The sequence below is a fragment of the Silurus meridionalis genome, chromosome 12 (genome assembly GCF_014805685.1).
Source record: "Silurus meridionalis isolate SWU-2019-XX chromosome 12, ASM1480568v1, whole genome shotgun sequence".
NCBI classification, from domain to species: Eukaryota; Metazoa; Chordata; class Actinopteri; order Siluriformes; family Siluridae; genus Silurus; species Silurus meridionalis.
The window spans coordinates 15,019,933-15,091,697 of NC_060895.1; the positions used below are offsets into that span (position 1 = coordinate 15,019,933).

Genomic DNA, 71,765 nt, shown 5'->3' on the forward strand with positions numbered 1-71,765 from the left:
TGTGTATGTGTGTGTGTGTGTGTGTTTGCCAGTTTGTGATTATTACTGCAGGAAGTAACCTGGCACTCAGCACTCTAATTATAAACAAGGGTTGGAGTTTGTTGTTATGAAATCCTCTCAGGTCAGCATGTGCCAGCAATTTTGTTTCTCAAAATAACCTATAGTTAGATTTGTCTCATAAATCATACAGTATGTTCTCAAATTTTTTTTTAATAGTTTAGGTTACCAACCAAATTATGTATATACACTAATTAGACTTAATTATATACTAAATATAATAATAATATTAATAATAATTATAATTATAATAATAATAAGTATACCACCTGCATAAATATGTGCCACATTTGTTTATAACAGAATTAATCAGTTACTCTGCTCACATTAAGATTTAATCTATCAATTATGCTATCTAAATCTTAATCCAATGGCCACTTGCTGTACACAGTTAAAGTTCATTTGTATCAGCAGTCTTGCACACCATGAATTTTGCAGCATTCTCTGTTCCACTTATTAAGACAAATCATTCAAAAAGATTAAACCTGTAATTGTGTTATTGTTATATAATATTGTTTATATTTTTTCAGAGGTCTAAGATGTTGACTTAAGTAGTTTTAAAATACTTATCATATTTCATCAAAATATTTCTATTTCCACTATTTTCCTAGCTTCCCAGCAATTTTTAAACAATGAAGGAACTGGTTATTGGTTCATAAAAAATGTATAAACATAGTAATTCTCATACAAGCAAATGTATAATTAAAAAGCTTTTGTTTCATAGGCATAATTGAAAGCATTTACATATCTTATTTTACAATATTAATTGAAATGTTTATTATTTCATATTTAATTGTGAACTGTTTAAAGTGCCTTATTTAATTATTAAATAACCTGTAACTGTTAATGCATAATTGATAAGTATTTTTTTATAATTATTGTCAAATATGCATGAACCATGTTGTGATAAGGAATGAAAAATAATTTAGTTACACAGATGTTTGCATATGGATATTATTCTCACCAATAGTGACAAATGCCAAGTTAAGGACTTATAACCATTTTATAAAGTATTACGTTTTAGTACAAAGTATTAGTTTTTATACTTCATTTCTAATAGTATATCATCATTTGTCAACAGGTTTAAAAAAATAAAAAAAAAAAACAGTAAAAAAATGTAATATTTGAGAAATAAAGAGAGAGAGAGAGAGAGAGAGAGAGAGAGAGAGAGAGAGAGAGAGAGAGAGAGAGAGAGAGAGAGAGAGAGAGAAATGAAGATTATCTATTAATGGCCTCTGTATTTAGGATTTAGTTATTTTATTAGGAATGTTATTCATTCTTATTCTAACCTTATCAATTTAAACATTTATAAAGCAATAAAATGCATATGACCAAATGCTGATTTGGAATATGATAGATCTGAGCAGATACTGCATGGTAATGAAGCATTCAGTGGGAATGTCACTTGTTAAAATTCTTTATTCACTGTAAAGTTTGTGGCAGATATTATGGAACGAGTATATTTTACTCAGTGGTTATGTTAATCATATGGTTCCCAGTGCTTTCCTAAAAAAATCCACAGCATTCTTATTTTGCAATAGAGTAAAACCACATGGTACAACATGATAGAATCTTATTTTAGAATCTTATTTTATTCTTCTATCAAATTATGTGTGTGAGGTCAGTCAAGCATCCTGTCCTTGCATGTTCCCAATATCCTCTCAGCAATCTTATCAAAATTCTGATTGGGGTTTGTTATAGAGATGAGGTGGTCATTTATCCAAACTCTACTAACTCTATTTAAAAGCAACAGCTTGGTAGTAATACCAAGGCTGAGTTAACTTTATAGTGGTCTTTTCAAGAAACATTAATACGAGTTATATAAGATAGAATTGCAATCGGAAAGAATTGGAAATCTAACAGGAAATTATTGAAACTTATTGACAGCTGTTAGGCATAAAGTTACCTTTAATCAGTGGCGGGCGGTCAGGGCCAGCAAAGCCTTCTTGTTTTATTTGTTTAACCTTTATTTTTACAGGCAAGTCATTAAGAACAGGTTCTTATTTACAATTGCGGCCTGACAAGTGGAATAACCACTTAGGGAAAGCAAAAAAGGGCTAAAATAAATACAAAACATTAAAAATACATACAGGTTAACAATTACATAAATACATTTTAAAACAAAATTACGTAGAGAAACAACTGCAGATGTCCATGAACAAATATGATATAAGATTTTTAAAGCATGAAACTGGAATAAATTTATTCAGTTTGAGAGTATTTTGCAAAGCATTCCAGTCGTGAGCGGCAGCAGATTGAAAAAATGCAAGACCAAACGCAGAGTTGGTTTTAGAAATGCTTACTTGAAAGTGAAGTGAGGACCGGGTGTTATATGTGACAGGCTTTAGCTGCAACAAGTGACCTAAGTAAGGAGGTGAATGGCCGAGAAGGGTCTTATAAATGAAGGTGAACCAGTGAATTTTACAGCGATTGTGAAGGGAGGGCCAGTTAACAGATGAATATAAAGCACAGTGGTGTGTATTGAAAGGAGCATTTGTGGCAAACCTGATAGCAGAATGGTCAAGAGCATCAAGTTTTGATAGGGTGGACTTAGGGTTAAAAAAGGGTTCTCTGCTGGCCTAAACACTATCAGAAGCACTGACCTACATTTATAGCCTAAATTCTAATATTTGTTGCATGAAATTGTATTAATTCATTCCCAACAGTTTATTCTCTTCATTTCGTAGAGTTTCTCTTGGCTGCACTGCTTCCAGTACGTGTATGTGGATGTTAGATTTTTTTTCAACAGATTTCAGCCTTTATGTGCTGCCATGTCAATCTAATCTGCCCAGGGCCTTAAAAAAGGTAATATTGCTGGCTCTTTGACCGTGAAGAATTTTATCAATGGGTCAGTTTTTTTAATCAATCAGGTTTCATATTCTCCTCACAGGGCAGCTAACTCTGGCCCAGAATAGCGTCAGCATTTTTCTGTCCTCTGACTGGATGGTCAGAGGGAAACTGTTACAGACAAGTTCGACTGCCAAAACACGTGTGTAGCTCTCTGCACACATTTATATATCTGAGTTAGACTTTTTTATGCCTACGGAGGAAGAGAAATTTGTTTGGTCTCGGATATACTTTAAAATCCATTTTCAAGAAAATCTAGACATCTTGAGAAGAGGTCGACCAACCCCGAAGCTAGCTAGCGTGTCTCAGCCCTGGAAAGGGTTTGTTCACCACTTCCAGACCAGTGAATACGAGCGGTACCACTGGCTTACAGCCTCTGATGAGCAAATTATGAGTCTGCATCTCTGGTGAGTAGGTTGTATTTTATTTACATTTTAATGTTTTTGTCTTGTTATTAGACAAATATTGATTCTGAACTGCTCCAGACGATGTAGGTGGCACAGTAGTGGTTGTAGTGTAGAGGTTTGGAGTTTTCTTAACTGGGTTTCTTGCTTTAGTAAAATTTTATTCACCCTCCATATGTGAAATGCCTCTCTCTCTGTAATGCCATGCGTTGTTTTATTGCGTTTTTGTGTAGTATTGATGGTTTCTATAATTGCGACATGATAATGGTGGTATTAAGAGGTGGATTAAGTCTTGTAAGTCCCCACTGAAGGCCCAGGTACCAAATTCACAGCCCGACACTGCATTTAATAAATAACTAATGTTACTTACTAGTTATGTAATTGAAAGAATCTTTCAAAATGTCAGAGATAATTAATATCATCTTTGTCAGGAGATACTGTATATTTGTCTATTTGAGTTAATTATCCTAAACAAAAGCACTTTTATAAAAGCAACAGACAAATGAGCTGAGGAGTTCAAAGTTAAGGTGTTTGCTCAAGGGCAGTAGTGTCATCTGAGTGGCAGGATCTAAACTTAACCTTCCCATCAGTAGATCAGAGTGCTGACTTGTGAGCTACCATTACCCTTTTCTACTGGATGAACTACCAGGAAGGAGAAAAAGAAAAAGGCCAAGAAGAAGGTTTATGGATGTGGTGAAGGAAGACATGCAGGTAGTTGGTTTGAAAGAGGCAGATGTAGAGGACAGGGGGGTATGGAAACGGATGATCCGCTGTGGCAACCCCTAATGGGAGCAGCTGAAAGAAGAAGAAGAAGACTTGTACTGAGTCATGTCTTTTAGATCATAGCCCCCCCTAAATTATGTTTGCATTTACAAACCAAATGATGCCATGTATACTCATGTCTCAGTTGAAAGAAATAAAAAATTGACATGATTAGCCGAAGGTGCACAACAACACAAATCAGGAAGTAGCACACCATTACCATAAATAACATGAAATAAATGGCTCAGCTTAATATGAATGATGATGCTTTGATCTACAGTCAGTTGCCTACTGTCCATGAAGCTGTATTCATTTTCTTACGGCAAGTTAAATTGAGGAAAATACATCAACTCTTGCTGGAGTGAGTGCATTTGTGTGGATGGATCCTCCTTAAATAAGTGATTCAGGCATTGCTCCAAGGGTTTTTTCAGTGAGTCCACAGTGCTCTTCAACTAACATGCAATGGATATAATTTATGCACCTTCACACCTACATGTCAAGTTCTACTTTATGAGTATTTATTTGTTTTAGCTATTGGATAATTTAGCACTTCTTTATAAAAGAGTGTTGTTGGGTTTTTTTTTCAATAATTGCTGTATTATTATGTAAATATATGGGCATATAAATGAAGCCTTCTGTTGAGTGGTAATAGCCTACAGTATTCTAGGTATGCAGTAAACACCATATAACACTAATTTACCTACCTTCCATCTAATTCAATAAATGTTAAATATATTAATTTCTATATACTTTGATAAAGCTCTTTAACAAGAGGCGAGAGTGGCAGAAATTAAATATTTATATAAAGCCTTTAATATATATTCATTATTCTTCTTAGTTCAAATGCTACTGAATATAACACAGTTATCTGTATGCATGATCAATTCTAGTTGAATGCAGAACTCCATCAGCCTTAGAATGAAAGCTCACTAGTCTTGTTGGAAACCATCACCTTACCAAGGGATTTGCTGAATGATGGTGTGAAGAAACCAAGCTTTTTCTGAGACTTGACTGCAGTGGAGGAACCAGCTGTTAGCCATTTGTCTTTGTATGGTCAATGAACCAGTATTCAACATACAGCTGCTCCTGAGTATCCTACTTATTAAGCACATCTGTTATACACTGGACTCTGGGTAGCACTTATCAAGCTAATGGAACTTTTTTGGGGGAAAAAACAACTTCTTCAAGTTATTTTTCCTTTTACAGATACATTTCCAAAACCAGAATATAGTTGTGTTTTATTGCTAGAATTTCAACAATATAGTAAGCTTCTTCAGAAGTTTTGAAAAATAGCAGGCATATACAAAAGATACATCCTTGAATTTTCTTCTGACAGGAATATTTCCACAAATGAGGCCAGGAGCTGAAAACTCACTCTTGTTTCCCTCCGCCCTTCAATAAATCATGTCGAGTGCATAATGAATCGTCCTTTCTGTCCTTGCATCAATCCTGGCCCCTTGATGAAGCCTGTGGAGTCTTGCCTCTCTCCTTAGTGTCCGTCTGTCTTTGTGCCTGAACTGAATACAAGGATTTGTCTCTATTTGATTAATACCTGTCCCACTTCATTGTCAATATTGTCTCTCTGAATATCAATTTTCATCTGTGATATATATACAATATATAAAACCAGGTGTACATCCTGCAAACATGTTTATACAATCCAAATGTCCTTTGTATGGATGCACATTTTGTATTACCATGGCAATGCAATATCGATGCAGCAGTTTGTTTATTTGTTTATTTCTGATATATAGCGACACATTTGACGACACATGCAACATCTCACTGTGATTCAATGTTCTACTTACAATAACGGGATAAAACATATAATAGAAAATTTTGTCTGCATAAAATGTTCATTCATAAGTCCTGTATGAGAAAACCACTTAGTTTTAGGCATGTATGACCATGGCTGTGATTGTAAACCGAGTTCAATATACTCTGCCACTTCCTTTCAAACTTTGAATCATCTTCATTTGCTCTCAGCTTTGCTTTACAGGCCTTCATGGTGTCTACCCTGATTAGATTAAACTCTAAATGCCAATCCGGGGATAATTTTCTACTCCAGCATTGCTCGTCCCATGAGAATAAATCTCATTTTAATGTCACTGCTTATTAACATGGACTATTTATAAGTGTGAGTTATTAAGAAACATTACAAGAACACCTTCATGTGCCATGAGAAGTGACATGAAATACTGCAAAGGTTTCTGGAATGTTAGTATCCTGGAGAAAGCTTTTTTTTTCCCCTCAAAGAATCCATCAGTGTCATCCTGGCATACATTTTTTGACATACATTTGTCCAGTCTTGTGTTTGCTGTTTTTCTGTCGTCTTGGTTTTTCATTATGGGTTAGCCTTTGTGGTACAGTGCCTTGCAAGTATTCAACACTCTTAAACATCATCAGATACATTCAGTGTCAGGACTGAGTAGAGGTGACAGATGCAAGTGCAAGTTTTTATCATGTAAAGTGGAAAACAAACAATCCAAACTGTGAAAACAAAAATCATAAACATAAACAATTGATATGAGGCAAAGCCATGCAGTCTCTGAGAGGCACAGCACACGAACATGACAACAACAAAACCTTGACAATAAGATGCTAAAAGACAGGAGCGTATATAACGGTGCTAAACTGGGTAACATGAGATGCAGGTGCTAGTGATTGAAAACGTGACATGTAGTGGCTAAATGTAGTTCAGCAGCCTTGTGCCACTATTATGACATTCGGGTTCATGTTGTTTGACGACAGTGGTTCTCAAAAGGCCTTTGTCAGGCTAAAAGCTTAAGTGTCTCTAAAGCTTTATTTTTTGTTTGTGTTTTGTTAGCAAACTTGTAATATCCCCCTGTATTTCTCTACTTATTTTTACAAGAAGGGGTGTTTATAGATGTATGGCCGAAATTAGGTTTGCACCACATGGTTGTCTGGAACAAACATCTAAATCTTGATTTCATCACACTAAGGAAACACATCTTAACTGGGTCACTCATTGTGCTTTTTGCAATGGACCAGTCTCCAGTTTGTGTTTGTTAGTTTTAAAAGCTTGTCTTGATTGGCAGTGTAAAGGTGGGATGATGATGCTTCCACTTTATTACAGTCGATGCTGCAGTTATTACTGAGATGTCAAACTTCTTTGATATCATTTTATACCATATTCCTAAGTTATGAAATCATATTATCTTATCTTTAATGCTCTTCAGATACTCATTTAGCCACACTCTTCACTGACAGTCCAACTGATTTGGTGTTTGTCCCAAAAATGCTAACTATTGATATATAATGGGAGGAGGCCAATTATAATTCAGCTGTGTCCTTGTTAAAACAATATATTTCATTTGGAGCTTCTGTAACCTGGTGGGTGGTTTAAATACTTATGCAAGCAGCGAATTGTAGATTGTGAGTTTCACTAAAATAGTTGCTGACCAATAATTAATTCTGACAGTGTAAGAGACCATGAGTTTCCATAAAAATAAAAATACAATTATTTATTGTATGTTACGTATAAAAAGCTGATAAATTCCAGGAGATCTAGTTATTATCACTGGAGTTAAAGATATAGACAAATATGATATGTTAATGAGGTATTCTCCAGTCTTTACTGCTTTATATTAGTCAATATATTTCTTTCATTGCAATTGGCTTTACATTTGAATTTCCTTGCCCAAGCCAGTGAAGTGACTGATCAATTGCAATGTCAAGGCTTTGCCATTTTCATATACATCTGTTCTTATTTCGTGACAGAAACCATGGCAGTGGCTGCTCTAATGAGGAAGGATTACAATATGCACTATTAGAGTCTTAGAAGGATTACTTTGAATAAGCACTGTGGTGCAGTAATCTACTTCAACAGAATGTGCAAAGGAAGTATTGGGGTTCATTCTTATATATAAAAGAGTGTGGGAGCAATGGAAAAGTCTGTCACACTCCTGAATGTAGCCTCGATATAGCTCACAAAGTGCCAAGGCTCATGAGGCTTACAATATCGACAGATTCATGCAGCCTAAATTTATGCTGCTGCATAAAAAGGGAGGATTTCTCCTCAGTGGGGTTGTGATGGAAATGAAATAGGACTCAGTAGCCAGTATGAGTCATAGTGCAGGTGATCTAAACCTTTATAGATAGGAAACCAATGTCTTCAAAGGTTTTGAAAAGCATCAAAGTATAATATTAGTGTTTGTTGTTTAATAAAAAACACTATCACCTACAGCAGGTGAAGTTAAAGCAAAAGCAATCTCTCTAAAAAAGAGAAAAGTATTAATAAAGAAAATATCACACATTGTGAGCAAGTAGCCTATTTAATACACTGAAGATATTTGGGTTTGAGAGCAAAATATAAATATTGTTGACAGTAAATCTCAGCTTTCTATATTTGTTAAACTTAGAACATGGCACTTGTGGTGGGAGATGACAAAAAATGTAGGTGAATAAAAATATTGGAACAGATTATATAAGATTGGACTTTATGTAAATTATAAAAAAGATTTAGTTGTTTCCACTAACCCCATCAGACAGATGACCATCTCAAGGTTACGAACGTAACCCTAGTTCCCCGAAGGAACGAGACGCTGCGTCGAAACGCTATGGGAACGCCCCTGCGTGACCACGCTCTGAACCACGTGTGAAATCTTAGCCAATAGGCAAGCCGTGACGTCATAGACAGGCGACGTCGCGTAAACCAGGAAGCTACAAGATGGCTGTGCAGTGGTAGCGACATTAGCTTCTGCAAAGAGAAAAGGTAAGCGCCACAGGGATGCAGGGAGTGTGGCACGGAGACGCAGCGTCTCGTTCCTTCGGGGAACTAGGGTTACGTTCGTAACCATGAGACGTTCCCCTTCAGGAACTCGAGCTGCGTCGAAACGCTATGGGAACGAGTGTCCAATCACGCCACACTGACCAGACCCTGCCAAAAGAGTGAGGGCCTCGGCACCAGCACGCAGGACAGAGGAGCCCGGGGTGGCTCCGAGGTCGAGGCCATAGAACCTGACAAAGGTCAGCGGCGTGGACCAACCCCCAGCGTCACAGACGTCCCGGAGTGACACTCATGTGGACCCGGCCGCAGAGGCCGCCACACTCCAGCGGGGCGAGCCCTGACCGCGATCGGAGCAGGGACCAGGACTCGCAGCCGAACAACTGAACCGACCACCTCCAAGGACCCATCCTGTGGAGATAAGCACCCAGTGCTCGCACTGGACACAGCCGGGTCTCGTAACCCCTGGTCGGGGGCTATAACAGAGGAGGGCAGAATGCCTGTAACACGACACATCGTGGGAGCACCCAGCCTCGTAAAGAACACTCTGGCCATGCCATGGGCAACTCCAGGTGGGACGAGGCAACTGCCAAGTCCCAGACAGGCACTCCGAGTCGTGTCCCGGGCCACAGCCTCCGGGCGCCGCGGAGGAAACGTGTCACCAATGGGACCTACCCAGCGAACTCGGAAACCCTCAGGGTCGAAGGGGTTAACCCTGCGGCAAACTGTACCTGCAAAAACACCAGAACTGAACCGACCAGGCAGTCAACTGGGTCCAAGTCATGGTGTTCACACCGTGACTTGAACAGTCGCCATCGTGCGGCGTACGACCTCCTCATGGAGGGAGCTCTGGAGTGGAGAGGGGCCTCAACTACCTCAGTAGAGAGAACAGCCACTACAAACCGTGCCCCCTCAGGGGCCACAGTCTCCACAACACCGGGCGGGGGTGAACCAGGGTTCCGCCCGCCAACAAGGTGCTACCCGAGGAGACAGACTCTACCGCGAACCTATCCCAGAACTCCCGAGAGCAGCGCAATCGGGGGAAAGGCGTACAGGCGTAGCCTCGGCCAAGACCGTCCCACGGCAGCCACTGTCTCGACAGGGCATCTGCTCAGACATCCAACCGTCCCGGGATGTAACCGGCTCTAAATGAGAGGAGTTCGTCCCGGGACCACAAGAGGACCGCCTGCGCCAGTTGCTCGCAAGGGCGAGACCAGAGGCCCCCCAGGTGGTTGATGTGCGAGACCACCGCAGTATTGTCCGAGCGGATCAACACATAGCGATCTCTAAGGACTGGGAGGAAGTGTTGTCACCCCAACAACACTGCCAGCATCTCCCGGCAATCTATGTGCCACAAGAGACATGGGCCGCTCCACAGACCCTGGGCGGAGTGGCCACTCATGACCGCTCCCCACCCCGTGATGGAAGCGTCCGTCGTTAGCGTTACGTGATGACAAGGAGTCCCTAAAACGGGGCCACGGGACAGAACGTAAGGTACTACCATGCAACCAAGGCTCAAAGGGCACACCGTGAGACCTTGATGTGACGATACAGACTCCCTCAGGGGAAGAACCCTTCCGCCCCGGAGCCACCACTGGAGGGGCCACATGTGGACGCTGCCGACATGAGACCCAGCAGCCTCTGGAACTGCCTCACAGTGACTAGGCGGCCTGCCCCTACCCTCCTGACTGCAGTGAGGATGACTACAAACCGGGCGGGAGACAACCATGCCCGCAACTCGGCCGAGTCCCACACCACGACGAGAAAGTGGCCCTCCGCGCTGGGAAATTACACACTACCCAGCGTCTCAGTCCGAACCCCAGTACCTTCATGCAGTTGGGAACAGCATCTCAATGCCGAACCGCCAGGTGCTCTAACGAGCCACTATCAACCAATCGCTGATATAATACAGAATGCGGATGCCCTGAAGCCGCAGCGGGGTCAGTGCCGCGTTCACGCACTCTGTGAAGGCACGGGGCGAGGGCGCTAGGCCGCACGGAAGGACCGATATAGGTAAGCTTCGCCCCGAAAGCAACCTCAGGAACCTCCCGTGCGCGGTGAAGGTCGGCTGCATGGGAGCATGCAACCTCTAGATCTAGAGTCTGACAAATCCGTCCTTAGACTTGACCTGAGACACGACCTCTCTAAACGAGAAACCTGAACCCGAGCCTCAAAAGTGAGTGGTTCAAGTAGCGGAGATCCAGAATGGGATGCAACCCACCGTCCTTCTTCGGAACAACGAAGCACGGGCTGTAGCAGCCTGACTCGCGAACTGAGGGGGGAACCACCTCGATGGCCCCTTTCCCCAGGAGTGTGCGCACTTCCTGTTCCAGGACCAGAGCCTGCACGGGTCCCACTAGGGCGGGACACACCCCGTTGAGCCGTGGGGGAGAAGATGCGAACCGAATCGCGCAGCCCTTCTCCACAGTACGCAGGACCCCCGAGAGACTCCAGGCAGCCCTCCAGTCTCCACAGGGAGAACCAACCCCTCGGGGCTGGCCCCCGACCCACTCAGAGCGGCTCTAGCGGTGCTCTGCAGCCGACCACACCTCCTGAGAGGCGGCGGAACCCCTCGTCCGCAGCGATCATACGGGCGGAATACGGGGAGCAAACCGCTGGAGAAGCTGCGCCCTAAACACGACCCGTGGCAGGGCTAACAGACAGTCCTCCTGAACCCGAACGGCAGGAGCAGCGTACTGCGGCCGTTGAAGCCCCCTGAGAGGCGGCGGATGACTCTCATCCGCAACAAACTGTCGGGCGGAAATAAGGGAGTTAACCGCTAGAGGGAGGCAGCGTCCTGAACACCCTGTGGCAGGGCCGACAGACCGGCCTCCCGGTGGTGCCAGGGAGGAACGAGCACCGTAGCATGAGGTGCGCACCGTCCTCCAAGATGCAAGCCATCAGGCCTACGCACCACAGCCCGTTCGTTAGAGGCGAGGACGACCCTCAGGCCGTCCAGCCCCTCCTCGGGCCTAGAGAGTCGCCAGGGGCCCCTAGGACCTCCCCGCGGAGTCGGGTGGCAACACTCTCTCACCGGGCTATCTCGCTGTGCCTGGACGTACCAGGGCAAGGCTCCCGCCGAGCAGCCCCATCGGAGCAGCGAGGAACTACCACTGAAACGCCACCGCGGTCCCCTGAACCCGCCAGCAATCGCCCTTACCCACAGCGTCACCAGGTCAGGCCAGGAGGGGACACCATGACGCTCAGAAGGAAGCTCGCATCATCCCCATAGCAGGCCAGCCTGGTATGCCCGCAACACACTCATCGTGTGGAAGCAACCTGTAGCCTGACCTGCCGCGCAGCGCTTCCCACCAGAGCCAAGTGGCTCTTCGTGGCAAACCGATAGCCGTCACAGACGCAACACTCGGGGAGAGATAGCTAGCTAGCGTCTCTACCACAAGTGGCAACGTCCCGTAGCCGCGCCACGCAGCTCCAATAACATTCGCGCACAGCGAAAGAACATCTTTCAGCGAAAGAACATCTCACCTCGGAGAGCGCTCTCTGAAATTCTCCCACCTCGAAGGAAGAATACTGAGCACCGCGTCACACGCACCGGGAGAAGAACCGTTTCCAAACGAGCGCAAACTCCGGGGGACGGGAGCTCGGCTAGCAGCCGGGAGCGCATAGCCACACGGCTAAATGCTAACAGCCGATACCATCGAGAGCCGAAGCCGCGAGGAAGAGCGCTCACCTCGGAGAGTGCTCCCCGAAAATTCACCCACCTCGGAGGAAGAATACGGAGCACCGCGTCACACGCACCGGAGAAGGAACCGCCAAACGAGCGCAATCCCCGGGGAACGGGAGCTCGCCTCGCAGCCGGGAGCGCAAAGCCGCACGGCTAAATGCTAACAGCCGATACCATCGAGAGCGAAGCCGCGAGGAAGAGCGCTCACCTCGGAGAGCGCTCCCGAAAATTCACCCACCTCGGAGGAAGAATACGGAGCACCGCGTCCACACGCACCGGAGAAGGAACCGCCAAACGAGCGCAATCCCGGGAACGGAGCTCGCCTCGCAGCCGGGAGCGCAAAGCCGCACGGCTAAAATGCTAACAACCGATACCCTCGAGAGCCGACTAAGCACGCTCCTAAGCTAAGCAAACAGCACATCGGCTGCAAGCAGGAGACACGCAGACGGAATTTTGCCTGCATATAAGCTCATGACTGCACAGATAACACACTCAAAGCGCTTACCTGAACGAGCAGAAGCTAATGTCGCTACCACCGCACAGCCATGCGAGAGTTCCTGAAGGGGAACGTCTCAAGGTTACGAACGTAACCCTAGTTCCCCGAAGGAACGAGACGCTGCGTCTCCGTGCCACACTCCCTGCATCCCTGCGGCGCTTACCTTTTCTCTTTGCAGAAGCTAATGTCGCTACCACTGCACAGCCATCTTGTAGCTTCCTGGTTTACGCGACGTCGCCTGTCTATGACGTCACGGCTTGCCTATTGGCTAAGATTTCACACGTGGTTCAGAGCGTGGTCACGCAGGGGCGTTCCCATAGCGTTTCGACGCAGCTCGAGTTCCTTCGGGGAACCAATGCTATCAAACTGTTGCACTGCTATTTTGAGATGCCTTGTCAGACTTGAAGCACAGATTATATTTTCAGTCTCCTTTTCAGGAAGTGAAATGCAAGCTCAGCTGGGTTAATATCTGGTGACTGACTTGGTTAGTGTAAATCCTCTTACTTTTCCGCTGATGAAAATCTTTGTTGTGTTGCCAGTGTGTATTGGGTTGGTGTCTTGCTGTATGATGAAGGTTTTCCAAATTAGATTAGATCAATTTCTCTTTAAATTGGCAGACAGTATGTTTCTGTATACCTCTAAATGTATTCTGTTTGCATTATTATGAGTTACATCATAAATAAAGATTAGAGGGCCTGTTCTAGAAGCAGCCATGCAAACCCAAACCATGCCACTACTTCAACCCCATTTGAGAGATGAGCTTGCATATTTTGAGATCATAAGCAGATCCTTTCTTTCTCTGCATTTTGGTTATTTAAGACAAAGACTACTAGATAAATTTGCAACAGGATTTTCTAAACATCTCTTATGAATATTGTATGAATTAAAACACGGCTCAGACACCAAAGCATTAACCAATGACTAGTTATGGTTTGTGTACACTGATTTTGTAGTTCATACTTCTAATGTAAATTTTTACACAGGCTTTTTACTGTTTTTATGGGAAGTAATTTTTCAAAGGATAACAAGTTCAACTTGAGCAGTATCTGTCGAGTGAGAGAGTCTAGAATGGACAGCTAAGAAGGTTTCTGATTTTGGAAAATATCTAACAGCATAAGAAAAAGAAGATAGATGTTGTCTATTTTTTTTAGAGTAGTCTAATTTAGTCTATTTTCAGTCTAGCCTGCACTTTATCCACAACTACAGAACATTTTTTATCTGATCCATTGCTTCGACATGCAGCAGCTGTCTGCTTTCCTCAAGGTCAGGCTCCTTCAGTCATAGAGCCAAGATGAGATTCAAGGGAGTCACTGGGATCTATACATGCTGGCTCCGTTTTGTGCCAGCTCTTCAGATCCAGCTTCAGTTTCCACTCTCTTCAACACCTCACCTCAGAGATCTGCTGCTTTATTAGCCCTGTCTAAAGCAAGCTTGTCTTCCACTCTAGGGCAGCAACAATACAAAAGATTTCTGCTAAATGCTAAATGTCAGCAGTGCTAATATTACTGTTGTATAAAACAGAGGAGAGGCAATATAAAGTGGTGAATCTAAGTCAGATTAATTCTAAAGGAAAAGAAGATTTGAAGAAATATCTATCTACAAAATGATAGAAGAAGTAAAAAAATACATTACATTACAAAATTAGAATATCTACCATGGACAAATTATATAAAGGGTTGGGAGACAGAGGTGTGCATTGTGCATAACAAAACTCTAGTGTCACCAGGGATTAGAGTAGAAGGTATATTATTATTATTATTATTATTATTATTATTATTATTATTATTATTATGATTATTATTATTATTGTTGGTATTATTATTGTTATTATAATAACAACAAGAAATAAATCAATAATAATAATAATAATAATAGCAATGCTAATATTAATAATAATGATGATGATGATAATGATAATAATAATAATAATAATAATAATAATAATAATAATAATAATAATAAGATCCTCAGTAAATTCTGATTTACATCTCAAAATCAGATATTTGTGATAATAATGTAGCACTAAAAAGATTTAGATTGTGCTACTGATAATACAGAAACCATTTACAATAGAGTTATACATATTCGTGTAATAAAAATATAAAGCATATACATATAAAGCTAAGAACCTGAAATATATATATATATATATATATATATATATATATATATATATATATATATATATATATATATATATATATATATATAAATTTGTTTGTTTGTATGTTTGTGTGTATTTATTTATAAATAGATACATTTTTTTAATTCAATGATAAATTATTCAAAGTATTCAAAGAGGTCACCGCTGTTTCGAAAATAATAAGACATGGGAAACAAAGAAACTCCCAGTTGGCTATGTGCTATCATTTCCTAAACATCTAGTGAAAACACTTCATCAGTAAAACACATGCTACACCATAAAAAACAAATGCTGTAATACATGTATTGACAGGCAGGAATGAAAAACTAGACACAACATGCATGCCAAATACAACATATCAGTATGAATGTTTTGTCTCCCCTCTTTTAATAGATGTTTCACAGCTGAAAAAGTTGTTTAAGACATAAGGCATTTTTGTACATGGTTTTGCACCTGAGATTAAATTGTCCCACATCCTTGAGTGTGCAGGAGAGAGAGAGTCCTTCACCTTTGAGAAGAGGTGGCTCTGGTAATTATGTGAGAGAAGTCTATGATGGCAAATGGGATTTTCTGCATTCTTATGGGTTATTATTCCTCTCAGAGGACTCGTCTGGGTTATTGCACTGGTCTTTTTCCTGGGGACATGGGGACATCATTTGCAAGTTAGGTTTTCATTTTGGTTTTAGTACCCTAGGTATGGAGAAAGTAGTAAATCAGACTAAAACGTGATGGAGAATGGCAGTTTGAAGGAAATATATAGTGCAAAACTAAAAAGACACTGAGAATAATGAAACGTATGCAGAGTATTCCACGTGCTGCAGTGCTAGAAATCATAAAATAATTCGGTTGTTTTTATTACAGTTTGGGTAATTGTATATCAGAACATCTACATCGTCTCAATTCTACAGAAAGCTACACAATTGTGCCTATAAAACTGTAGCAAAGTTAAACATGTCAATGAAAGTATTGTACTTCATATTACATCCTCCTGCACCTAATGATGTTCATGGTATTTTGTTGACCTTTAATCCCCTGAGCAGAGAATGCTTATGATTCCATATATTTATAATGACTACAGTATTTCTGCTTTTAATTAGTGTCACCAGATTCCATGACAGAAGATATTACTTATTATTTGTGCTTTCTTATCTGACAAGTGTTATCTGTCATGTTCTCAATATTATACATTTTGCTTACAGTAGCAAATTAATGCAAACATAGATTTCCTTAAACTATTATCTCTACTTTGTAAAATAAAAAAGAAACTATGAACTGTACACAGAGCTCATTTCACCTCTGTACATGTTGCAGTGTTGTAACATTAGCTTTGATTTAGCTATTTGTTTCAATTTCCATGTGCACAACTGTATTTTATTGAGCATTTAGACTATATGAAGGTTATTTATAGCTTTAATCAGACTTTCTTGACTGGAAAGGTTGGTTTGTAAAAAAAAATAATAATAAAAAAAATAAGAAATTCATGAACAACAGCTCACAGTTATATAATTGGCTATAGCCCCAAGCCTGTGTCATTCCCAGCCCCATTTAAAATAAGCAGGTTGTTTAAATGCAAGTCAGTTACTTGGCAGACAAATGATATTTAACCAGCAATTAACACATTTTTATTTATCTGGCAAACAGCAAAGGCAGATGTCTGACCTGTAAGGAGTTTGAGTCTCTATGCTTTAGATGTTGTTCCATAGTCCCTGCATTTAAAAGATCCACAATAGATTATTTTAAGTAAAAAAAAGAAAAAAGCAAATATGGTCATTTTTGAGTGAGGAAAAAAATTTATGTGTTTTAAATTTGGTCACAGATGTTTTTAAGATTTATTTTATTTAATGGTTTGTGAATGTGTGAGATCTAATTTTAACCAAAACATAAATAAAAGACTATCACAGCAAGACACAAACAAATGATTTCTGCAGTCATAAGTACACAGTAATAGTAAAGTAACAGTACAAAGAGTAATAATGGATAGAAATCACAAGACCAAGCATGTTTTCCAAAATTGTGCTTAGATCTTCATCTTTCTTAGTAATGAGAAATGTTCACATCATTCATTTAACAATATTGCACAGCACGCATATGGAAACCTGTTTGTACCATCACATGTGTTTTAATGGCATTGGTGGATTATATTTGCCAGCTTAAAACAAAATAGTTTTGTTTCATTACTGATATTACTGCTTTGTAGATTAGTTTAAAACAAAAAAAAGGAACCCAGCTATAATATGAAACTATTTTAATAATTAAGAAAAACTAAGAATAATGTACCAGCTACCAAAATTGTCTACCAGTTTGAGCAGCTCAGCCTGTGCTTTGGCAGCTGGTGGAAGGTCTGACCAAGCTGGATTTTTTAGTTACGACAATTTACACTCATTGTTATTCAAGAAATAGACACAGTTTAGACAGTTTTATTTTTTTCAAGTTTTTTTGTTTCATGTCAGGCTGCAAACACATTCAAGTAATTAACAATATCATACAATGATTATAATATCACTGTACATTAAAGACATTAAAACCACATGATAAATCATATTTAGATATTTACATTGAACACCCAAAACACCAAAGTGACCAAACTCGTGTGACATTATATTTAGCAAACATGTCTGCAATTTCTGCATATATCAGTGTCTCTGAACTACAGCATAAGCAATCACATCACACAATCCTAAATTTACAAGTGGTCCAAGCAGTTTCACAACATAATACTCATTATAATCAAGACCACAGCAGCTGTATATGCTATATTTAGAATACAAGGCTAATCTATAAAAAGGTCAACAGGTGCTCTGTTTGGCTCATTAATGCCCTTTACACATAAGGATGTTATTGATGTTCAGCTGACCTTCAAATTCTGGAGCAGATAATGCAGACATGTGCTGTAATTTACATCATTTTGCTCTTATTGTCACCTGAATGATTAAATCACACATTATTATTTTTATTATTATTATTATTATTATTATTATTATTATTATTATTATTGTTGTTGTTGTTGTTGTTGTTGTAGTTCTAGTTGTTGTTATTATCGGATCTATCTTCAGCATTAAAAGGCTATTTCAGGTTTTATTTTAGTTTTATTATAGTTTTTTTCCGATTTGATGAGTAGAAAAATTGCTGATCTGTGTGCACTGCTTGTTGATTTAACTGGATTCTAAATGCAGAGTAGCTATGTATATACTGTGTGGGTGTGAATAAGAGTAGTGTGACACTGTCAGAGAAAAATTGGCTTTAAGAGAAAGATTTATAATATTTGCATAACTTTTTTGTATCAGTCAATTTCGGAGGCAATATGCCCTTTTGACAAAAGAGCTATTTATATCAGCAGTACAACTGGAGGTTGCTTGAGCATGCATATAAACCAAGACACTGTAGAAACCTGTATTTCTGTATACCTATCAGACCATTCATTGATATTAACATACATAAAGGCTTGGTCTTTACACTTTTTTCTAGCAAGCAGTGATAGGATGGATATTGAGAAGGGTGTGAGGAGTGAGGGAGAGAGTCATGTTGCACTGTACATCATAGTGAAAATGACATAGTGTCTGAGTCGACAGTAGGTCATGTGTAGTATAATTTATTGTCAGTTAAGTGTGATCCAAAACAGTTCTCAACCCCAGCTTTATGTTAAATTGTGTGTTTCTTTGTTCTGCACCTCAAGGTCTGGCATTTTATAGAGTTTATAGAGTGATAAACAATGTCTAGTGCAGCAAGCAAATTGCTACATTGCCTGTATTGAGGACTGAGAATCTTTCTTTCTTTCTGCTTTTTCCATTAGGGGTCGCCACAGTGGATCATACGCATGTTTGATTTGGCACATGTTTTTACACTGGATGCCCTTCCTAACGCAACCCTCCCCATTTATCCGGGCTTGGGACCAGCACTAAGGCTTGTGCAACCCTAATGACTGACAATGTTGAAGGCAAAACCAACCTAAAAAAAAAAAAAAACGGTATAAAGGTTATATACAGAGAATATGTTATTGTTACACTGTTTTTCATGGCATTAAGTACTATTACATATACATGCACATATTAGAAATTCATATTTCTGTCAATAGTTACCAGAAACTAATTCAGATTTATCTTTTTCTATGTATGGCTTGATAAAGTAAACTCTTACGTCAATGTTGTATAAATGTGACATGGACTGATCATGTAAATGTTGATGAAAATGAATGTGCATCAAACTACTACAAGAAATGTGGTAATTTAACACAATAGATTAAGAGGAAATTGGTCAAAACTACTGTACTGCCATCTTGTGTTAAATAAAACTACTGCATCATGTTACAAAAAATGTGAGGTGATAAATATACTGCAGTATGCATTTGCAGGTTGCAGCTTAACCACTGGGAACAATACACTACACAATAAAAGTGTAGGAATAAAACAACACGCTCTACATAAACTCTCCTCAACTTACTTCACTCAGGTCTACATAACTATTAACAAATATATAAGAAATTGGGCTCAAAATTGAAAATGTGCTTTTCAGTCACTGAAATTATTTATGCTTGGCCATCACTGGCAGAGCTTTGTAATATCAATACTTAGTAAATTATTTTATATAATAATTGATTAATAATTAATTGAGTTTCTTGCTGAATACTAATAGCAACGTCATCAGCTCATGACCATAATACCACATATATATTCTATAGAAGGTGACTCCGATGACCTGGCTTTTCTTGGACAGCACTCATAGTGATTGATGATAGAGTTCTTTCCTGTGGATGAAAATCACTTAAACTACTGCTTTCTATTGATGAGAAAAAATCACTCAGTGTAGGTAATGTTCCCATTGAGGAAAGAAACGCTTATGTTACTAACATTTTTCTTTATTGAGGATAAGAATGATGCAAACAAAGCAAGATTTGTTTATGATGAAGCAGCGTTCTGTAAAATCAAGTTAAGGTATACATTGAACACCATCTTGGTGCTACACAAATGCACTATATAGACAAAAGTATTGGGACACCTGACCTTTCCTGTCATATGTGGTTCTTTTCCAAACTGTCACCACAAGACCGAGGCGCACAATTATATAGGATGTCTTTGGATGCGGTATAATACAATTTTGCATTAACTTGAACTTGGAAACCCAAACCTGTTCCAGCATAACAATGCCCCCTGTGCACAAAGCTTCATGAAAATATGGTTTACATGGTTTGGAGAGGAAGATCTTGAGCTCTGATCTCATCCCTACTGAACACCGTTTGGATGAATTGGAACACTGAATTCACCCCAGGCCTCCTCACCCTAAATCAGTACCCTGACACACTTGTGGCTGATTAACACAAATGTCTACAGTGGAGCATCTTCCCAGAAGAGTGGGGGAATTCTAAGAACAAATTGGGACTAAATGTGGAATGTGATGCTCAAAAAGCGCATAGCATACTTATGACCAGGTGTCTGCAAACGTTTGCCAATATAGCGTATCTGCAGATGATACTCCTGTTACAGCTATAATCGTGGTGCCCATGAAATGGCGATTATAGGAAAATGTACCTCTTGACCTATGTTCACCAACTGTACTAACGTTTTTAGACAGTACCACATAGAGCTTAAGAACATTTTTTGAAAAAAGAGGTCATTGACCTTGAGAGCCCTCTTTTGGTCTTTAATCTGGCATCAGAATCACCTGAAAGAGATAGATATAATAATATGCCATCAACATTTTAGGCAACAGTGCTGAAAGTACCTACTCTGACTGCAACTACTCAGTTGGAAGGAGGGAATGTATACATTTGTCCACCACTACTTCCACAGCTTGGTTGATCAATCTTAACCCTAGTGCTTCCAGCTGATGTGTAACATCACTGTGGCATTGTCAGTGCACGTTACTATGTCTGACCCCCTTAGGGGTTCCTAAACTGTCCTAAACCCCTAAATCATTTTCTACCTTTCTATTACTCTTATTTTTATTACATTTTCCTCCCAGCTTTGCTCATTTTCTCTCTAGTGTTTCCACAAGCCCACTAGCTCAGGCTCAGTCTCAGTGTAAGGATGCACCCCCTTACTTTTCCAGGAGAACCTTGTACATTTCTGTTCCTGTTATAACAACACTCAACACAGGAATTTCCCTCTGTTTAGAGGGTTCCCAAGCCATGTCTCTGTATTCTCTGCTTTGACCATGCGGTGTCAGAGGACTCATTATATACATCATTATACAGCAGCTATTCATCTCATTTAAGTCATTCTTATTTTACAATTTTCAGCAATACATTTCTGAAACATGTTATTCAAAGGTATGTATACTTTTCACATTTATAAAGCAGCTCTCTTAGCTCATGTCTCTTTTTTATTGCTGTTTTTTTTCTAAGAATGTAGGTAGTTATGAGATTGATGAATGCATGTCTGAACCTATTCTTGGTTTTACGGTGTTAATAGAAACATTCAAGATGTTAATGTGGTGTGACATCAAATCTGGAAATCAGTTTTTGTTTGAGGCAAACAGCACCTTTGTGTCACTAATATATATATATATATATATATATATATATATATATATATATATATATATATATATATATATAGTGTCATAATTTCCACACAGAATAAAGAGTAAGACATTGGGAGAATAGAGGTGATTTAAAGCTTAATCTGGCCACTTAGACCTGCAGGCTATTCCACACATCTATTTCTCTCTCTCTCTCTCTCTCTCTCTCTCTCTCAATTATAGGGTGCAGTGTTATTTGTGGCCTATGACAGCACAATTGCATTTACATGATTTAATGTAAACATTGTAATAGTTCCCATTACTCATATTTACTTTAACAGATACATTAAGGTTTTATATATCATTCTTTAATTATTTCCTACTGTGCTAAGTTTCTACAAGTGTTTTGCATGGGGCTTCATCCAGCTTTTTCTGTTTTAAACCACCTCTCAAAAAATTGCAGGTAGGTCAATTGGTAACACTAAATGGCCCCTGAGTGTTTGATTGTGTGTGTGTGCATGGTGCCCTGTGATGGACTGGCATCCAATCAGGCATGATTTCTTCCACCTTTCACAGTGTTCTGCAACCCTGATCAGGATTTTAAAAAAAGGGTACTAAAAATGAATGAAAAAGGCTCTATATATAATGTTACTGCTGGATGGAGCCCCTAAATCAGGTTTCAAAATTTCTCTTCTTTTTCTTCTTCTTTCTCTTGGAGGAATTTAGAGACTATCAAGTTTAAATGTTTAGAAAATCTTAACTTTTTTTTTTTTAATCTTAAATATCTATTCAGAGTACTTCTATAAGTCACTCTGAATAAAAATATCTTCCAAAAACCAAATTGTATATTTGTTTATTAAAAAATATGATTACTATTATTATTATTATTATTGTTCTTCTTCTTATTATTATTATTGTTATTATTATTATTATTATTATTATTATTATTATTATTATTAATAACAATAATAGCTTTTTATAGTTGCTCTTGTTTAAATAATTAGTAATTATTATTAATATAATAATATAATAATAGTATTATAATTGTTATTCTATTATTATTAGTGTTAATTTGTTAATATTAGTAATAGATTTTTGTTTACAGTTTGATGTTATTTACAAAAAAACAAAGTTGTCAGTGCTTTCAGCAATTTATATGTTCTAAATACATTCTAGGCAGCTAGACTCACACATTTAAATGAGCCTATAATTCAGAATAAGTAAACTTATTCTGTTCTGCACTGTTGAAATAACTGCATTAAAAATTAAATCTTTAATGAGCAGAACTAGATTTTACCAAATTTTTTTTCCAATCACCAAAGGTTATTAACTGTTTTGCCAGATCTGGCCATGCATGTAAGTCATCTCATTATGCTTTTATCGTCATGCATTAACATTTAAATAATATAAGACGGAATCATGCATTACAATTATAATGTAAACTGAACTAGGACAGCAGTAAAATACTTGCTATATTATGAATTCTCGTTTAGCCTGTAGAGGGAGCTATATGTTCATGAACGTTATGCAAACGAGTGTAAAATGTTGAATTTTGCAGTTCCTACTTGAATAACAGTTCACCAGTAGCAACAGTAAATTCAGAGGAAAATGGCATTATGAGAGAAATAAAGACCAGCTTTATTGTGCCTTGTTACATTCTGAACAAGCAGAATTTTTACATTTTCTTCACATTTCTGCAAACATATTGCTCCATTGCTTACATCAGGTAAATTGAAATAGATCAAGAAAGCAGTCAAATGTAAGAACTTAAAACACAATCCTTTACCTGCTTCAATTATGCTTTTGTTGACAGTTTGAGGTTATTTATAATAAACCAAGAAGTCAGTGCTTTCAGCAGTATACGTGTTTCAAATACATTCTAGGCACCCGCCATATAAAGAACTATATCACTTTATTTTACTACATATTTAAATTTACTATGTATTGGAATTTAAAATATCCAATATCTACTTATATTTTCTATCCTAAACCAATGTTAGACTGTAGTGATAATCCAAGATTATCCAAGATAATCCAAGATAATCCAAGTCCCTGTCTATGAAGATTCCTTCCACTGTTTTAGTCACGATTTGCTTTTATTCATTTTTAAAAGGAATATACAACTTTCTCATAATAAAATAGACTCAGTAATGCAGAGAGCCAAGTGCACATGCTATTAAGCAAGCATTTAAGTACAATTTGCTACTGAAAAATTTTCATGAGAAATGCATGAGGATGTCAAGCATCTTCCCAAATATGAAAGAGCCAAATTGCTGTATAAAAATATGAATTTTATTTTCATACTTTTAATCAAAAGACAATTTTCTAATCACAGTTACTTAAGTTTTTATTTTTAATAAATGTAACAGTTAACAATTGTTTTAAAAAATTGGCTTTTTTTCTTTTCATTTTCAGACTACATGATTATAGTTAGTTTTCAATATATGGAAACAAGTGAAATAACACCCTGAGATAATATTCTAAAAACAACTCACCCTATCCAAAATTACTTCACCTCTATGAAAAAGTGTATAAAAACACTTTTTAACATTATTAGTTAAATCCCATACCAATATCATATTTATTTATATGTGTGGTATAACTTCCAAGTCCTGTTGAACATTACGCTTTTCAAGATTGTTGTAAAAGTCCCTGACATCAAGTAAGCAGCAAGATTATCTCTCTGCACAGGTTAAAACAAACATTTCAACAAATAAGTTGGTCCAAAATGTTCCTTTTGAGTAATCATCATGTAGATGCATAGTTAATTTTTTGCAGCTTTTTGTTTATAAAAATAAAAAGTAAAAAAGAAATTCCATCTCAAAGAGATTGAAAGCTACCTCGGCTGTATCCACTAGACAGATCATATGAGGCCTGGGACACTGAGCAGTCTGTAAAGAAGTTTGGAAAGGTGAGTGAACATGTAGAATTCTGCTCCAAAGGCACTGGGCAAGATGAGTCTGTGTTGTCATATAGGGATGACTGCCCTGGAACTGTCTTTATGTCCGCTGTTTTTCTGGACACACCACCACTTGTAGCCCATGGTTCTGCATACAGAAAACCACCTGTTACCAAATTGTGGGAATCAAAAGAGATTGGTTCCAGTCCTGTGACTCCCTGCTGTTGGAGCCTATTGGGCATAGTGTGGAACAGCTCCTGCTCAAAGACCATGTTGCTGTAGTCAGGCCCCAGGAGCTCAAAGAACTCTGTTGCATCTGGATTTCCCCGTTCAAGATCTTTGAGGGACATGCCAGAAGTAGATGTAACTCTGGCACTATTAGCTGGCTCTGTGAAGAAAGATGGTGGCAGATTTCTGTGTCTGAGTGGAGGCTTTTTTGTCTTCTCTCCTCGCAAATCCTTTGCATGATTGAAAAGAGCAGCCAAACTTTTGCTTTGCAGGTTGGCCTGAGCTACATCACGCTTGGGTGTTTTGTTTTGAATGATGCTTGTTGCAGTTGGAGTGGAATCAGGACTTTTGCAAGTCTCCTGAGGTGATCCGTTCCCCAGTCCCATAATTCCTGTACATCTTTTGATCTGCTTCTGTAGATACTTGCGGTGGTTGACTTTCCTCTTGGACTTGACTGGTTTATCAAGTGCCAATTTGATGTTACTGGATGCAGAGTCAATGAAGCTGAGCAAGTCACTAGTCGCCTCCCTGAAGTCTCCCTCACAGTCCACGTCACCCAGAAATGCTCCATCCAGACCCTTCTCCACCTCGTACTCCATAACCGAACCAGGAAAACAGAAATTAAGGAACTGTGAGTTCATGATGGCAGCCTGAACAGCCATCTCCTTCTGAACCACATACAACACAAGACAAGATGTCCACTCTTAATCCCAAAAGTTCTTTAGATCATTACAACATAGTTTTTAGTTCCTGTGCACCAAATATATGCTAACCCTTGGTCCTTACACTGGGTGCACACAGTGTTTCCTTCTTACTCTCGTGAAAGCAGGACTGAAAAACACACTTTGGGGGAAAGCAAGGAGATTTCTTGGAGGCAGGGCCAATGATGTCAAGACATTAGGAGGGAGGAGCAGAAGGACCCCAGGACTTAACTCTTTGCTCACGCCTGACCACCTGCAACTAAGAGGGATTTGCCCAAGGCATCCCACTGAGCAATAAGACAATAGCTAGCTGCTAAACCATCCAAAGCAGTTCTCACTGTGTTTATGATCAGAACAATGTCCTGACATTAATGGCAGTGAAAGTTCAAAAATACTTTAAAATATATCCAGACATGAACAGAAAAAAAACATGAAGGCATTAATTTTTGAGGGTTAAAGAAATAAAATTGCTGTTAATTACATGTAATGTGTATTGAATGTATTATTAATTGTGTGGTATACAGGTATTTAGCCATATACCTATAACACATTCTTTTTTCCTTGTTTGTTAACGGTCTCTAATATATGAATAAATGCTTTTTTTTCAATTGCCTGTGGATATTCTACAAATTAGCTCCTCCAAAATGCAAGAGTACAACTAAACACAATTGTTTGAGACTTTAAAGTTGAAGCATCCATTTTCACTAAAGCCTGAATATATATATTGTGTGTATATGTGGTACATATAACTATTAAATGAACGAATCATAATGCAAATAACTGAAAAGTATGTGTTTTCAAGCTGGTATGGATTCCCCCTAACTTCCTACTTGTGTCTTAATCAGTTAGTGGTAAAAGTTGATCCCTGCACCAGTGGGAATTTTAGCCTCTGCCTGACAACTATTATGGGCTGCCTTTGACATACAACCCTACAGGGCCTAAATAGCTTCTATTCTTCCTTCTGCAGTGAAAGGGATCTTTGTGCCAGAGATTCATTAAACTGCACCTCACAGCCCCTTCGTAAAATGGGGCTCAATAATGAACAGTCGATTTAACTAGAAAAGCTGCCGGAGCTGTTAAATTAAAGGGGACCAAAGTGCAGTTTGAGCCCAGTGTGCCAAAAGTAATGCTGACCTTAAGAAATCCTGGGTATGACTATAACGGCTGCTGTAAATAATCCAGTATTTACAGGAAGTTTCTTGGCTAACAGTGAATGCAGAAAAAGGAGATGAAACAACAGTGAAATGTCTATAGGGGCCCAAGGCTGTTCCTGGCTAAATGAAAAAGGCACAAGACTGGGCTGTGACGGAATTAAAAAAAAAAATCATCATTTAAAATGGCATTAATTGATCCAATCACAGAAATGGTATTAATGTACAAAGCAAGTCAGCATGTCTGCATCTTAAGAGCTACTTAATATGTACTGTACACAACATTGTTATGGCATTTTTACCTATGCAGGACTCCTTTATTGTTTCAACCCAATTACTCATTAAAATTTGTGCTTATGTAGTCCCATGCTTTTGTTCGATTTTTTATCTTTTTTGCAATTTTCCCAGGCATTACTAACCCCCTCGCCCCTCACCCCCTCCACAAGTGCATATTAAGGTGATGCAGTGAATCATTTGGATGTTTAAAGAGGGGAGTAAAAAAAAGCCTAAGCACTTTTGAGAAAGAGGGACCGTCAAGAGAGAGTTATTATCATGTAAATTCAAATAAAGAAAAGGAACAGTGAAACTGATAGTACTGATCTAATTATCTGTAGTCCAGCTCAAGCTACAGGCCTGAATGGAAGTGCAATCGCCTTACAATTAACAGCTGCACAACAGTGGATAAATAGCAACAGTTTGGGAAAAAAGCTGTTCAGTATAAACCTGTTTTTCTTATTTCCTCTTTTAAAGTAAAAACATATAAATAATTGTTTAGCTCTGCTTGTGCTATGTTTTAAAAGATGATCTTACATTGGTGTTTTAAAGCATAATTTACATTAAATTCCGTAATCATTCGAGCTTAAACATGAAGGCCTTGGCAGTGTACTTAGCCTATTCATTTCTTTTAAAACCAGTTTCCACATCCTCCTCTTTCTTTCAAGGCCTAATTTTGGCACAATGACATCACCAAACTGATGGCTGATATTTTCTCCTCTTCCTGCACAAAGCTTTTGTACATGCTAGTCATTCAGATTTGAGGGCCTGACGCACTGATTCCGGAAACTAGTTTCTATGGCCACAGAAAGGATGAGGAGATCAGAGGGGGTGGGGAGCTGAATACTGGCAAGTGACAAGGGAAAAGAGAATTGCATTGCATTAAAGAAAACACACAAGAAGGAATTTGTATCCACTTGAACTTCCAAAATGTTCCCAGACTGTTTTGTCTGGAACCAGCACTTACTGGGGAAAGCAAACAAAAACAAGTCTAAAACCTCTGACACACAGCTGTTTTACAAAAGACGAATGTTCATTTTAACTCACATAAAACAAATTATTAAAAGAACCAAACAGTAACTGAAGGTCAAATTGAGGTGAACAAGTGTTCTAGTGGGAGAACAAATGAGGCAAGCAAAGGAACACCATTCATCTTTCTGCTTTCAATTCACATCCCTGGAAAGCCGATTCAGCAAACAGATTGTATATTGTTTGCTTATCGTTTCACACTGTGTACCACGCCTTCTGTCCAGGGAATTTACAAACTCAGCACCCACTGTGAGGTTTTCTCCATTTCCCTCTTTTACCTCTAGGACACCATGTTCTGCCCCATCATATGTAGACAGACAGACACACACACACAGAAACACACACAGACACAGACACACACACCTAATCTCTTTTCACTAGTGTGTGGTCTCCATTAGCAGTGACACAGCCTATACTCTTAAGGGTCAGCAGAATACTAATAACAAATTTGATTGATGGATGTGTCAGATAAGAAGAAAGGATGCTAAAATGTATGTCTGTCTTGTGAAATGTTGAGATATTGACCACATTATTGGCTGCTTTACAATCCAAGTTTTTTTTTTTTTCATTTATAAAAAAGTGAAAGATCATGTCTTGCTGAAAATATCTAGTTTATCTAAATCTACACATTTGAAATTTGATGCAAAATATAACCAACTACACGGAATGTAATAGCATAAGTCTATCCCAGCCCACAATCCTACATTAAGGATTTTAAATAGTGTGCCAGTAAATAAAGTTAGCCTTTTATTTAATGATATATATTACATTCATTCTTGAAAATAAGCAAGTAACGATATAAATAGCAATGAATACTTATCTGTACACTGCTCTTTTGCACAAATAGCCAAAGTGGTTAAGTCATTGTTCTAGATAGGCAATAATGCCAATAAAGCTTTATGATCCAAAATGAATCAAATCAATGTGTTCTTCCAACAAATACCTGCAGATGCCCCAACCATAGTCATAATTCTACTACATTCCTCCTAGGAGCTTCCAACATTTAATGATGGTTGATTATCATTCATCACTTCATTTCATTCAAATGTCACTTTGTCTCCAAAGCCTCACCCCTCAACCTTAGCTCACCATCAAGCCCAAATACTCTTCTGCACTCATGCTGTAGTATTAATAATCCTACTGGCAGGGGGCAGATGAAGGGATGTCAAGGTACAGCAATTCGGAGTGGTTTGAGTTGCCAATGAATGAATGGAGCCTGGGGGAGTCCTGTGGCTACGACTGCATGGGGCATGGTCTCCTTGCTTTACACTACTAGCCTCCCACTAGCCACTTTATTGCTCAGCGTCTGTTGCAGCATTTTCATTAAATCACATAAGAGCAGCCGAGGAAGAGCAGGAAATTAGACATTTTGTTTGGATTCTGTTGTCTTATCATTATATATTTTTTATGTATTCATATTTTCTTCCATATAAGGATTTTTGGGATTTAAAAAAAATTGAATAAATGAGAAGAATAGATTAAAGCAATCAAATTGATTAATTAGAATACTGATCATTAGATCAAAAAATATTTTTAATGATTAAATAAAAACATGCACAGACACATTTTCCAAAAATATTTTTTTAAAGTCTGATTAGACATAAACAACTTCTTTGGTCAGTTTTGGTAAGAAAATCTTTGGCAGAAAGCACAATCTGTTGATATCCTTATGGTTTTATTAATCCATGTCCTAACCAGTCTCTATATACTGTCCTGATTATTTATTGTGCACCTGCATTCTGTTTGATCCATTGCTTTAAATACTTCACTTCCAGTTTCCGGGCAAAGACAACCGATTGTGGGTCATCTTCATTTTTGAAGCGTAAGTCGAGGTGATGAGCGCCATCAGGAATCAAAATGGCAACCAGAGAGTCAGAGACACTCTTAGTTACTCCGCCACTCATCCAAGGGTCAAGACCTCCATTACTGAGATAAAAGAAAAAGAAATAGACATATAAATCTTTCATATCAACATTACTGGTAACAGATTCTTAAATGAGTTAAATCACATTCCAGACATTAACTGAAAGTCAAAAGGGACACTAATCAAGGTGATATATAATACTAACAGTGCATTCGAGGTAGTTACAAAACAAAAATCTGAATAAGTTATAAGTTTCAACGTCATGTGCATAAGCATTTATATACTATTAAATTCTTTCGGTCCGGTTGTACACTCCTACACTGACTTTGTGCAAAATGATCCTACACAATAACATCAACCAATATGGCAATTGACAAAGTTACCAGAATATAGATAGCATGTATTTACCTGAAGATTATGTTGCTGTGGGCGCTAATGTTCTTCCCGCCATACACAGTACCTGCCCAATCCTCACGTGGCCGTACCCCAAACAGTGCATAGCACTCATCCGAGAAAGCTTGGAAGTTCCATGCCATAGGCTCAAACATGTCTTGAAAGCCATCTGTACACATGGGCATCACCATCTCTGTGCAAGACTAACAAAAGAACAAGTCAATGTATTATATACATGTCAATAAATCAACATATAAAATAAATATATACATGTACATGTAGTATAAAGTATAATATATACATGTACATGTAGTATAAACAGTACTACTCTTTATGTTATGTTGAATTCCTACCTGGTAAAACCAACCCCTAATTCCTAGACTTCCAGTAGCAGTCTCAGACACATTAAGACAAGCAGCACTGCCTGTGTAGTTGTAGTATACTCTCACTGCCTGCGAGATGCCATGTAACAGCTGCTTGTCTGACACATCAGTATCAAACTGAAGGTATGTACAGACAACCTGAAGAAAAAAAACATTTACATTATGATGTTCATATGGCTAACGTAACAAATAAACCAGCCATAGAAACCTATGCAGAGTTGTACCGGTTTACATTAAAACATACATATGCATTAGAAATTGCATCAAAAATGTTCAGTGGGGTTAAGGTGAAGGCTCCGTTCAGGTCACTCATTTTCCTTCACTCCAACTTTAGCAAACCATGTCTTCATGGACCAGACTTTATGCACAGGGGCATTGTCATGCTGGAATTGTGTTCCTAGTTTTATTAAAGGTAAACTGTAATGCAAGGACTAACATGCTATACAAATGTGTGCTTTGAGGCAATAGTTTGTTGAAGAACCACATATCAGGGGGATGGTCAGGTGTCCACCAACATTTAGTCATATTTTATACGAAAAAAGGGGAAAAATTAAATCCTACCCTTATATACATACCCTGAGTACTGTTAAAATGTTCTGATGTTTTTCATTAAATTATTTGAATAAAAACTTTGCAGATTTAGATTTCCTTCTGTTCTTCAAAAAGAAAATCTATACACTTTATTATTCTTTAAGTATCTAAAACCATTTGGTGAGGAAATCTGATTATGTGGAAGTGAATTTAACAATTTATTGTTTTTAGAACAAAGAATCCTAAGCTTATTTAGATAGACAAGGACCCTAAAAGTGAATAGTTCTGAATAAGCTAATTATTTTCCTAATTTCTTGCTTAAAAACAACCTGTGCAATAATCATGCTGCGGTCTATGAATTGGTTTGTGAAAGTTATTTGTTGGCTTCAGGATTCTGCTGCCATCCTGATGTGCCAGTGCCTGGGTGTTCACTGACCAAACAGTTCAAATAGATTGGATTTAGCATGGAGTTTGTTGCTAAGGCTTTTGTTAGATACCTAGAAGAGGTGGTGGTCTGTGCACAAGGTAGGCTACAGACATGTCTAAGCTAAGGCTTATAGCATGACAAAAAAATGCAATAGTTCTCTAAAACATCCTCTTTCTACTTTTCAGATGGGATTAGGCTTATACATTCATCTTCGCTAACAGATTTCCCTCCTCTAAGCCCTCAATGGGCCTTTCTCACAGTTGCTCACATAATCACATTAGCTTTGTCATTAAAAGGGCCCATTCCAGCTCCCACTGTCTAAACCACTTTAAACACCCATAGGGGCTGCATACATTATAAGATTTGGGTCTGAATGTTCAACAATTGCCACTTTCTCTTTGGGAGAGCAACGAGTGCTTCAATTTCTTATTGGAAATAATCCAAGTTTGTTCCATTATTTCAATTGGAGTTTTTTTCCTTGTTTATTATTAAATATGTATTGGTGGCTTAGTTTGAATGTTATTTATAGAACAAGGACCGTTCACAATTTTACGATCCAAATATACAAAACTGGCTTCATTGAAAAATTATTTAAACATTTTAATATTGAATATGTTAAGCATGATGCACTATAGTACAGTAAGCTAATACAATTACACTTCTAGAACAACCACATTACAGAAAGATACTGGTAAACAGCCAAGGTTTGCAAAATATGTCAAGGAAGACATGGAGAATCTCTACTAACTAATATCTACTAACATTAGAAAGAGACTCAACTCATCCCCCGCATCTTATAAATATTTATACTGCTTCTGTGATAAACTAGCAATCATTAATGTCTTGTGCTTTATCAGCAGAAATCATTTCTGTGGGACAGCATTAATGAGGCTCTCACTCCACAATGAAGATGGATTGGTTTCTTGTGTGTTCTATGGCATCATGGAGGGACGGGTTAATCTCAGATACGTACTTTTCATATATTACCACATAGAATTCCACCATCATTTATATGAAACTCTCTGTTTTCATTTCTTCTGCAGTGCCATTTTGTGGAATTAGATGGTTTTTTTTTTTTTTAGGAAATTGAATATCTTAAATTGAATCAATTTAATTTACTAAGGAATGTCCCGTTTCCTAATAATATAACCACACGTTGTATAAGTTACAACTACTGTATGTGTAACAGTGTTAATTCAAAGACATTGTTTAATCACATGATAAACTTTTTTTTTTTTACTTTAGAATTTCAGACACTTAAAAGAAGACAAAACGATTTGTCTGCATTGACCTCTGTCTGCCTCTGTGAATGTAAATTCATTGGGTTGCAAAATGTACCACATGCTCTTAAAAAAAGAAAAAAGAAGCTCTTGCTTTTATAAAGGGCAAATTGTAAAAATAAGTTCAATGTACAGTACCTTAACAGGCCAGCGTGGGAGGTACTGAAGGAAGTTGGCCTCGTAAGGGTAATCAACCATCGCCAAGTTCACCCAGGTCTCCTGAAGCCAGGCCTTGAAGTCATTTATGTCCTCTTCCTGCAATGGAGAACACAGGCCAAACTCCTGAGACAGCCACTGCAGACCTTCAGCTATGATTGATTGGTGAGGGAAACAGAGAATTTCAACACAAATACCAGAAACAAATCATTTTATAAATATTATGTGCAAGGCATAATAAGAAGATCCCAAACAAACGGATGAAGCCGTTTAATTCTCAAGTACAAACCTGTTGAGGACATGCTGTTGATCGCCGTCCAGGACCTCCTGATGTTTTTGCTGCAGTTGATTCCACTATTGGCAAAGTCTTGGGAGACTATTTTATAGAAATCACCACAAGGCACCATGTCAGTAAACTGCCAGATCGGAGCAGAGGCAGCTAAAGCACTGAAAGACAACAATCACAAAAGAAATACAATGTTTTCCTGTTCCAGATTATAGCTCTTGCATTTTCCCTACATTCTCTCTCTTTCCCACTGGTGCTATTTCATAGATTCATTTTATATAATATTGAGCAGAGAGCACAACAAATTCAGTTTTGTAATTTCTGAAACTGCAGTCATTAAACTGAAAGGTTGTTCTGGTCAAAATGTGCATACTGCATACAATCAGCTATAAAATCTCACAGGTATAATGTTATTTTTTATTTTTTTTAATTTGTTTGTGATTTGAACACCATATAAATCAAGCAACATTCATTTATTTCTCACCCTATAACTACATGGGGGTATTTCATCCTGAGCCAAGCAGCTAACATTCCACCATAGGATCCTCCAATGGCAATGACTGGGCTGTTCTGGGCTCCTGGCAGAGATGTCTTCAGTGACTTAATCAACACTGCAAAGTCAGCTAATGCCTGCTCTGATGTCAGGTAGTTCAAGTACTTGGCATTCTGAAAAAGACATGTCAAGATTCTCAAGAAAACCAATGTAGCAGAGACAATAATGAGTCAAATGTTAGACACTATTGAAAGAACTTTGCTTACGCTGTAAGACTCATTTTTAAATGGCATGGATTCCCCATAGTAGCGATGTTCAGCAAAAACAAGCATGGCTCCCAGCTCCTCTGCAATGTCCCACATGAAGCCCTGTGTCAAATTAGATAATACAGACATGCAGTCAACATTTGTGATATGAATCCTATATTTGGAAATTCCTAACAGGTTATTATGTTATATAAAGCAGAAAAAAGCAGTTAAATGTGATCATTACAGTGTTGTTACAGAACCACGTGATGTCTCCCTCATTTCCGGTGTAAAACAGAATTGGCCCATTGTTCTTATGCCAGTGCTGGTCGTTGACAAGGTACTTCTGCTTGAACATGCCATCCTCCAAAAACCCAAAGTGATCGATCTGTAAAAGAACAAACCTCAGAATAGGATATAGGCATAATGATAATGCACACACTGACAATGCCTTTATATAATACTAATCACTAAATGATAAATGCATCCTGTACTTATAATTATTCCTGGGTGTTCTCACTGATTAAGTAACCCTGAGCTTTGTGTGTACTGTAAAGAGGAACTTCTCAGGCAGAGGATGGAGAGATAATTAGCTTCAATTTGTATTAAAATCCAATGCCAGGCCTCAAGGATTCCACATTAGTTCCGGCTTCATCAGCCCTGTGACACCCTTTCTTCTGATGCCACAGCTTGTCCTCTGTCATCGCTTTTAGTTCCCTCTCTCGGCATTTAGTGAAAATAAGACAGGGGGACTGAAGTACATTCCAAGTGCTGCAATGCTGTGCCACTGTGATTCTTAACTGTTGTCCCTCCTTCTTGAATCCCACCCAATAAGCAAAGAATGTTCTCTTTTGTCTCGTTTCTCCCACTAACACTTTCTGTCCCTCCCTTTGGATAAAAAAAAAAAAAAAGAGGCAGAGATTTTATGAACCAATAATTCAATGAATTCCCAGAACCAACAATTTTATTAAAATAAATAAATAAATAAATAAATAAATAAATAAATAAATAAATAAATAAATATAAATAAATTGTGTATATATATATATATATATATATATATATATATATATATATATATATATATATATATATATATATATATATATATATATATTTATATATATATCAATTATATATTTTTAATTATATATACAAGAAATATATATGGGATGTATGCATGTGTGTAGAATAATTCGTTTTTCTTTAATCTAGTACAGAAATATTTGTATGAGAAAATTAATATCACACGTGGTGCTAAAATATACATTACTGGATTTCTCCTCCTACATGGTAAAAGAAAACTGACTTTGGCGCCACCATGTGGTCATCATTAGAAGCTTATAATGGCAATTTATGATTATTCTAATGACAAATACTGCTTCTGTTTTGTTTTGTAGTTTTTAGAAGTCTAGCAAAACGCAATAAAAAATGTAATTAGACCTTTATTTGTTGTTGGTTTTTTTTTTTTTATTCTTATTTTTTTAGTTTAGTACTGTGGCCAGTGTGGCTGAAAATGAAAGTGAATGTACAAATAAACATTTTCAGTTCCCAGTAGGGTATGAAACACAGCATTTTAATCATAGGTTCGACTATTCAGTTTATAGCTAAAACAGGAAGAAGTTAAACAAGATCATGAGGCTTGATCATCGCTAACCCTTTTGGAAATCCCCTTTATTAACAGAATAGCAGAAAAAGGAGAATAACCTGCTAGGAATTATTTAATACAGATCATCAGTTCACTATAGTATCTATATAATATCTTCTTGTCTCACAACTGACATGAACCACAGAAAGATTTCTGATCACTTGTACAGATGTGCCAACAACATTCCGGCTGAAAGTAATACTGAACCAACATGGCTAATTGGTTTCCATTCCACATTTCAACACCATGCAATTCCATCTGGACTGCAAATAATTGGAATCAACTTCAACATACAACAAGACAATGACCTGAAGCACATGTGTAAGCTCTGTACGCCTTATTTAGAGAGCAAACAGTCTATCTATCATGGAGAGTTATCTATCATGAAACAGCCTGCCCAATGACCACAACTAAATCCTATTGAATTGCTCTGGAATGAACTGGATCACAAGGACAGAAAGAAATCTCCAACTAGCGAAGGACACCTTTGGCAAGTTTTACAAGAGGCACGGAAAAGTATTTAAGCTGAATGTTTGGAAAAACTAACTGTCCAGATGCCAAGAGTGTGTAAAGCTCTAAATCATGCTGAGGGAATATTATTCACTGGAAATCAAGTTTAACATATGTAAATGTATATATTTGGTTGTTCAAACAAATGTTAAATAACATAGTTTGATGCATATAACCAAAGGAAACATAGTTGTGTCGCTCAAAAAACATAAAACTTTTAACAGGCTTTGATATAGAAAATGTCACAATTTGATGATTCGGGGGCTTTTCTCAGGCCATTGCACATTTTCCTGACTAGTCCCATTATTCATTAAAAAACCTTTGAAGACTGTTTAAAGTCAACACAACTGCAGGTTACTGCTTGCAACCCATTAAGTGCTGACGAAGGGGAAAACAACAGGACAATAAGGAGTAAGAAGTCCAGGAAATGGCCTCAGTCTTCCTCAGGCCTCAGCGGATAAATCTGGCAAAGTAAAGCTGCAGAAGCAGAACATGCGCTTTTCTAAGGTCAAAAAGGTAACGATGTTCACAGTCCAGTCTAATGACTTGCTTTTGTCTTTAAGAAGATGGACTTTTCCTGCCTCAGCCTTTCTCACGCACCGTGAAGTGAAACAGTGCAGCTATAAAATCCTGGCCAAGTAATTATAGACTATTTCTGGAACTGGAATAAAATCAGCATGAAATAGCGTGTCGGTTTGTATACTCATCAGAAATAACAACAAAACGCAAGCTCATCAGGATGTCAGCTAGAAGGATGGGCCAGAGCTTAACCTTTGTTTTTAAGGGTAGAGATGTGGGACCAGTGTATGATAATTATACACAGGATAAGTGGCTTTGCTGTTCTACTTATGAGACCAACAGGAAATTGTGATTGTCTGCAGACACAATATGAAGCAGCGGTGCAGATTATATACACAGCAAATTAAGGAAATCCGTACAGGAAAACAAGTAGTAGGACACCCAGAGTGGCGTATGAGTCACAAACAGATTATTATTATAGCTGACTAAGTGATTTCAATCATTAGACCTTGCAAATGTGCAGTTACAGATTGTACTGATAATCATTTATACAAATCATACTTTGATACATGCACAATTCTTGCACAGGATGCAGTAGGATTTGTAGATTACATGAGCAGCCCAGAGGGATCTCATGGGACTGGATCTTTCACTATAGCTTTCATGACATAATACTTAGTATAGTACAGTACAGAAGAGAATAGTATAATATACTGTGGATTTCATTACATGATTTATTTTTTAAGTCATACCAATAGTATGCATTCTTATTTATAGTACAAGTACACCTAATGCTACAACATTGTTTTACTGTTATCTTTTTTTTTGATGAAGCCACTGATATGAACAGAAATAAATGCAATTCAATGACTTTTAATTAAAACCCTTTGAGCACCAATGATCACTACCTGCAGTGATCACGTGATCACTTACCTGCTGATCAAAATACAGAGTTTTGTAAGACACGCTTCTGTGCTGGGAAGAAGTCCTTGCCACACTGCGTCTGCCTAACAGATGAGGTTTAAGCGCTTCCACATGAAAAACAACGATGAATATCAGAAGAACCCATGGGAGAGAGACGGATTTGAACGGTCCTTGCATGCTTGATGGACAGGCAGGAAGTAAAGCTAAGACAAAGTGAGTTTGCTGATAAAACAGCCTTGTTAGTTTTCCCACCGCTTCTCCGGTCTGGACACGCCCTTGACTTGCCCCTAAAGGGGGCGTGGCTTTCCCCGAGAAGAGGTGAAGTAAAAAACAAAAACTGCAATTTGACAGGAGAAAGAGGAAGTCAGCTGACAATGACTCGTGAAAAGTTTTGCGCGAAATAAAACTGTTTAAATGTCTAAAACCATCAGAGCAAAGCAGCCATAATAAAACCACCAAGAAACAATGGAAGGCAACTGTCTGATATATTTAACCAGATTTCTTTTCATTTTCACGACGATTTCTCTTATTTTCTAGACGATTTTGAGAAAGAAAGTGATACAATCCCATGTTTGTGTCCCTTTTTCGCGTTCCTGCAGAATTACGCCACTTACTCTTTCTCAACACTCCACATGCCCTGCAATAACAAAAGAGGCACGCTTTACGGCTGTCGTAAAGACGTACTACAGAATTGGACGCAGTAGCTGATGGGAGTTGAAGTCAGCATTAGGCCTCTTATTACCCATACAGTATTCAGTGAGCTGATGTAATATAGATTGAAATTGTTATCCTGTAAAAATAAACGGGTAGCAATATAGACAAAATTTCAATGTAAACAATTGTAGTGTCAAGTTTATATTTAATTCGGGGGGGTTGGTTTTTATATTTACCTGCAGTGTGAAAAGTAACAACAACAAGCAAAAGTTACCAAAACTGTACAAAGTAAATTCTGAAATAAAACAAATGAAACTTAAAATTTAGATTTTTCCCTAATCAATATATGACACCAGGTTTTCTATCATTATTACTTTTTAAATAAACATGAACGGCTAAACACTGTGGTGAAACAAATAATCCTCTCAAAGAATGCTATCAGGTTCTTAAAATGTAAAGGACAATTTCTGACATACAGTACATTTTAAGTGATAAAATATTCCATAAAAAATGCTAATTAGAAAACTGTAAAATACTAATAATACGAATAATGGAGCTTAGTGCTTAAAAACATAACAAAACTTATCCCACCGAGGTACAACACAAAACATGGCACATTCTTGTAAAATAAAGCTGGACAAAAAGCATTATTGTACATAGCAAGACATAAAACTTAAAAAATAGTGTATATACAGAATTAGAAAAGGTTAGCATTTGAAAAGTGTCAATAGAAAATATAACAAGAAGAGGTAAACAGATAAAACAGAATGAATATAAGCTCAAACTAGGTCTAATTCAAAACTAGAGCTAGGATGCAGACATGGAAATAACCATGAACTTCAATTACACATAAAAGATGATTTAAGTCGATCCTATGTCATCTCTGAATTTGGGAGATTGTGTGAAGAAATGAGATAGAATAAACTGAATTGATAAATCATCAGTACAGGGCAAAAGAAACCAGGCTTTCTAAAAACCTAAGCATTTTACTACGAAAAATGAATCAAAATAATTGTGGTGAAATTAATGTTTTAGCAGCTGAGTAAAACACTGAAATTTTGTCAGAGATTCACAGTTACAATAAAGGTGCCCAAAGAATAACAATCAACAATCAAGACAACAATAAGGTACACTTTAAACTGTTTCAAACCCAAATCGAGATGCACAAACACACCTTAAAAAACACAGGGAACAAGTCATACTTTATAACATCACGTATTAGCGTGGACATAATCCTGCAGTATCATGTGGTCAAATACCAAGATTGATTGTGCAGACATTTTAATACAAGTGCTGAAAATAACTGAATGTAACACCCACTCCCATGTCAAAAGCTTCAAAACAGTAAGTTACAGCACCAAAGCTTCACTAAATAAACGAAGTTTCCCATTTGATTATATAGTAATGTATATGTGTGTATAATTGCTGTATGTCAACGTGAGTACAAGGACATACCAAGGAGGTTTCACAAGACAAAATGCTAATGTGTTATTAATAAACATATTGTAGTGAGAAGCTTGTATTCATATTTTACTAGGTTTTTTTCTCCTGTTACATACACCAGCCAAAAGTGTCTGTTTAATAATGTCCTTTCAGTCCAGCACATTGGATTTGTGATGAAACAGTTACTATGACCTTAAAATCAGGTTTGAAAACAATATTGTAATTTATACCACAGGTCTGCTGATTAGTCAAAAAATGCTGTATAATTTTCTAAAATCAAATCCTAAAAAGTAATGCAGCCACAGGATAAATCAAAAGTTAGTCAATAGAATTGCACTAATGCTTTTGATTCTGTTGTAACAACTATTAATATGGACTTCTTGTGTTTGTGCATTTAATGCAGCCTAACAATATAATTGATACTCATTATATCTTTTGCTTTGTGAAAAGTCTGCAACACAGACAAAAACAGGTGATGTTGATGAGGACTGCCTGTTCTATGCAAATTATTTTAGATTAGACTAGACTAGATTGTTTCTTGGACATTACACTACATTAAAGACTTTACTGTATTAAGAATGTGTATTCATGGCCTGTAGCATAAGGTGTATACATCACTATATTTATAGGCCATTTGATACGCCATAATAAATTTGGACAAATTAACATGATCATAAACACACTTGGCTTTAGGAAATCCTGCAGCTAATGACTGCCTGAAGTCACAAAGAAGAAAAGTGACAAAGCATCAAATACAAACAACATCTGCTGGGACATTCCTTTGTAACACTTAAGTTTAACAGCTAATTTCTCTTCCTGCTTCTGAATGGGATTTTTTTGCATAAATTAAATATATTATTAGGGGAAGCGGAGTCATTGACTGACATTTCAATTTTGAGCCATGAAAAGGTTTATATATGCATTTACAGTACATCTGGTGTCATTGCGTTGCTGCAAGCAGTGGCAAGGTTCAATAGCATTTTGCTATATGTTTGGCCCTGAGTATGTTAATACTGTCATTGCAGTTACGTCTTAAATACAGATAAACAGGAGAGTTTTATAACTAGCCACCAGGACACTACCACCACCACATTTCACCATGCCCACCATTTTTAATCCATCCCATCCAACATGCTTTTCAACCATATGCACAACAGTTTAATTTTTTTTTTTTTTTGGTCATTGCTCTTTTTTTTTGCCTCGTGATGATTTAATTTACATCAATTTTCTTTTTTTTATTTTGTCTTTTCTGAGATTAATGACCACAGCTAAATCTTTTTTTGAGAAACCAGAAAAATAATTATTGTCCATATGCTAACAATACAACAGCTCACAGGTTACCATATACCAGCTGAGCAGACTGGAAAATGTTCTGTTAATTTTGACCCCCTTGTACAGACAATGGGACGGAATAAAAGTATGTTAATAATGTTTCACAAAGCCGACAGTGTGTACATTGTCATTGTTTCATTTCATACCCAAAGTACTAAAGTATACACCTAAAATAAATCTATAACTAATTATATATGAACCACAATGTATTTCAGGGGAAAGGTTTGTATGTAAAAGATTTCCATTAATGGGATGTATGGCCTCATTCAATTTGTTTACAGTTCAAGAATTTAAGTGCATTGGAAAAGCACCAAAGTGCTTTGTAATATGCATTGAATTACAATCAACCTGAAATTTGCTGAGTTCAACAAAAGGCGCCTATACAATTTACCTGATGCCTGCAAAAAATCTACTGGTATGCATTTAAATTAGTGTAAATCTCTTTACAGAATTTACTCAAAAACAATCTGAAAACAGCCTAAAAGAAAATAATGTCTTTAAGCAATAATTAGGGAATTACCTTTAGGAAAAAATTTTATATTATACTGGTAATATACATATCTTCTCTCATTCTATTGTTTAAGACTCTGTCTAAGATTTTCTAAAATTTCCAGCCACACATTAGACTTAAAATCCTACATTTAAATTCTTATCAGCAACATTATAGAAGTGCATTTTTAACTTGCATCAGGGAAATAATGATGCAGTACAATGCACTTTTTGCGTATTTGATGTGTTAGGTTCACATTTTCTACAATTTAAACAGCAAGACTCCTGCTGGTGGAGATGTGAGTTCTTTGCTCATATCATTTATATAGTAGGTAAATTGGCCTACGCATCTTTAGTGTTTTACTGAATTGTATAAAAGTCATTGTCTGGCTTTTAACTATACCAGCGGACTGGTAACCTGGAGCTTGGGTTCTTCTCAGCGGTGGCAGCAAAGAGTCGTTTCCTCTTGACTTTCTAGTGGTAAAGTCAGTAGCTTTAAAAAAAAAAAACAAAAAAAAAAAAAACAGGTTCACATATGCAATAAAAAGCATCCAAGACCTCAGTAGAGTGGCAAAGAGGAAGCTACGCACGCAGGGGACATCAAATCACAATTTTTGCACTCCACTGGGTAGGAAAGTACCCATTGCCCAGATTAGCAGCCAAGATCCCTAGTTAATATTGCAGCAGCTTAGGTAATTGATGTTCTTGCCTTCTCCAGGCATAGGCGCAGACTCATTGTTGTCCAGCGTGTTTTGCTTGGCTTCACGGATGAGTACGCAGGCCAAATCCAGGAAGAGTTTTTCCACGTTGTCAGATTCTTTGGCGGACGTCTCCAGGTAGAGCATGCTGTGGGCCTCAGCAAACTCCTCCGCTCTCTGTCTGTGCACCTCCCGCTTTTCAGCCAGGTCGATCTTATTTCCTGTTCAGTTACACAGTTAAATTCTGTTATTTTGGTACATGTTGTTAAATAAATCACCATGTAAGCTATTTACACATGGCAAGGTTAAGGTCAGAAGCTAAGATGTGCCTCTTGAGCTAGTTTACTAGCATTTAGCAAGTTAGCTAGCCATTTGGGGTGAAAGACTGATTGAATGAATTTATAAACATTTTAAAAGAAGGGAATACAGTGCATTTGGAAAGTATTCACAGTGCTTCACCTTTTCCACATTTTGTTATGTTACAGCCTTAAATCCAAAAATTTATTAAATTCATAATTTTCCTCGAAATTCTACTAACAATACCCCAATAATTTGTTGAAGCACTTTTGGCACCAATTACAGCCTCAAGTCTTTTTAAATCATGCTACAAGCTTGCCACAAAAATTTTTGGGCAGTTTCTCCCATTCTTCTTTGCAGAACCTGTCAAGCTCCATCAGGTTGGATGAGGAGCGTCGGTGCACAGTCATTTTCAGATCTCTTCAGAGAAGTTCAATCGGGTTCAAGTCTCGGCTCTGGCTGGGGAACTCAAGGACATTTACAGAGTCGTTCCATAGCCACTCCTTTGTTATCTTGGCTGTGTGCTTAGGGTCATTGTCCTGTTAGAAACGTCTGAGATCAAGAGCGCTCTGGAGCAGTTTTTCTTCAAGGATGTCTTTGCTTTGCTGCATTCATCTTTCCCTCGATCCTGACTAGTCTTCCAGTTCCTGCTGCTGAAAAACATCCCCACAGCATGATGCTGCCACCACCATGCTTCACTGTAGGAGATATTGGCCAAATGATGAGCTGCGTCTGGAGAAGAGTCTAAGAAGAGTCCTGCCGTTCCAAACTTCCATTTACAGATGATGTAGGCCACTGTGCTCATTGGGACCTTCAATGCTGCAAAAATGCAATCCTGTCTCTGAGGATTCCTCCAATTTCTTGGACTTTATGGCTTGGTTTTTGCTCTGACATGCACTAGTAACTGTGGGACCTCATATAGGCAGGTATGTGCATTTCCAAGACATTTCCAATCAACTGAATCAACACAGGTGGACTCCAATCAAGTTGTAGAAACATTTCAAGGATGATCAGTGGAAAAAGAATGCAATCAAGTTAAATTTTGAGTGACATGACAAAGGCTATGAATTTTATGGTCGAAAAAAAAAAAAAAGAAAAAAAAAAATATATATATATATATATATATATATATATATATATATATATATATATATATATATATATATATATATATATATATATATATATATATATATATATATATATATATATATATATATATATATATATATATATATAAGGCTATAACGTAAAGTGTGGAAAAAGTAAAGCGCTGTGAATACTTTTCGGATGCACTGTATGGAAGGATTTTCCAGGCGATTTCCAAAGGAAATTGCGTTTTCCATAGGTGGACGCATAAATTGTGACATAATCCACACTCTATTGCAAATCCTGCTTTACCGTTTGAGTTTTCGCTTTCACGAATGCACAATGACTGCTTTTCATGTGAAATTTGGCAAAGTCCATTTGCAACTGTATTTCCAGTGTCTTACGAGTTATGGCCATGTCATTTTTTAAATACAAATATTAATGACCACATCTGCTTTTTCACTTTCTCTGTGTCGCTTATGTAGCCTTTCAAAACTCAAATGGAATTGCAATTTCTTTTGCATTTGCACTGTCGATCAAGTGTTGGGGTGGGACCATATTATTGGGAGTGTTAACGATCAGCTGACGATCAGCAACATCAGTATAGTTGTCTTTGCCAACCTAAGCTCAACCAATTTTTTTTTTTTTATTCACACTGGGGAAAAAAAGACAAGAATCATTAAGTTGTGATCAATTAAATAGTTTGAATGCTCACCTACTAAGATGGTCACTACTTGATTGTTGGCGTACTGCTCTATCTCCCGCAGCCACTCCGGAAGGCAGCGGAACGAGTCCTCACAGGTAATGTCGTAGGTGAGGATAAGTGCATTGGCACTACGGTAGTAACTCTGTGTGATGGAGCGAAATCTCTCCTGTCCTGCTGTGTCCCAGATCTGGAGCTGAACAAATCAGAAAAATCAATCAGTGCCACCACATATCATCTTAATCGAGACTGAATCAGACCTAAAACCAGTTAATACCACATACCACATACACACAAACCAGTTAATAACACATCTCTTACAGATTAAAATAAATGTATTATCATAGAAATATTATAATATGCTTTAATTAATTGCTACTGAAACAACAGTACATCATATGCAAAAACAGTATATCATATGCAATATATCATAATCTGTGTGCAAATATGTGAATGTGTATTTATTGAAGGGGGGGTTGCTAAACAATCTGAAAGTAATTAATCTAGATCTAATGCGATTTAACTCTAAATGGTGTTTCAAATAAAAACAAAAATAAAGGTCTGTATATAATGATTTAATGCATATAGTCAAGTTTGACATTATGTCACTAAAAATATAAATGAATGCAATTGCTTTAGCTGGGTATCAGTGCATAAAAAAAACATACCTTCACTTTCACCCCTTTAATTTCCACAGTTTTGATCATAAAATCAACCCCGATTGTGGCACCTTGACCAGGTGGGAATAGACCCTAAAACCATAAAGATGGGTTAAAAAAAATACTCCTATATATATATATATATATATATATATATATATATATATATATATATATATATATATATATATATATATATATTACACTTGATATGTTTGATACCATCCCCTATTTTTTTATTATTTTTTTTTTTTATAAGGTTAGAATTGCCAAGTGCTCTAAAGCGACGTTCTGGTCCATGTTGACAAAACATTTTCTTCTTGAGCTAGGAGTTAAAATATAAAAAAAAAGCCATCATCTGGCTAAAATATTAACATGACCAACCAGAAAAAACAATCAATCAATATGACTAAAATGCTTGATGATGTTAACTGGATTCACCCATTTACAAATTAGCATTTTTAAGTGTCCTGTTGATTTAGCGAAACACATGCAAACGAAAGAGGACAGACCTGAGTGAAACGGCGGACGAGGCAGGTTTTTCCCACTCCTGCATTTCCTATCAGCACTATTTTGAAGAGGTAATCGTAATCCTCCATGGTCACAATTATCTGAAAAATGCAGAGTATCAAATGTGCATTAGAGTTATTTAGCTCAATGTATTATGTAATATCCCGAAATAAAATCACAGCTTTAACAAAATTGTGCAGGGAAAGCATCATGTGAGCTGTGTCCATCTAGGACTTCTCACTGACGTAAATATTTAATGCAATCACCCTAAATGTTGCACTTCCCAAAAACACTTTATGTCCAAGACACACCCTTTCTTCAGTAAATAAACCTACTTGGATACTGTAGATTTCTACCTGCTATTAAAATAAAAGCTGCAAAAATAAAAATCTTGTGTATGGTCATGCAGGGATTGTACTGAACATCCTTTCCTCACAATAGGTCTGTATTTTTATACTTTTTTTTCACACGTATCTTCTTCTTCTTTCGGCTGCTCCCATTAGGGGTCGCCACAGCGGATCATCCGTCTCCATACCACCCTGTCCTCTACATCTGCCTCTTTCACACCAACTACCTGCATGTCTTCCCTCACCACATCCATGAACCTCCTCCTTGGTCTTCCTCTTTTCCTCCTACCTGTTGGCTCCATCCTTAGCATTCTCCTACGAATATAACTCATATCCCTCCTCTGCACATGTCCAAACCATCTCAATCTTGCCTCCCTCACCTTGTCACCAAAACATCCTACATGCGCTGTCCCTCTAATAAACTCATTTCTAATCCTGTCCATCCTCGTCACTCCCAACGAAAACCTTAACATCTTCATTTCCACACATGTATGATGTAATGATTTACTTTCACCAAAAAGATGATCCATTTCCTTTTAAGTTTAGATCAGCTCAAGGGTTCTTTACCGTGTCATCTCAGTGATTTCTTTGCCATGGTCACCTCTGGGTTTCTCATTAGGGCTTTTAAATATAAACTTGCCCTGAGATGGTCTGCCATCTGCTTCAGGGTCACACCTTGTGTATGATCCACAACATATCTGCCTGGTAGAAAGTGGATACTAATGACGAATGAATGAACATATAAACATTTGGATTTTTTTTGTAAACCTGCTATGCAATACTGAATACTGTTAAAAGCAAATGAAACTATATATAAATAAATGACATATAGAGAGTATAAACTACTCTACAAATGAAACTTATTTGAACTTTGACTGCTGACTGATTTCCTAAGCCATGTATAACAAATGGCAGGAACCCCTGTAGGGCTTTCAGTTAATGAGCATTATTTCATTTTCAGAGAAACATTCTTTTTTTTTTAATCAGACTGAGCGCCCCATTTTCTTTTTCCCCTTCAGTGTGCCATGTTGCTATGAGCCGAGGATCCTGTGCATGTGTGTAAATGGTGGTTACCAAGGCATGTAGAAGGATGCTGAAAGGACTGCAATAATAAAACAAGGAATATAAAGAAGAAGGGGCCTAGCATGGTTTGCCAAGCCAATATAGACACACACACACACACACACACACACACACAGACACACACACACCTGTGCAGAAGTGCAGTAGACATAAAAATTAACCCTGTAAAAAGAATGTATGGGATAGTTTGAAAGCTGTGTGCATGTGAATTCATGAAATACATTTGCATCTAAACACAGTGGATTTTGAATCTTCTTGCATCAATGTAGCAACAGTAGACGCACTTCTGATCTCAAGCCTGATCCAAGATAAACAAGCCTGATGATCTTCACCATACAGTGATTTTACTGAAACTGCACATGCAGATCTGTTGTTCCTAAAGTAAATCTGTGTGTGATCTTTCCCTACTAAGCAGAATGATCTCTTTCCATCATGCAGGGGGGGAACTGCATGCAATCCGCTATTCAGCTAGCCTGCTAGCATCATCAAATCAGATGAGCTAGGTGATGAGTCGGCTCGCACAAAAAGCCCGAGATGTCCACTTACCGAAAACAGGGGCTTCACCCCAGCCGCTGTTTTACTCCACACGCATCCAGTCGGTCCTCAAGGCTCGCGCAAAAGACGGGATCTCAAATGTGGGTCCTTCCCTCAACCTCGATGTCCGCTCCTTCTGATTGCAGAGTTTCCTTCGTTTTTTACAATGACATCATTGCCTCTCCGGTGCAAACCCGAATACGAAAAAAAAAAACGGGAAAGAGAGAGCTGGGAACTATGGGAGATGTAGTGCGGTTCTTTTTGAAAGCTTTTCTTTAGCTAACTTTCTAGCTAGCTGACTTTCTTTAGCTGAAAATCACATATATGAAGATTTTTTGGAATGTGTGCACACTGGAAGCTTTCTAGAAAACCTTTGATTATTTCTGTATTTTATAACGTTCTGGTAACGCTCGTATTCACTGGTCTGGAAGTGGAGCTCAAACCCTTTCCAGGGCTGAGACACGCTTCGGGGTTGGCGATCTCTTCTCAGGATGTCTAGCTTTTCTGGAAAATGTGTATTTTTAAGTATGTCCGAGACCAAATCAATTTCTCTTCCTCCGTAGGCATAAAAAAGTCTAACTCAGATGTATTAATGTGTGCACTGTGCTACACACGTGTTTTGCCAGTTGAACTTGGCTGTAACAGTTTCCCTCTGACCAACCAGTCAGAAGACGGAAAAATGCCGACGCTACTATGGGCCAGCTAGCTGCCCTGTGAGAAGAATATGAAATCTGATTGGTTAAAGAAACAGATCCAATTCTAATAAAAAACGATGGTAAAAAAGCCAGCACTACTGATTCTGAAGGCCCTGGGCAGATTAGATTGACATGGCAGCACATAGAGGCTGAAATCTGATTTGACAAAAAAATCAATCATACACATACTGGAAGCAGTGCAGCCAAGAGAGATGCTACGAAATGAAGAGAATAAACTGTTGGCAATAAATTAATACAATTTCATTTAACAAATATTAGAATTTAGGTTGTAAATGTAGGTCAGTGTTTAGGCCAGCAGAGGAGGCTTTGCTGGCCCTGACCACCCACCACTGCTTCTCACAAGCAGCACACAGTTACCCCATTCTTATAAGTTTCCTGATCAAGCTTTACATAATCCTCTACATGTGCTTTGTAGTTGTGTATTGTTATAGTAAGCTGCAGGTGTCAGAATCAGAGGTTTAGGTTCAGAGTAAACGAACAGTGCACAGCTAACATACAGGTACTGCTTCAGTGCTGGACTGAAACAAGACATTGACTAATACATGTTTACAACTAGCACAACTTAATGACTGACCACTGAAGATAGTATTCATTAGACCAAGACCGAACATGACATATAATAATGCAGTGATCGTCTCGTTGGTTAAAGATATGGCACATGGGGATAATATTTCAAGACAAAGACTAATAAACCATAATTACGCATTATACAGTAGAGTGTAGATAGTATGTTAAGTAGATAGTTAAGCATAGAATGCAGTAAGGCCCATGACAGAAAGTGACATTATAATGTGGTGATCTGTGTTCTTTTAGTTAAACATGGGGAGAGAGGAAGAGATAATAATGGGGAGAGAGAAAAAAATAATTATATTGCAATTGTGGTCAATTCATTTAAAAAGACACATTTAAAAATGGTTATGGTGTCAAATAGGAATAACTTTATTACATTATAAACCCTTTTTTGCAGCCTGTGTAAGGTTATCTTTTTTGTTTTCCAGCTATTACCTTATCTGTCACCAATATCTTCGAATACCTAGGTTCTTTCATATTTAATAAAATAATGGTGTTAGAACCCATCCATCACTGTTTTTATTTTTAATTTTTAAAGTAATGTGATTTACTTATAGTCCAGATGTATAAAATCCTATATATATATATATATATATATATATATATATATATATATATATATATATATATATATATATATATATTTTTTTTTTTTTTTTTTTTCACCTATCGAGAAGTTTCTATGAGAAAGAGAAGAGAAATCTAGAAAATATATAAGCCTTTTTTTTTTTTTTTTTTTTTTTTTTACAGCAAGCCGGAATCTTTGGCAGAACACAGAGTTTCCGGACGGACTACATATGTTGCAACGCCTCCCAAACATTGCCCTTGGTGTGCTTTGAGAGGTGATGTGCTAAAGGGCTAACACTGTTCACCACTTTGTGGGATTCGTGTATTAATCCTCGAAAATGGGGCTTCTCCCAGATGAGGCAAAAGTCCTCCCTCCCCCGGGAATCATAAACAGAAACTCGGCATGGCTCGGGCTGACCGGCTGGGTCACAGCGATGCTTCATAACTCACTTAACCGAAGGCCTGCGATCAGAGCCGGTGAGTGTGTCACAGAGTACAGGCTAGCAAGCTAATGCTAGCTGAGCTGATAAATCATGCTAATAAATAAACACATTTACTATAATGTATTTTAGATGTGCTAGATATTCTGAGCTCAGAGAGGTCTTCTATGTGTGCGTCTGTTACAGTATACAGTTTAGTGCAAAAGTATACAACCCACTTCATCTCAGTGTGATATCACAAGAACCACACAACATTGAGGGACTTCGTCCCGTAATTTCTCTTACTTTTGTCAATTAACATAAAAGATTCATATAAAATACTGCTTTATGTCTTTGTTTCCTCTCTGTCTTTGTTAAGCTGATTTGGTGGACTTCAGAATGTATGACATTTAGATGTGCAAAAGCTAATCTACAAACAAAATAAAATCAAGCAGTGATCTTGAGTGCAAACACATTATAATGCACAAACGTACAAAGTACCATACAGGTCTGCAGATGGAAACACATTGTTTATGAGAGAGGTCAACAAAAAATGACTGGATCTGACAAAAAGACTACAGTATTGCTGTTAACCACTTTGTAGAACTGTGGTGAGCAGAAAAGAATCCCAGAATGGACAATGTTTTAATGGGTGGACATTGTACTGCTTTTTTCATTCTCAGCACCTTGCAATTAATATTTTGTCCCATCTACCCTGGAGAAAGTTACATTTTTGAATCTTAGAAACAACAAACATAAACTAATCTGTGCAAAGTTGGTTAATTTGTTTAGTCTGTGATGGTTCAAGGTGGTTTTTCCTCATTATTCTTAAGAATTATCTTAATTCTGTTTTTGCACAAGTGTTTTGGTCAATTCAATTCATTTTTATTTGTATAGCCCTTTTAACAATGAACATTGGCTCAAAGCTGCTTTACACAGATAATGCGGTGATAACGAATGAATAAGAATGTTCTTTATACGTGTAAGTTTGTTCCTAATGAGCAAACCGGTGGCGACTGTGGCAAGGAAAAACTGATGGCATAAGTTTTAAACAATGTTGAGGTGTGCAGTGATGATCAGATGCAAACTGTAGTACTGAGTCAGTGTAACAGACTGTTGACATTTACTACAGTCCAAATCCAAATCTTCAAAGCTACTGTTCTTACTCTGGAATTTCATGGATCTCCAGGCCGTTGATGAGAAACATCCCCAGCTGCACAGAGTGGCCTCCAATCGAAGAGAACACCATTCAGAGGCAGGCTGGGACGAAGTGGGCAGATCTGAGGAGAGAAAAGGGGCAGGAACAGTGGTCACTGGTGCCTCAGGGGCATGTTTAACTCAAGAGAGAGAGAGAGAGAGAGAGAGAGAGAGGTGACAGAGAGAGAAGGATATGGATTATTATGTATCCTTATTGTTGTATAAAAGTTAAGGACACTGTGCAGTTGAGGACTCCAGCAAGACTCGCTATGGCAGCATAACTAAAAGGGAGAACCAGACGGTAACTTAGACATGAGGGATATCTGGGATAAGAGACGACCCACCGCACCACCGTCATTGAGGGGATGACAGCATACAAATATTCCAGTTCACCGAGCGCTCTATATTTATGATCCCCCCAGATTTGCTCCTTTACCTAAGAAAAATATACCAATCAAAGTATTAATAAATGGCTAACAAAGACTAAAAGTCTAAATTAATGTTTTCATTCTTGGCTTGAACACTAAGACTGTGTTTGAGTCCCAAACACTAATTGGAATTCTGTTCTATAAATATGGGGCTTTATAAGAGCAGACCTACCCCCTGCTGTAGTCTTCATTATTTGAGGTATCAACAAAAGGTGCAGGCTATTTCTGCATTGATTATCTGCATTCTCCATTGATTATAACAGACTTAGCAGTCCTTTATACGTCAGTAGTAGTATTTTATAATCAATGCGAGATTTGATTGGGAGCCAGTGTAGACTGATTAAAACAGGGGTGATGTGGTCATATTTTCTAGATCTAGTAAGGACTCTTGCTGCAGCATTTATTTATGCACTTACTTAAACACCCAGACAGTACAGCGTTACAGTAGTCTAATCTAGATGTTACAAAAGCATGAACTTGTTTTTCTGCATCCTGTAATGACATTTTTTCTAATTTTAGCAATATTTCTAAGGTGAAATGTTATTCACATGAGCCTGAACGGAAAGACTAGGCTCAATAATAACACCAAGGTGTTCAACTGCTGTACACACTGAGACAAAAACATAATTCAGAGATGCTACGTAATCGTAATGTTCACTTCTAGCTGCATGTGGTCCTAGTAAAAGTACTTGCGTCTTATCCGAGTTGAGCAAAAGGAAGTTATCAAGCATCCACTGTCTACTGTCCTTTATGCATTCCTCAACATTGTTAAGCTGATCTCTCTCATCTGGCTTTGCTGAAATGTTGTATATTTCAGCAAAGCCAGATGAGAGAGATTAGCTTAACAATGTTAAGCATATACAGAGAGAAAAGCAATGGGCCTATGACAGATCCTTGCAGAACACAAAACTTTATTTTAGAGAGTGTGGAGAACCCACCATTTACATCAACAAACTGAGGATAGTATGAGCAATGGTGTCAACCTGCACTAAGGTCGAGCAAAATAAGTAAGGAGACACAACCCTGATCAGAGGCCAATATTTACCATTTTAACCAGCACTGTCTCTGCTATGATGCCTAAATCCTGACTGATACATTTAAAAAATGTTATTCCTAAGTAGATGTGAGCAAATCTGCAGTGCTACAACCTTTTCTATAATCTTGGAGCCAAAAGGAAAGTTAGATATTGGCCTCTAGTTTGACAGCTGACAAGGGTCAAGGTCAGGTTTCGTAATTAGGGGGATGATAACTGCCAGTGTAAAGGATTTAGGTACATAACCAGTGCTGATGGAAGAGTTTATTATTTTTAGAACAAGTTCACTTATTTCTGGAATTTTCTGTTGAAGAAACTTGTAGGTAAGGGTTCGAGAATACAAGTTGATGATTTTGATGAAATAAATCAAATTTAGTCATTCTCTTGAATAGGAGTAAAACTTTGTAATTGATTCTGTTATAATTACCGTATTTTTCGGACTTATTTGTGGATTTTTTTCTGGGTTTTTCCCGGTTTCACAAACTTCAAGCCAAAAAACTGAGCGACATAACATTAGACCAATGAAATTTCCAAATGGAAACGAAAAAACACACTTCACCTGTGTTCTGAGCTGCACGGCTTCGGGAGAAAAAACTTTCACCGGTGTTGATTTTTAAACGCACGACGATGACAAAAGATAAACTCCCCAGAGAGATACAGTGGTACCTTGACCTACGAGTTTAATTCGTTCCGTGGACGAGCTCGTATTCCCATTTGCTCACATATCAAATCAGTTTTCCATATTGAAAATACTTAAAATGGCATTAATCCGTTCCAACCCTCAAAATGACACCCTGTTTTTATGTTTTATGTTATTAATTCGGAAAATACATTTCTAAATAACAAATCTTATTTGTTATAAAAACACAATAGAAAGAGTATGTAAAGATATAATAAGGTTTTATTCAGTGTGTTTTCCTTGGAGATGAGACGACTTGAGCTAACGAAAACGCTGTGTGTGTGTGTGTGTGTGTGTGTGTGTGTGTGTGTGTGTGTGTGGAGGGGGGTAGAGGCGATAAACGGAGGCGGAGGGGAAACTCGTTTTTTACTTTCACTCCCATACACTTCGTATCCCTAAACTTTAACATTTTTACTTTTTCTTCTTTGCTTATCTTAATTTTAGTCACGCGTCTCGAGCTCGTACCTCAATTTTTTGCTTGCGTAACTAAGCAAGGCTACTGTTTAGATACAAGCCGTTGTAACGCGTTGAGTCTGGGTGAAGGGAGAGCTCACTAACTCCAGTTGCAACAGAAATCATATAAGCACAGACAGGTTTCCAAAACTCGTGCTTTTTTATTTTTCTTGGCAACAGCGTTATGGGTTGGTCAAAGAAACTTAGAAATGAGCTTCAGAAAATAATAAGGACATATTCCTCAGTCTTGAACACACGCAGTAATACCGGAAGAATGCAGTGTCAGGCTATTCCCAAAATACCACTCTGCTCCTAATAGAAGTGCAACATATTGCATTTAGTGTCTTTCGTTAAAGCCTGTGTAAAGTTCATTAGTTTCAGTGTAGACGCGGCTTATTTATGTTCAAAATAAAAATCTTTGTCAAATTCAGTGGGTGCAGCTTATATATTCCGGAAATTGTTACACTGCTGTCTACAGGGTTATTTATAAAATATATAGGATTTATATTTATTGTCTGGATTTTTTGCCTGATGTTTTCAAAAGTAATCATTACTACCTGTTGATGGTTTGCATGTTAGTGCAGTGCTTTTATTTCCTTAAATTTTTGCTACCGTACTGAATAAAAATCTAGGGTTATGCTTGGTATTTTCTATGAGGGTAGAGAAATATGCTGATCTAGCAGCTCTAAGAGCTTTTCTATAACTCAGGAGGCTCTCATTCTGCATGGAAGGCTCTCCGTCTATATTGTGTTTATTAGGTATGTGCTGCTTTACTACTGATTCATGATTCGGAGTTGATACTGACCTAATGCATTGCATTTGTTGTGGTTTTTGAATAATTTTTGATAGAATAGTAGTAACATTTTACATAAAAGATTTCAGTTTTAGAGAATAAATTAGTGTTAAATGTGATCATTGTGATCTGTACCGTTAAACTGTAGTAGAAGTGGTAATGTATTCAGAATTTGTCATTAAATTATTTGAAACACCATCTACTGTCAACCAGTTTTGTCATATTAATACTATTAAAGAAATACATTAGACTGTTCAATATAATATAAAAGTAGTAATAGAGGGTGAAGGCAGGCACTGATGGGGGTCCACATAGTTTTGTCCAAACACTCCATAATAATGTTCTGTTCTAATTGGACTGTTGTGATGATTTCTAAATGAAGACATTGTAGTTGTTCAATCTCAAACACTGATGTGTATTTTGTGTGTTTTTGCAGGTGTTCACCGACAGGCATTGTTCATAACTATTGGCTGGTTCATCGGCTACCATTTAACAAAGGTTGAAAATTACAAATATGCCAAGTTGGACAGAGAGATGAAAGAGTACATCCGAATGCACCCAGCAGAGTTTCCAGAAATAGGTAATGACTGTGAAAATGATACATAATGATACATGCAACTTCTAGAATGTCCATTTCATTAGAAATTCCAATACACACACTGTTGATTGCATGCGAGTGACACTGATGACTATGAAAACTGTTTCTCCAGAAAAGAAGATGTTCTCAGAGATCGTAGAGCCGTTTCACCCTATCCGCTGAGCGAAGCTACTTTCCACAGACGTGAGCAGCATTTCTGGAAGCTTTCTTCGGTTCACCATGTTATTAAAGTGTATAAGTGAATATTTTGTTTCTAATATTTGAATAAACAATTTAAAATGCACAATAGCATATTTGTGAGTTTCTTTTATGTTTAATGAGGATCTTTTAGATAAAGTGCTTGAATTACTAATTTAGAAATTGTTTTGGGAAACTATGGATATTCCGTTGTTAAAGTAAAACTGATGAATGATAAGAAAACTGCGTTTAAAAAGCTGGATTTCTGAGAACAATCTTTGAAAGAGGAGAGGGTATAACACATGACAAATGCTTATATATATATATATTTGCTAGGTTTTCAATATATATAACAGGTTCTGGAATAAATGTGACCTTCAGGTATGCAATAAATTAATTTGCAAATTAAATTCTGAATAAAGTCTTTAAATTGATCTTCCTTTCATTGATGGGTGAGTCTGTTTTCATTTAGGTTTCTTACTCACAACTCAGGAGTGCTAGAGGAATTTAACTTGAAAACTTCACCTGCCCTGCTAATAGCACTATCAAGAGCATTGGACTTTTCATTTTTGTGGATAACTATCCAAGTCTTGACTGTTGCACTAATAATTGTCATAAAGCGCTATTGCTTTTTTTTATTTTGTATTCATGGTGCACTGTTTCCACAGTTAACACTGTATGACATGTAATAGGGTGTTGATTTATTTATTTAGTACAATTAATGATTAAATTTAAGTGGATTAAAAAAAGGATGCTGGCGATAGATTGAGTGCTATTCTGATTGATCATTAGTACTGGTTTTTCTTTTATATCAACCCATAATGATTCAAAATGATGATGGGATAGCTGAAACTGGATGACTTGTGCTTTAAACATTTTATTGTAAGTGTAGTTTTACAGACTTAGTGTGTCATATTTTCCTTCTGTGAACAGAACAAGGAAGTGACAACAACAAACAATATTGCACTCGCACATAAATGTTTAAATAAAGTACAATTATTACAGTATAACAAGATATGTTATAAGGTACAGCTTTGATAATGTTTCAGAAAGATGCATAAGTCTGGACAGTTTGCTATTTATTGTTCTAATTTCCTAGGCCCACAATGTCCAGGTATTTTTCTGTAAGGTCTTGTGATCTTTTCGTGACCGTGCCCATGACTGAAAACAGACCTCTAAGATGGAAGTAGAAGAATGCCTCTGGGTCAGCCTCCAGCAATGGCTCCAGGCTTTTATACAGAGTTGTGTGAGTCTTCGTGTTCCCATCATCATGAGGCACCAGACCGCTCTCCACTGTGTTCCTGATCACCTTCAGCATGTGATAGTACTCGTACAGGTCCTTGATGTTCTCTACAGCCTCGCAGTCCACATCGTGTTCAAATGGGACGTCTCTGAGCAGGCTGGGCAGCAGGATGGTCTGTTCCATGTTGTTGACTGCAGTGCTATAGCGCTTCAACGCACGCAACAAGGAGTTCTTGTTCAGTCTGGTCTCTTCACACTGCATGTTGATCTGGATAATTCAGGCAGATCCTGTGATGTTGGAAAGGCGGTGTTGTGGCAGATAGGGCCTGAGCACTGAGCAGTGATCGTTCAACAGGACTCTGTGATCTTAAATAGTGTGTGTCAGGGTAAGGGAGGGGCAGGTAAACAAAGTTGTGTAAATGTGATTAGACTGGAACATGTTGGGTTGTTCTTGGATGTAGCAACAAGCTTTCATTATTTGATTGGGTTTTTTTTTTTTTCTTTTTCAAGGTTTACTTTTTGATTTCAAGGACATTTTGGCTGGTTGATGCCATCAAGGTCATGAAGGCCTTGGGTAGGCCATTGACCCCTATGCAATGTCAGATCAGACCATACTCTTTAGCAAATCATGTACAGATTTCAGCTGAAATGTTTATCTTGATATAGTATAGCACACAACTCACAAGGACTAAGCCTGCTCATTATAAGTTTACTAGAGGTGAATGGTGAATGTAATTTAACAACAGCAAAAATGGTTTCTTGCTGTAAATACAGAATCAGGTGTTTGACAACAGCACTAGCTGAAGTAGTTCACACACACACACATAAAATAAAAATTATATATATATATATGTATATATAATTTTTATTTTATTGTGTGTGTGTGTGTGTGTGTGTGTGTGTGTGTGTGTGTGTGTGTGTATATATACAGTGAGGAAAAAAAGCATTTGAACACCCTGCTATTTTGCAAGTTCTCCCACTTAGAAATCATGGAGGGGTCTGAAATTGTCATCGTAGGTGCATGTCCACTGTGAGAGACATAATCTTAAAAAAAAAATCCAGAAATCACAATGTATGATTTTTTTTTACTATTTATCTGTATGATACAGCTGCAAATAAGTATTTGAACACCTGAGAAAGTCAATGTTAATATTTGGTACAGTAGCCGTTGTTTGCAATTACAGAGGTCAAACGTTTCCTGTAGTTTTTCACCAGGTTTGCACACACTGCAGGAGGGATTTTGGCCCACTTCTCCACACAGATCTTCTCTAGATCAGTCAGGTTTCTGTTCTGTTGCTGAGAAACACAGAGTTTGAGCTCCCTCCAAAGATTCTTTATTGGGTTTAGGTCAGGAGACTGGCTATGTCACGCCAGAACCTTGATATGCTTCTTACAGAGCCACTCCTTGGTTATCCTGGCTGTGTGCTTCGGGTCATTGTCATGTTGGAAGACCCAGCCTCGACCCATCTTCAATGCTCTAACTGAGGGAAGGAGGTTGTTCTGCAAAATCTCGCAACACATGGCCCCGGTCATCCTCTCCTTAATACAGTGCAGTCGCCCTGTCCCATTTGCAGAAAAACACCCCCAAAGCATGATGCTACCACCCCATGCTTCACAGTAGGGATGGTGTTCTTGGAATGGTACTCATCATTCTTCTTCCTCCAAACACGTTTAGTGAAATTATGACCCAAAAGTTCTATTTTGGTCTCATCTGACCACATGACTTTCTACCATGACTCCTCTGGATCATCCAAATGGTCATTGGCAAACTTAAGACGTGTCTGGACATGTGCTGGTTTAAGCAGGGGAACCTTTCGTGCCATGCATGATTTCAAACCATGACGTCTTAGTGTATTACCAACAGTAACCTTGGAAACATTGGTCCCAGCTCTTTTCAGGTCATTGACCAGCTCATCCCGTGTAGTTCTGGGCTGATTTCTTACCTTCCTTAGGATCATTAAGACCCCACGAGGTGAGATCTTGCATGGAGCCCCAGTCCGAGGGAGATTGACAGTCATGTTTAGCTTCTTCCATTTTCTAATGATTGCTCCAACAGTGGACCTTTTTTCACCAAGCTGCTTGGCAATTTCCCCGTAGCCCTTTCCAGCCTTGTGGAGGTGTACAATTTTGTCTCTAGTGTCTTTGGACAGCTCTTTGGTCTTGGCCATGTTAGAAGTTGGATTTTTACTGATTGTATGGGGTGGACAGGTGTCTTTATGCAGCTAACGACCTCAAACAGGTGCATGTAATTTAGGATAATAAATGTAGTGGAGGTGGACATTTTAAAGGCAGACTAACAGGTCTTTGAGGGTCAGAATTCTAGCTGATAGGCAGGTGTTCAAATACTTATTTGCAGCTTTATCATACAAATAAATAGTTTAAAAATCATATATTGTGATTTCTGGATTTTTTTTTTTAAGATTATGTCTCTCACAGTGGACATGCACCTACGATGACAATTTCAGACCCCTCCATGATTTCTAAGTGGGAGAACTTGCAAAATAGCAGGGTGTTCAAATACTTATTTTCCTCACTGTATATATATATATATATATATATATATATATATATATATATATAATCTTAGCAGATAATGTTGCTGCCTCACGGCACTTAAAAGTACTCTATAAATGCAAGGAAAGTACTACCAAATTGCCTTGTGTGGCCTAATGATCTAATGATTTGGCTTGCACCATTACATGTTTTTAGTCTTTTACATTTTAACAACACTGTAATTGTCTTATGAAGTTAAGTTTGTTAATAATGACCACCAACAATATTGCCAAAGTTACCGAGAACAGCCATGCCTTTAAAACTAAAATATAACTTCCTAAAAACTCACTGGTCCTTTTACCATATTTACATAATGTATAGATGTACTTGATCTAACTCAGCCATTATGGTTGCACAAGCCAGTGCACTCGTAGTACCGGTCCCAAGCCTGGATAAATGGGGAGGGTTGTGTTAGCATAAGGAGAAAGAGTTTGGCGAAACAGAATTGGGATCAGCAGAGAGATAAGAAAAGTATGCAGGAGTACAAGAAGATGTAACAGCAGGTGAAGAGGAATATGGCAAAAGTAAAGGAAAAGGCATATGAGGAGCTGTATCAAAAATTGGAAACTGAGGAAGAAGAAAAGGATTTGTACCGATTGGCCAGGCAGAAGGACTGAGCTGGAAAGGATGTGCTGCAAGTTAGAGCAATAAAACATGCATATGGAAATGGAAATCCAGAATCTTGTGAGGCGAGTGTGTTGGAGGGAGTATTTTGAGAAGCTGATGAATGAGGAAAATGAGAGAGATAAGTTTGTATGATGTGGAGATGGTGAAGCAGGAAGTGGATAGGATTAGTAACGAGGAAGTGAGAGCAGCGATTAAGAGGATGAAGAGTGGAAAGTCGGTTGAACCAGTTGACATACAAGTAGAAGGGTGGAGATGTTTAGGAGAGATGGCAGTGGAGTTTTTAACAAGTTTGTTTGACAAGATTCTGGATGCCTGAGGAATGGAGAAGGAGTGAGAAGGAGAATAGACAATTTGTAAGAATAAGGGAGATCTGCAGTATCTACAGGGGAATAAAGTTGATCAGTCACACCATGAAGTTAAAGGAAAGAGTAATGAAAACCATGCTGAGAGAAGAGGTTGCCATCTGTCAGCATCAGTATGGGTTCATGCTGAGGAACCGCTACGGACACAATATTTGCTTTGAGGATGTTGATGGAGAAGTATAGAGAAAGTCAGAAGGAGTTGCATTGTGTGTTTGTGGATTTCGAGAAAGCATACAACAGGGTGCCTGAGAGAGGAATTATGGTATTGTATGAGAAAGTCATGTATGGCAGAGAAGTATGTTAGGGTGGTGCAGGACATGTATGAGGACAGTGTGACAGCAGTGAAATGTGCGGTAGGAACGACAGACTGGTATAAGCTGGAGGTGGGACTGCATCAAGGATCGGTTCTGAGCCCTTTCCTGTTTGCAGTGCTGATGGACAGGTTGATGGAAGAGGTCAGACAGTAGTCTCCATGGATTATGATGTTTGCTAATGATATTGTGATCTGTGGTGAGAGTAGGGAGCAGGTGGAGAAAAGTGAAGAGGTGGAGGTATTGTGTGTAGGTACCTGGGTTCAACTGTGCAAAGTAATGGAGAGTGTGTTAGAGAAGTGAAGAAAAGAGTGTAGGCAGGGTGGAGTGGGTGGAGAAGAGTGGCAGGAGTAATTTGTGAAAGAAGAGTATCTGCAAGAGGATTGGAAAGTTTAAAGGACTGTAGTGAGACCTGCGATGGCCACCTGCCAGTGGCCATTAGCAACTGGAGGTGGCAGAGCTGAAGATGCTGAGATTTTCATTGGGAGTGATGAGGATGGACAGAATTAGAAACAAGTTTATTAGAGTAACTGCGCATGTAGGGCGTTTTGAAAACAAAGTGAGAGAGACCGATTGAGATGGTTTGGACATGTGCAGAGGAGGGACACGGTGTATATTGGTAAGAGCATGCTAAGGATGGAGCCACCAGGAAGGAGGAAAAGAGGAAGACCAAGGAGGAGGTTTATGGATGTGGTGAGGGAAGATATGCAGGTAGTTGGTATGAAAGAGGCAGATGTAGAGGACAGAGGGGTATGGAGACAGATGATTCGCCGTGGTGACCCCTAACAGAGAATCCGAAAGAAGATGAAGAAGTATAGATGTACTTGATCTGCATGTGAGTTTAATGATAACATGTGATGATCAGATTTGGCAACAATGTGCAGCTCGATACTGGCTAGACTAGTAGATTTCACTCTGTCCTGCAATCACTGCTGGCTTTAATAATATAAAATGCTCGAACATAAAAATGTTTGCTCTTTGATTTTCTTAACTAGTACTGTTTGGTTTACATAAATGCCAGCATCCAGACTGGCACCCATGTGAAATATCAGCTGATGATAAATCATTAGCTGATGTAGAAATCATGTGAAATGTGTGGCAATTCTGTGTCAAAGACCTCAGTGACTACACATTGCAAATGAACACAAACTGGTTCTCATTTGGACAATCGGTTCTTTCCATAGGATTCACAGGTGATTAGGTTGTGCCCCAATGTAATTAGCCTTATAATGTGTAGAGGGCCTTTTACTATTTACCCTAATTGATAAAATACAAATTGCGAATTATAGACTACAAATGGTATATTTTCACAGCCTGCTGATTCAAATCATAATCCAGTACAGCAATATATTTTCCATCAAACTCTGAGTAATTTATTTTATTTTAGACCCTCGTAAAGTGATTCAGGTAGTAGTTTTTGATGTCCTAATATGTTTTATTTTTAGAACAGATTAGGACATGCATGTTATTGTAGTGATGCACTACATATTTGCATATATAAACCAGTAAGATGTTTATAGGTGCAAACTACACCTGTAGGCTTTGTTATAGCTCAAAGATGGTCACACACATTGGTTAATAAAATAAAAAGTGGATTTAGCAAATTCTGATTTAATTAAGGCAACATTGAGAGACATTATATAGCATCATCATAAAATTATTCGAAACCTTACTAGCCCATATAAAGTATAACATTGTGGTACATATTCACATAGTACACAAAGGGTCTGTGCTCAAGTCTATTCTATGGAAACAATGGAAAATATACTATATGAAGAAATGCTGCAGACCTAAACAATAACGCTAAAGATTTTCATTGGTTTCAAAATTATTTGAAATGATATAATTTTGTAGTTAATCCAGCTGCATTACTTATTACTTCTGGAAAACAATTTGATTTGTTGATGCAAACAAAGACATCAAATCATTTTATACCTTTTGTACAAGTATGTGGTTTTTGGGGAAACCAGGTATCTGTGGGAAAACCTTAATGATTCTATGTAAAACCCTATTGCATGCGTTTTCCAACACAGTGTTGCTATTGTATTAGAAGCCTAGTGATTTATGCTGATGGTAGAGATTGTATCTCAGTGGTTAAGGCCTTTTGATTAAGGCCTGGACATCTGATTGGAAGGCCATGAGTTCACTGCATAGCTGCCACTGTTCAGCAGGACCCTTAACCCTCAACTGCAGTCATTGGGGGTTGAATAAATAAGATAAATGTTCTGGATAAGGGCATCTGCCAAATGCCATAAATATAGTGACAATGTACAGCAACTTACATATAATAACCAATAATGCAAAAAAAACACACAATTAAAAGGCTCACAACATAAGCAATATCTTCTAGACACCATTTTGACTATCCCATAACTATTAATTATCATAAATTGGTTTGATGTTTCTTTACACACTTCTTACTCACTTAAATCCTTCATGGAGTTTCACTGTTTAACTAATTCAGCATATTAACTACACCTGCTATGATTAGAACTCACAGCATTCAGTAATATCCAGATAATAGTTATAACTAATCCCATACAGTTTGCAATGAATTGACATTACACACTGGCCAACTTCTTTTGTCCATTGACTATAATCTCCAACACATGAGTCAGGTCCATCATCTTGGTGAGCATCTCCATTATGTCAGGTTGGTCCTTAGCACCAGTAATGAACTCTTCTAATGTCAGCTCACCTAAAACAGACATAATGGAAAGATTAATTGGAAAATATAACAAGTCTCTTATATAACATATAACATTTTAATCTGGGTCATTACCTTCATTATTAACATCTATCCTTTCATAAATGAGTGCCACAATGTCCTCCGGAGGGTCATCATAGATCCGAGTGATATCCTGAATAGCCTGTGTAAGAATCATATAGTCACTTAAATTTCACATTGTTCCTTGCTTTATTTATCTATACCACATTTAACTACATTCTTCTGACCTCTTGTTCTTATGTAATCAGAGATTACATAAGCCATGGAGGAGAAATGTAAAGAAACATATTCATTCTGAACCGGAACATTTTGTAATCTAAAAAAATTATAAACAGTTGGGCATGCAAAGTTTTTAACCTTCATGATCTAATGCAATCTAGAAATCTTAAGGATTCTTTAATTGTTTAATTAAAAACTTCAATAAATAGTTCATTATAGAAAAACCCTTTCATACTTGCAGTTTCATGGTCAGCATGTAGAAAAGTATCTGAACATTAAACGACAGAGATGAAGTGAGCAAAAAGTCAGTCGGATTACGGTAGGGATTAAGTTTTGTGGGTCCAAAGATTAGGCGCACTTTGAGACAGAGGATCAGACGTTTCAAACCTCTTCATGCTTAATCCCTGCCACAGAAATCTATTTCTCTTTCAGCTAGAAAGTTTTTCCTATAAACCAAATCTAATTTTTCTATTTTCTTATTGGTAACATGATTAATCTTAGTAATGTTTAAAAGAGAATATACTTACATTTTAAATATCAGCTCTCATGTTGAATACTAAGGTGTATGCTAACTGATATTAAATACCTTAAATATGGTCTCCATCTCGTCTTTGTCAATTTTTCCATTGCCATCTTGATCAAAAAGTTTGAAGTACCACTTCAGTTTCTGGTTGATCTCTCCTTTCAGTAGCAAACTTACAGCTGCTATATATTCTACAAAATCAATATATCCATCCTAAAAAAAAAAATATGTAATTTTAAGCTTGTAATATTAAAACTGTGAACATGTCTTTAAGTAATGTTTGGAATGCTGGATGAAGAAACCACTGCCAATGTTTTGTGATGGTCACTATCAGATAGAGGCTTTTGCACTACCTGTGATTTTAATGGTCTGGGTTAACAATAAAATAGATGTGAAAAGCAATCATTAGCCATTAGACAGTTAGGACAGAATGTCAAATTTTATTTTATGGCAAATTAACAATTATAAGTCAAAAGACTGTATTAACATTTAAATTAGTTTCTTTTATAATTTTCCATTATTCACTTTTTGTAGGATACTGCTTGGATTATCTTACCCCATCCATGTCAAATGTGTAGAAGACCTGGTCAACATAGCCGCTAGCCTCCTCAGTCATGCCCTGCATCTGTAGCATGTTCTTTAGCTCAAACAGGGTAATGAGCCCAGATGGAGACTCCCTCATGAACTTATTGTACCAGTGGTGCATGTCCTCAGCAAGGATTTCATCCAAGTTGGATCCATGAGCACCCATAACTCCAAAAAGTTTTGAGTTGATAATAGTCTGTATGTCTTTTGACTCAATTTTTTAGAAGAGTAACTAGCAAATAATAGCCTCGGCTTCAGTGTTGATGGAGATAGCGATGGTGGCTGAACTAAAGAAATGCCAGATTGAAGCAAGTATTATCTAAAGCCCTTAAGCCGTTTGGTAACTAAAAGAAGAGATAACTCCTTAACAAGATAATTGATTCTTCTATGAACAAGAGTACGTGGAATTCAAACACGAATGAGCTCTTCAATAATGCAAACCTATATTAAATTCAGCAGTAAAGCTGGATTTAGGTGTTCAATGAAATTAACCCCCAATTTTCGAATAAGAGCTCAAGAATCAGACAATGAGCTTTCACGCATTCCGGCTTTTCCTCTGCAAGTCCTGGCCATTGCATTTAAAGTCTGCAAGGATTTTGTAAGGTATGAGAGCAGTTGTCAGGGGAAACTCTAAAGAAACATGAACAATTTGTTTATTATAAGGAGTTACTACAGTTACATTTTGTAAGGTGCTAAAAATAATCCATTAATCCAGCAACCGCTTTATCCTGGTTAAGGTTTTTGGAGAAGTGAGAGTAAACCAGAGAACTTGACTAAAACCCATACAGATAGTTTTAATAATATATCAAATATAAGCATGAAACTTTGAGCCTATAGGTCAGTGGTCTTCAACCCTGCTTCTTGAGTAGTCACAAAATGTTCATTGCTTGCTATAACACATGAGTATTATTTCAGGAGAGGTCCAATGATAGGAAATGTGTAATCCAGACTGAGCACAAACAGCCAAGTAAAGAGGTTTCAATTAATCAAACTGGCCAAGATCAATGCTCCTTTTTTTAGTAAATCTGGTTTTTAGATATTTAACATCCATCCAAACAATTGGCAGACTGTTTCTGTTTACCAGTTTTGTAGAAAGTAAAGCAAACCTGCTCATAAATGCACCATACAGACATATGAATGTGTATACAAAAATGTAAAGCTAATGAAACTATTAGACATGATTGTTTTTTATTATTAAATTCTAACACATTATGGTTTTAAAAACAGGGTTGATAAAAATGCAGATGAATATGTATATTACATAATTCATATTTCTTTATATTATTATTTAAATTGTGTTTATAAAAATATTATTGTATGTATTGTATGTAATCTTATTATTTATATTGTGTAAACAATTAAATGACAGGTGGGCCCTGCAGAGGATTTCCCCCCTTCAAACCTGTTGTTTCTCTCTGAGTAACAGCCAAAAAACGATGAATAAATAATTTATATACTTGAAATTAATTAGTGAAAATATGCCAGCACTGCTGCTAATTGGATTTAAAGTGCTATAAACTGATTGCAGAATTCTCCTTTCCTAGAATAAAGCTAATGTTTACTTTGCAGTGAAAAAAATTATATTAAATCCCCAAGATTAACATCAATATCACAAAAAATGTTTGTTTTTTTAACATCTTTACTGATTTAAGAAATTTTTCAGAACTTAAATGGGATTCCATCATAGTACAAACTGAAGTTGCTATGTACTATGTAGTAGCTTACTTGTTTTTTTATGCTGGTCATATACTATGCATGCATATGTATATAATTTACATAGTCCTTATCCTGTGGCAGGAGCAAAATTCCTAAAACTGTGTAGATACAGGTCAATAGCTTCAGTTAATATCCTCGTTGATCATTCAGATTGGAAAACATTTCACTGACTCTCAAAAGATTTACATCTTCGGTGTGTTTCTCACTCAGCAGCTTTAGAGTTACACTGACATGTGCAGGAGAAAAATAAATAAATAAATAAATAAATACCTCCAGTAAGCAGCAGTTCTATGGGTGGAAATACCTCAATGCCAGTAAAAAAACTTAGAGGAGGACTGTTATGGTAACTCTAATAACCACTCTACATTTCTGGTGGTCAGAAAAGCTACCCACGATGCTAATCACAAGTATGATTTATTTTAAACTTGCAAGTCAATCATAAAACTACCTAGTATTTGCAAATGTATTTGAAACGATATACTAATAAGAAAAACGAATTAATTATTTGTTTCACATTTTCACATCCAACCAATTTGAAAGCAAAAACAGTAGAGTAGGCCTCTCAACTTTACTGGGTCTTGATATATTAAGAGAGACACTGTTGTGTATCCATCAGCTCACACAGTGGAAACTCTGGCACTTACAGTATGAGTCACTGGTGAGGCATTAATGTTGCCTAACGGAGAGTTGATTAATGACCGACTCTAACCCAGACTCTGAACAGGCTTTCTCAGAAGGATGTAGTCACGTTGACACAGTGTGTGTGTGTGAAGGAAATGTACAAATAAACTGCTAAATACTATTAAAACACTGTTTTGTTTTTGCAGAAAAGTATACAATCATGGGATTTGCTCATGTAGATGCTGCTGAGGATGGCTTCACATGAACAGCCTAATTATGCATGATATATTAATATGGATAATCTCAAGAACCATGATGATGGATTTGTACTGTAATTAATATAAACATTTTGCTATAATGGCTTATGCTGCAGTTGCCATGAACAGTTTTGCATTCAGGTCTCCATTTGTGAACAGTTGATAACCTACACACTGATGAAACCACAATGTAAGGACATCTGATGTCACCCAGATTAAGATGAGTTCCCTTTTGAGTTTGGATCCTTTGAAGGTTTCTTCCACATATAATTTCAGGACGATTTAATCGGGGAGGGAGTCATAATTGCTAAATAACAGTGAAAAAGCAGCTTCTTTTAACCCCTTTGTTTGAAACAATATTTAGCTCAATGTTTTATAATAAAGTACATCCAATATAAAAATTATGCAATTTCAGCCTAGAGTGTTTTTGGGTTTGACGCAACAAGGTTTGTGTTCATGGATTGGGGGATTTTCTGACATTCTTCATGGCAAATCTTCTCAAGATGGGTCAGGTTGGATGGGACCCTTGGTGGACAGTCAGTTTTCTCATCAGGGATGTTCCATAGGGCTCAGATCAGGGCTCTGGCTGGGCCACTGTAGGACATATATAAAGTTGTCCATAAGCCACTAATGTGTAGTTTTGGCTGGGTGCTTAGGGTTGTTGTTATGTTGGCAAGTGAACCTTCATCTCAGTCTGAGGTCCTGAGCACTGTGAAACGTTTTATTGAGGATATCTTTATGGTTTGCTCCATTCAGCTTTCCTTTAACCTTGACCAGTTGCTCAGTCCCTGCTGATGTCGCCACCATCATGCTTGATGGTTTGGGGCAGATGATGAGCAGTGCCAGGTTTCCTCCAGACATACAGTTTAGAATTTAGTTCAATCTTGGTTTCATCAGACCAGAGAATCTTGTTCCACACAGTCTATGTCCTTCAGGTACCTGTTGCCAAACTTCAAGCTTTCCTGGGTTTTAAACTGAGGAGAGACTTCCATCTAATCACTCTGCTATAAAGGCCAGATCAGTGGAGGGCTGCAGTGATACTGTAGTTGTCCTTTAGAAACTTCTCCACACAGGATCTCTGGAGCCAAGTCAGAGTGATCATCAGGTTTTTGGTCAGCTGTCTTACTATGGCCGCTCTCTTCCGATTGCTCAGTTTGGTCGGGTGACCAGCTCTTGAAACAGTCCTAGTTGTGCCACATAATGTGATAATTATGGAGGCCACTGTCCTCTTGTGAATCTTCGGTGCAGCAGCAATTTTTTGTAGCCTGTCCCAGACCTGTGCCTTGCAACTATCCTGTCTCTGAACTCTGCAGAAAGTTCCTTTGACTCCTTTGACATCATGGCTTAGTTTTGGTTCTGATATGCATTGTCTGCTATAAGGCCTTTTATAGAGAGGTGTGTGTCTTTCCAAATCATGTCCAATCAATAAACCTTCTCACAGGTAGACTCCAGTCAAGGTGTAGAAGCATCTCAGCAACGATTAAAGGAAATCCTGATCTGCAGTGATCAGTATCTATCAAAATTGGTCCAAAGAAGGAACAGTGGTGAACCAGCAACAGGGTCATGGGCAGCCAAGGCTCGTTGATGCAGTTGGGTGTGCGAAGGCTGGCCCGTGTGACCAAAACAATATGGGGCAGGTAGTCAAATAAAATAATAACAATAATTAAACATAAAATATAATACAATAAAATATTAATAAATTAAATATAACAAATATAGCAATATCCTTGTTCACATGCTCCAAACTAGATTTACTCTGCCTTGTGCAGGATGAAACAATTTATTAGCAAAAAGAGAAAACTAAAATAACTCAACCCAGGAAGCTTCCTGCAGCAGGGTCATAAAGATTTAAATCAGCCAAAAATGAAGCATGTACTTCTTCCAAAATATAATTAATTAGCCAGGACATGTTTGGAAAATAGAATTTTGCTTCTTTGAAGATGCATTAAAGCTATAAATACCATAACTGCTTATAAAAAGAGCATTTAACCTGCATGCCTGAATCATCACACACACATATCAGATGACTTACTTTGCCAACTGATACCGTTTGTACACAAGCTCTTCTAATATGCTTACTTCTAATATATTCATAAATAAATAATTAAATAATGTAAATCCGATGCTGTACATGACTATATGAGGTTATGGCAAAGAAAGCCTGACCTTTTACCACCATTAAAGTACTGCACTATTAATATCTCCAAAGTCAATATTATGCAAACTTTAGACAACATTTTAGCTGAATGACAGTAATTAATGCACTTTGCTTTAATGCTTTAATGATCAGGGAATGACACAGAAAAAAAAAAAAAAAAACTGTGAAAAATGACTTCTAATTCTCTCCTAATTAAGATCTTGCATTATGGGATTTTAATTGCCAATTCAAAATCAAGTGGTAATTTCACATTTCTGCTGAGTTTTTGCAGATCTCAGGATATCAAATGATAATGCTGCATGTTCGGCTACTTTCAATCCTCACTTGGATTCACAGAAGCCAATATCATAGGGGGACATGAAAAAGATCAAGAGCAAAAAGGTTGTAAAATATATACATATATTTAACTTGTTCAAACATAAAAAAAATAATAATAATCCTCAAAAAAGTAATTTTGGTCACAAGAATGCAAAATACAATCATTAAAATTCTAAAACAATATACAATAAATAGCATCCACAGGCGCAGGTTTAAAAAGTGTTAAAACCTTTCATATGAAGCAACAGCACCACCTTGTGATTAACAAACACATTAAACGCTTAAAATGCATAATACATTTTTCTCTTTAGCTCCTTCCGTTAGGGGTCGTCATTTTTACAGATCATTGGTCCATGGTTATTTAATTTGGCACAGGTTTTATGTAAGATTCTTCCCTTTCTCCAATTTATCTGGTCTTGGGGCCAGCACTGGGAGTACACTGTCTTGTGCTACTCAGCTGTTTGCCTTCCTGGCCAAGAATTTAATTTGGCTAGCAGCAGTGAGAGTGCTGAGACCGAACCACTAGTCCTCCAGGGACCAATACACATGTGGTTGTATACAAGTTAATCCTACATACATGGAATAATATATTACATATATTATATATACATTAAACCAGTGTTTTCTACTAGAGATATAGCTCAAAGACTCTCAATAAGGGTTAGTCAAAACATTCACATAGAACTGGGTGGAAATGCTATTCAGCTTTAGATCAGAGTTACACTCCCAAAAGATAAACACAATATGTATCTGATAAGAGCTCCTGTCTTTATCGAAGGTGCAGAGAGGCCTGACTTATATTAAGACCAACAGCAGAAAAATGTCTAAATGTTAAATAATAACTTGGAAAAGGCTTCCTATATAAAAACCTGAGAAAAAGCAGTTCTTTGATCCCCAATCCTGTTTGAGGAAATTGTTCTCACTTACAATTAAGTGTTGTGGGCAATAACTTAATATCTTAAAACAGTGGATCCAATATAGGAACGGGCAGATGCAGAAACTGACGACAATACCACTGGTGTCATGTGGTCATCAAAACACAGGAGAACGTAGTCATTTGTGCATCAAGACTGTGGTTGTACGTCAGCTCATTTAACTCCCAACTGTAAAAAGTAAGAAAAGAAATTGTCCAAACAGCCAAGATTATACAGACTGAGAATGAATACAGGTATAACATTTTGCATGATAAAATGTATTTAATCTAACTGCTTTGTCAAGTTACTTTATACTTATATCTAATAACTATCATTGATCTAATAATAGCATTGTAAGAGTAGTAAAGCAAACAACAATCCACATTTAAATGAATTCGTCTGGTTTTCGTCTAGTCCAAAGGCAGACAATGTTTGACTTTTCTATGGAGATAATAGCATAGTATTTTTTTCCACTTACATTAAAATTAGGTCAAATCTGTAAAAACGGTAAAGTACCATCAAGACGGTACCATCAAGACTTGCTGAAATGTAGAACTACATATGGACATTAAGGCTTAACCTTTGCAGAGGGGGAAGTAATGAAGTACAAATACTTCGTTACTGTGCTTATGTAGATTTTTCTGGTATCAGTATTTTCATTCACTATTTATTTTTTGGACTAATTTTTACTTTTACTCAATAAATTTCTTACACAAATATCTGTACTTTCTACTTCTTACATTTTCAAACCAGGTTTTGTTACTTTAGTTTTAATCTATTTGGTGACATTATCAATATTTTATCTTCTTTGGTTCTATGGTAGTTTCCACCACTGATCAAAAAATGAAAATTCTGAATTCTGATTCTGAATTTTTGTTCAGAATTGCGTGATACAAACTCACACTGACTTTTTCTCAGAAATTTTGAGACATAAATTCGTCAATTGCCAATTGAGATTTACCACTACATTAACATCCACCATATAGAACACAAGCAGTAAAAAGATGATCATGTGATCAGGAATGTCGCTGTTCTCAGTCATGTTTACATCACTGACTCCCTCTGTCTCATCCACATTAACCTTAAACTTCTTGTTGCCTTCTGCCTGCTCATTGTTATCTTTGTAAACTAGCCTACGTCTGTGGTGTGTGAGAGCCAGGAAATGATACACCAGTGGTAGTTGAAAAAACCATGCAATGACAGGAAAAAGGTTGATGGACTGAAAACAGTGCGCAGTGAGAAGAAAAAATATTGACATTTCACCAAATAGATTAAAACTAAAGTAACGAGTCTGGTTTGAAAATGAAAGAAGTAGAAAGTACAGATATTTGTGTAAAAATGTAATGAGTAAAAGTGAAAAGTTGTCCGAATAATAAGTAGTAAATTAATTTACTGATAAATCTACTTAAGTACAGTAACAAAGTATTTGTACTCGTTACCTCCCACCTATGATATTTAGCTATAGTTACCTTCCATGGTAAGTGAAGTTGGCACTATACGAAGTGGCTCATTGATGTCCTGGTCATATATTTGTTGCAGAAGCACATTGTACACCATCTCTTTGCTCAGAGTAAATTCTTTTAGCAGCTTGTGCTCTTCAGGCATCATAAATTTCAGCTCATACTCAAC

General features: G+C 37.6%; 7 protein-coding genes across 7 annotated transcripts in view; 1 reads left to right on the forward strand and 6 right to left on the reverse strand.

Moving 5' to 3' along the window:
• Positions 1-23,214: 23,214 nt before the first annotated feature.
• On the reverse strand, positions 23,215-29,245 carry LOC124394390 (protein FAM181B). The gene has a single exon (XM_046862550.1). It carries the CDS (start codon positions 25,381-25,383, stop codon positions 24,415-24,417), a length of 969 nt encoding a protein of 322 aa, XP_046718506.1. The 5' UTR covers positions 25,384-29,245; the 3' UTR covers positions 23,215-24,414.
• Positions 29,246-29,390: 145 nt separating this feature from the next.
• On the reverse strand, positions 29,391-38,182 carry LOC124394389 (prolylcarboxypeptidase (angiotensinase C)). The gene is made up of 9 exons (XM_046862549.1): positions 37,544-38,182; positions 34,181-34,321; positions 33,955-34,056; positions 33,680-33,861; positions 33,199-33,356; positions 32,892-33,061; positions 30,486-30,653; positions 30,148-30,335; positions 29,391-29,801 (listed from the first exon to the last, which is right to left on the reverse strand). Exons 1-9 carry the CDS (start codon positions 37,709-37,711, stop codon positions 29,597-29,599), a joined length of 1,482 nt encoding a protein of 493 aa, XP_046718505.1. The 5' UTR covers positions 37,712-38,182; the 3' UTR covers positions 29,391-29,596.
• Positions 38,183-38,376: 194 nt separating this feature from the next.
• On the reverse strand, positions 38,377-47,553 carry rab30 (RAB30, member RAS oncogene family). Its single transcript, XM_046862552.1, has 5 exons — positions 47,385-47,553; positions 45,411-45,509; positions 44,908-44,991; positions 44,252-44,435; positions 38,377-42,371 (listed from the first exon to the last, which is right to left on the reverse strand). Exons 2-5 carry the CDS (start codon positions 45,495-45,497, stop codon positions 42,121-42,123), a joined length of 606 nt encoding a protein of 201 aa, XP_046718508.1. The 5' UTR covers positions 45,498-45,509; positions 47,385-47,553; the 3' UTR covers positions 38,377-42,120.
• A 1,894-nt stretch (positions 47,554-49,447) lies between these two features.
• ndufc2 (NADH:ubiquinone oxidoreductase subunit C2) lies at positions 49,448-55,108 on the forward strand. Its single transcript, XM_046862204.1, has 3 exons — positions 49,448-49,702; positions 54,664-54,807; positions 54,938-55,108. Exons 1-3 carry the CDS (start codon positions 49,564-49,566, stop codon positions 54,985-54,987), a joined length of 333 nt encoding a protein of 110 aa, XP_046718160.1. The 5' UTR covers positions 49,448-49,563; the 3' UTR covers positions 54,988-55,108.
• Positions 55,109-55,859: 751 nt separating this feature from the next.
• LOC124394833 (thyroid hormone responsive) lies at positions 55,860-56,598 on the reverse strand. The gene has a single exon (XM_046863312.1). The coding sequence runs from the start codon at positions 56,504-56,506 to the stop codon at positions 56,090-56,092; it is 417 nt and encodes a 138-aa protein (XP_046719268.1). The 5' UTR covers positions 56,507-56,598; the 3' UTR covers positions 55,860-56,089.
• A 5,094-nt stretch (positions 56,599-61,692) lies between these two features.
• Positions 61,693-64,459, reverse strand: guca1c (guanylate cyclase activator 1C). Its single transcript, XM_046863169.1, has 4 exons — positions 64,124-64,459; positions 63,631-63,780; positions 62,880-62,967; positions 61,693-62,795 (listed from the first exon to the last, which is right to left on the reverse strand). Exons 1-4 carry the CDS (start codon positions 64,316-64,318, stop codon positions 62,659-62,661), a joined length of 570 nt encoding a protein of 189 aa, XP_046719125.1. The 5' UTR covers positions 64,319-64,459; the 3' UTR covers positions 61,693-62,658.
• A 4,830-nt stretch (positions 64,460-69,289) lies between these two features.
• LOC124395044 overlaps positions 69,290-71,765 on the reverse strand; it is a 7,357-nt gene continuing 4,881 nt past the window's right edge. The window contains exons 7-8 of the mRNA XM_046863618.1: positions 71,606-71,765; positions 69,290-70,325 (exon numbers count right to left, since the gene is read on the reverse strand). The exon at positions 71,606-71,765 is cut by the window's right edge and continues 16 nt beyond it. Of these exons, the coding sequence (XP_046719574.1) occupies positions 70,315-70,325; positions 71,606-71,765 (171 nt within the window). The 3' untranslated portion in view covers positions 69,290-70,314. The remainder of the gene's footprint in view (positions 70,326-71,605) is intronic.

What these genes read in the sequence shown, in the direction of transcription:
- LOC124394390 (XM_046862550.1), bottom strand. Translation starts at nt 25,383, where the DNA reads ATGGCTGTTCAGGCTGCCATCATGAACTCACAGTTCCTTAATTTCTGT.
- LOC124394389 (XM_046862549.1), bottom strand. Translation starts at nt 37,711, where the DNA reads ATGCAAGGACCGTTCAAATCCGTCTCTCTCCCATGGGTTCTTCTGATA. An exon ending in CTCTGTATTTTGATCAGCAG is followed by an intron (nt 34,322 to 37,543) that starts GTAAGTGATCAC and finishes GTTCTTTTACAG; the next exon opens with ATCGATCACTTTGGGTTTTT. An exon ending in CGTGGTTCTGTAACAACACT is followed by an intron (nt 34,057 to 34,180) that starts GTAATGATCACA and finishes AATTTGACACAG; the next exon opens with GGCTTCATGTGGGACATTGC.
- rab30 (XM_046862552.1), bottom strand. Translation starts at nt 45,497, where the DNA reads ATGGAGGATTACGATTACCTCTTCAAAATAGTGCTGATAGGAAATGCA. An exon ending in TTAAAGGGGTGAAAGTGAAG is followed by an intron (nt 44,436 to 44,907) that starts GTATGTTTTTTT and finishes TGATTTGTTCAG; the next exon opens with CTCCAGATCTGGGACACAGC. An exon ending in AGTAGTGACCATCTTAGTAG is followed by an intron (nt 42,372 to 44,251) that starts GTGAGCATTCAA and finishes GTAACTGAACAG; the next exon opens with GAAATAAGATCGACCTGGCT.
- ndufc2 (XM_046862204.1), top strand. Translation starts at nt 49,564, where the DNA reads ATGGGGCTTCTCCCAGATGAGGCAAAAGTCCTCCCTCCCCCGGGAATC. An exon ending in AAGGCCTGCGATCAGAGCCG is followed by an intron (nt 49,703 to 54,663) that starts GTGAGTGTGTCA and finishes GTGTTTTTGCAG; the next exon opens with GTGTTCACCGACAGGCATTG. An exon ending in AGCAGAGTTTCCAGAAATAG is followed by an intron (nt 54,808 to 54,937) that starts GTAATGACTGTG and finishes CTGTTTCTCCAG; the next exon opens with AAAAGAAGATGTTCTCAGAG.
- LOC124394833 (XM_046863312.1), bottom strand. Translation starts at nt 56,506, where the DNA reads ATGCAGTGTGAAGAGACCAGACTGAACAAGAACTCCTTGTTGCGTGCG.
- guca1c (XM_046863169.1), bottom strand. Translation starts at nt 64,318, where the DNA reads ATGGGTGCTCATGGATCCAACTTGGATGAAATCCTTGCTGAGGACATG. An exon ending in ACACATTTGACATGGATGGG is followed by an intron (nt 63,781 to 64,123) that starts GTAAGATAATCC and finishes TTTTTTTTTTAG; the next exon opens with GATGGATATATTGATTTTGT. An exon ending in AGATGGAGACCATATTTAAG is followed by an intron (nt 62,968 to 63,630) that starts GTATTTAATATC and finishes ATTCTTACACAG; the next exon opens with GCTATTCAGGATATCACTCG.